This window comes from Eimeria tenella, genomic scaffold, assembly GCF_000499545.2.
Source record: "Eimeria tenella Houghton genomic scaffold, Eth_scaff30, whole genome shotgun sequence".
Taxonomy (NCBI): domain Eukaryota; phylum Apicomplexa; class Conoidasida; order Eucoccidiorida; family Eimeriidae; genus Eimeria; species Eimeria tenella.
This window is the reverse complement of record NW_013542871.1, coordinates 2607-70408: the sequence shown is the minus strand read 5'-3', so window position 1 is coordinate 70408 and position 67802 is coordinate 2607. Positions and strand designations below refer to the sequence as shown.

At 52.9% G+C, this 67802-nt stretch overlaps 11 protein-coding genes across 11 annotated transcripts; 6 read left to right on the top strand and 5 right to left on the bottom strand.

Moving 5' to 3' along the window:
- Positions 1 to 1472: 1472 nt before the first annotated feature.
- On the top strand, positions 1473 to 2647 carry ETH_00034905 (SAG family member; the record flags this gene model as incomplete). Its single annotated transcript, XM_013375891.1, has 4 exons — positions 1473 to 1596; positions 1796 to 1956; positions 2042 to 2436; positions 2539 to 2647. 4 exons carry the CDS (start codon positions 1473 to 1475, stop codon positions 2645 to 2647), a joined length of 789 nt encoding a protein of 262 aa, XP_013231345.1.
- Positions 2648 to 4482: 1835 nt separating this feature from the next.
- On the top strand, positions 4483 to 5654 carry ETH_00034900 (SAG family member; the record flags this gene model as incomplete). The annotated part of the gene is made up of 4 exons (XM_013375890.1): positions 4483 to 4600; positions 4790 to 4944; positions 5051 to 5442; positions 5543 to 5654. 4 exons carry the CDS (start codon positions 4483 to 4485, stop codon positions 5652 to 5654), a joined length of 777 nt encoding a protein of 258 aa, XP_013231344.1.
- Positions 5655 to 9097: 3443 nt separating this feature from the next.
- Positions 9098 to 12459, bottom strand: ETH_00034895 (tRNA (adenine-N(1)-)-methyltransferase catalytic subunit, putative; the record flags this gene model as incomplete). The annotated part of the gene is made up of 8 exons (XM_013375889.1): positions 9098 to 9200; positions 9332 to 9737; positions 10708 to 10792; positions 10931 to 11171; positions 11412 to 11514; positions 11698 to 11767; positions 11860 to 11952; positions 12205 to 12459. The coding sequence occupies 8 exons, from the start codon at positions 12457 to 12459 to the stop codon at positions 9098 to 9100; spliced, it is 1356 nt and encodes a 451-aa protein (XP_013231343.1).
- A 4924-nt stretch (positions 12460 to 17383) lies between these two features.
- On the bottom strand, positions 17384 to 18517 carry ETH_00034890 (SAG family member; the record flags this gene model as incomplete). The annotated part of the gene is given in 5 exon segments (XM_013375888.1): positions 17384 to 17492; positions 17589 to 17683; positions 17686 to 17973; positions 18067 to 18221; positions 18403 to 18517. Coding segments are annotated over 5 exon segments (762 nt in total).
- A 5970-nt stretch (positions 18518 to 24487) lies between these two features.
- Positions 24488 to 25669, bottom strand: ETH_00034885 (SAG family member; the record flags this gene model as incomplete). Its single annotated transcript, XM_013375887.1, has 4 exons — positions 24488 to 24602; positions 24695 to 25104; positions 25204 to 25358; positions 25573 to 25669. Coding segments are annotated over 4 exons (777 nt in total), but the record flags the coding sequence as incomplete, so codon positions are not given.
- A 1790-nt stretch (positions 25670 to 27459) lies between these two features.
- ETH_00034880 (SAG family member) lies at positions 27460 to 28586 on the bottom strand (the record flags this gene model as incomplete). Its single annotated transcript, XM_013375886.1, has 4 exons — positions 27460 to 27568; positions 27657 to 28039; positions 28121 to 28272; positions 28466 to 28586. 4 exons carry the CDS (start codon positions 28584 to 28586, stop codon positions 27460 to 27462), a joined length of 765 nt encoding a protein of 254 aa, XP_013231340.1.
- A 6484-nt stretch (positions 28587 to 35070) lies between these two features.
- On the top strand, positions 35071 to 38660 carry ETH_00034875 (troponin C, putative; the record flags this gene model as incomplete). The annotated part of the gene is made up of 3 exons (XM_013375885.1): positions 35071 to 36943; positions 37172 to 37248; positions 37374 to 38660. The coding sequence occupies 3 exons, from the start codon at positions 35071 to 35073 to the stop codon at positions 38658 to 38660; spliced, it is 3237 nt and encodes a 1078-aa protein (XP_013231339.1).
- A 5364-nt stretch (positions 38661 to 44024) lies between these two features.
- On the top strand, positions 44025 to 51266 carry ETH_00034870 (kinesin motor domain-containing protein, putative; the record flags this gene model as incomplete). Its single annotated transcript, XM_013375884.1, has 8 exons — positions 44025 to 44437; positions 44682 to 44753; positions 44990 to 45086; positions 45209 to 45280; positions 45735 to 45863; positions 46188 to 46263; positions 46932 to 47044; positions 47172 to 51266. The coding sequence occupies 8 exons, from the start codon at positions 44025 to 44027 to the stop codon at positions 51264 to 51266; spliced, it is 5067 nt and encodes a 1688-aa protein (XP_013231338.1).
- Positions 51267 to 53285: 2019 nt separating this feature from the next.
- ETH_00034865 (uncharacterized protein) lies at positions 53286 to 58189 on the top strand (the record flags this gene model as incomplete). Its single annotated transcript, XM_013375883.1, has 8 exons — positions 53286 to 53775; positions 54212 to 54365; positions 54641 to 54899; positions 55270 to 55407; positions 56013 to 56171; positions 56344 to 56876; positions 57213 to 57685; positions 57903 to 58189. The coding sequence occupies 8 exons, from the start codon at positions 53286 to 53288 to the stop codon at positions 58187 to 58189; spliced, it is 2493 nt and encodes an 830-aa protein (XP_013231337.1).
- A 2481-nt stretch (positions 58190 to 60670) lies between these two features.
- ETH_00034860 (uncharacterized protein) lies at positions 60671 to 62571 on the bottom strand (the record flags this gene model as incomplete). Its single annotated transcript, XM_013375882.1, has 3 exons — positions 60671 to 60923; positions 61158 to 61626; positions 62025 to 62571. The coding sequence occupies 3 exons, from the start codon at positions 62569 to 62571 to the stop codon at positions 60671 to 60673; spliced, it is 1269 nt and encodes a 422-aa protein (XP_013231336.1).
- A 923-nt stretch (positions 62572 to 63494) lies between these two features.
- Positions 63495 to 67189, top strand: ETH_00034855 (uncharacterized protein; the record flags this gene model as incomplete). The annotated part of the gene is made up of 6 exons (XM_013375881.1): positions 63495 to 65201; positions 65431 to 65564; positions 65764 to 65864; positions 66092 to 66170; positions 66374 to 66482; positions 66950 to 67189. 6 exons carry the CDS (start codon positions 63495 to 63497, stop codon positions 67187 to 67189), a joined length of 2370 nt encoding a protein of 789 aa, XP_013231335.1.
- Positions 67190 to 67802: the final 613 nt, after the last annotated feature.

The following is a 67802-nucleotide window of genomic DNA, read 5'->3' as shown; positions in this document are numbered from 1 at the left end:
TTTTCAAAATAAAGATATTGCTCCGTTCACGTAAGCAAATATTCGATCCCCCGATCTTAAAGTTGCTGTTGCCAGATCCATGGCGGTTGTTGCTTTCACTGGATACTCTACATCTACTGTTTAATGCTGCGCAGGCAGGATCAGTGGGATATGATCACTTCCTCCCTCACTGGCTCTGCAATAACTGCAGCCCCACACTTCGCCTTTTTTGCCATTGTAGCCCTTGGCATGGTGCTACTGTGACGTTTCAAACTACGGGCTTCACGGCAGGGTGTGTACCGGCTTTGCATCTGGGTGTATGCCTGGGCTGTCGTTTCTATACGAGCCTACGAGAGTGCAAAATGCTCTCGTCTTTTTTCAAAGCGCCAACTAGTGAGCAGCCCTTTCGCTGCTCCACAACACTGGTTTGTAGGTTTTACAAGCTTTCAGCGTCCCGCAGGAACGTAGGAAAGCTCAAGCTGCTGAGAAATTATAGCCAGCTCAGGCGGTATCTCCTAGCCTGACAAGTATTGGCCCCTTTCGAGAAGGCGAGCGCAGATGAGCGAAACTGCATGAATGCCAGGCTCCCTGGCAAATGCACATATGCAGCAGAATGAGTCGCTCTTCTTCTGGCTTCGAAGTGCAAAAACCGCGTTCAGGCTCATACCAGAGGCTGTATCTTATCGAGGGTGACCCAGCTGGGTGTCGGATACCTTTGCAAGTCACCCTCTGAGTTGCCCGCTGCGTGCACCCTTTCCAAAACGGACCACGAGTTCCCTTAGCTCTTCGCGGGGCCTCATATAGTTTGGTCTCCCCGTGGACAGGAGCGGCAGATGGTCGGCAGAGCTTCGAAAAAATTCGCGCCAAGCTGCGATGTGTCTTGCACCTTGTCCAAATTGGAACAGGTTCTCAGTTCATCTGGTGTTTGGGTAGCTTTTCGCTAGCTGCTGCACGCTCGAAGCCCTTATTGGTCTTGTTACCCTTATGGGGCCAGTTCTGTATGCTAGCTGATCTCCAGACTTGCGCGGCGCACACTGAAAGCGAGCACCTAACTGTGATTTTGATATTGTATGAGTTGCAAAAGAAATGCCGAGGGATAGGGACTGTATATTTCAGTATTTGGGAGAGGCGGGCGTGTTATGGTATGGCACTGCTGTCAACATTGGATCCAGTGCACACAGGGGCTGCAAGGATTCTTCGTTGAGCCTCGGTTCTTACGGCTATTTCTTCTCTCGTGCTTTTGCTAATATTTTTTGTTTATATTCCCTTTGAAGCAGTTGCTGAGCATGCTTCAGGCTGCAAAGATCTGACGAATCAGACCTTGCAATACGTTCGCCTGCGCCTGTTCTTGTGAACGGCTCACACCAGGCTTTGACACAAGGAAGGACCATACTACTGCGCGCTGTCAAAGCCCTCCATTGAATTCATTTTGCAGATAATTTTCTAGCTTTATAATCTTATTTCGTTTCAACTCGAAGCTCGTGGAAGTCCTCATGCCGATGATGCTCCCGAGGATCGGCGCTCTTCTCAGCACATCCCTGCTAGTGCTTAGCGCCCCAATAGCGGGCGGCTCACAACAGTCCGAAACGACCACTGTCACATACACTGCAAGCGTTGGTGAGCGAGGAGCTGTTGAGTTTCCGCTAAATTCTCAATAAAACTTGGACCTGTGTGTTTCGAACAGTATTCGCAGGACTTTACCTGGTATGCACAGCTGAGCTTGTGTTGTCAGTCTCCAACCTGTTTTTCCCTAGCCATCTATATATTTGAGTGACGCACCTTTACTGGGGTCGCATTGTGGATACATTCGCTGCAGGCGACAGTGCCCAATGCCTCGACGAAGTCAACGCTGTTCGAGAAGTAGCCGGGTTGTCCAATTTCACACAGGCCTCAGATCCAAACAAGCTACAGACGCCGGGTACCGAAGGTCTACAAGAAAATACCGAATGGCGGAAGCTATGTGAACACTTGATAGCAGTAAGTTACAGGGCACACCCCGAGGGACATCCCTGAGCAAGATTATTTCGACCGCATTGTTTATCTACTTTCTATTTCTTCACAGACACAAAAAGCAAAAGCTCCGAGCAGCTCAGAGGCTGAGAATCCGTTCAAGGATGGAACGTATGCATTCAAGTCTCTCACTGATGCACAACCCAAGTGCAAAGACACAGTTGACTTCTGGAAGGCAGCATTCAAAAACTTCACTGGACTTCCGCCCTCCAAGAAACAGGCCAACGGCCTGTACGACAAACAAGATAACGTTTCCTTCGTCGCGCTGTACAACCCATCATCCAGTGCCACTGCAGACTGCCGGGTCGTAACGTGCACTAAGAAAACAAGCACTAAAGAAAATGAGCTCGCAGCGGCTGAAGGGAACGCGACCTCCGAATATGGCTATGCACTGATTTGCAAGACAATGCCTGATGCTCTTGCAGATGAAAATTCCGCTCCATTCACGTAAGAGGAAGCAGTCCCCTTCACTTCAGAGCGGCTCGCAATGTTCTAATTGCTGTCGATTTAGCTGAGCTCTGTGAAGCTGTCGTCATTTGCTGCATTCAGGCAAAAGCAGTGGGACGGGATCGTCTCCTCGCTCACAGGTTCTGCATCTGTCGCAGTCCCAAAACTTGTGGGCATTTTCATCCTCGCCGTTGGCATGGTGGCACTGTGACGCGTGCAAGTGCCCATTGGACAGATGTTTGGTCTGAAGCCTGCATCTAGTTGAGCTGGGCGCCAATTACGACGCCAAACCTTCTTCCATTTGCTGTTGAAATTCTATTCCGTGACGGCTACTTGGTAGAGCAGTCCCATAAATCTAAGCATATGCTTAAGATTGGCAACTGCGTAGTGCTAATTTATTTGTAGAGGTCAACGAATTTAAAAGGTGTACAGCAATCACTGCCCACACTTGCAGCGTTGTCGCCGTCCTGAGATCTAGCAGAAGTTGCGACGTCGCATTACAATGTGAAGGCACTACTGTAAAGTTTCACCAACAGTGATTTTACTTAAACGTCTATATAGGGGGAATAAGTGACAGGGCACACCTACAATTTGCCCAAGGTGTCTTGGCAATATGTGATTTGGAAACGTACTTGTTGCGCTTTTGATTTCACCAATTCTGCTGTGGACCTGCCAATTTGTGACATTATTCTTCAAGGAAAGCAGCAGCTGTTACGGCTCTGCTGAGTCAACGCTACCGTTTCGGTTCCGTGTGCCATTGGGCAGTCCATCATGTGGAGGCAGACGGAGTTCGGATAACCAATAGAAGCCTCCGTCTCCTTCCCAGCAAGATGCCTTCCCCTTCATCTCAGAAGTTCAGTATTCAAGTGTTGTACAGCTTATGCTCATGCGCCTCCTCTGTTTGACTTCTTGTTGTGTTCTCTGAGGTGGGGAGGCTCGAGACTGGTGCAGCGAACTGTTCACTGTCCCACCAGCAGTGCGTCAAAAGCTACACAGTACGCTTAATGTGCCTAGGCTGCCGTTTTTATGCTACTGTATGAGACAGAAAAGTGCTCTCGTTTTTTTTCAAGCACCAATTAGTGGGCAATTTTGGGACCCTCCACAATACTGGTCTGTAACTTCTATAAGCTTTCAGCGTCCGCCAGGGATGCAACAGAGAACCATCGCAAGGCCCACTATTAGCAGTCCATATCAAGTTATTCCGGATATAGAGGCATAACAAGGAAGCAGACTCATATACCATCGCACACGTTTGCACCTGCAGCATTTTTGTGATGAGGGCTTCTAGAAAACGTGCCATGTTTTGACGCCGTATATTTCTGTTCCCAGCGCAAAGTACCTGTTTCTTCACACATAAATATACTAGTCTGCACCTAGGCAGAAAGCTGTGTGGAGTAGCAAGGCTAGTCAAAACCTGATGCAAGGCGCAGCCTTGTTCTCGTTGCTTCTGTGTTTTGTTATCAGTGCTCTGCTAGGCTTGTTGTCACTGTAGTATCTCTGTGAATCAGTGACTGGAGCACTTGTGTCTGCATCTCCTCGCTAGAACGGGCTGGGTGCCAACGTTACCACCAGTCTCCGCTGCTTCCTGCGAAATCCTGCGTTTTCGCTACTCCCAGAATTTGCGGTGAAAGATTCAGGTGCTGGAAAAGCAAATTTCATTGTTGATCCTTGCAGAAATAAGACCTTGTGGCGAAGTTGAGGGGGTGAGTCTAGTGGGCGCTCTGTTTCAGCTGGTGACGCGGTGTCTGATATGTTTGCCCTTCAAATTCGTCTTTTAATCTTTCTATTAGAGACAGAAATTGCTCATGTACTAAAGCTCCATCGTTTTCTGGCCATTGTGAATTTGTTTGTGTAGACCGCGTGCAGCGACTGTGGAAAGGTTCGCGTCACGTGCTCAGTGATCCATTGCAACTCTGTTGGCAGAAGTGTGTTGGCTCAGCATTTCTTCCATCACCTGGTTCTCCTTTTGCACCAACATGACTAAACCGTGTGTGTGCTACAATTGCCTGTTTAGTTTTGCAGCTTTTAGATATCAGTGAGGCAAAGATGACGCGCTTCAATTTGTTCTCTGGCGTGATCGGTCCGCTGCTGTTGCTGAGTGGCGCAAGTGTCGGCACAGGAGAACCAGCAGATCAGCAGACAATCAAGTATGCTGTCAAACTTGGTAAGAAGAGGCGCTGGCGTCGGTGCAGCTAACAGTTTCTAGAATTCCTTGACGCGAGATTCATCATGGGTGGTTTCTCTGGGAATTAATGAAGAATAGAGGGTTACAACATGGTGGGGCTCGTGCAGCTGGAAGCACTTATGGAAAAGCCTGAAAAATGTTTGGTATGCCCGAATTCTGTTGTGGCAGGCGAAAATGCTCAGTGCCTCGACGAGGTCAACGCTGCTCGGGAGGCTGCTGCACTTGCCAAATTTACAGGGGCAGCAGACGATGAAAAAAGACTACCGACACCCAGTGCAGAGCTAGAAGAGGGCTGGAAAAAGCTCTGCGAATATTTAATACCGGTAGGCTCGAGTTGGAAGTCTTTAGTCATTCATACCAACCTGAGCACAATATCCGTCTTTGAGCATGCTGTTGGGCCTGTCTTGCTTTCTTGCATGCATTTCTCAGACTACAGAGGACAACGGAGAGGCGAAAGTTTCCGGAAGTCCCTTTAAGAGTGGCACATATGCTGTAAACGTGTTGACTTCAGAAACGCCGCAATGCAGGGAAACAGTGGACTCATGGAAGAAAGCATACAAACATTTCTCGGGGCTCCCGCCGTCAAAGAGCCAAGACCCTGAGATCTACAGAAAACAGGACAATATTTCGTTCGTGGCTCTGTATAACCCCTCAACAGAAGGCACTGCAGACTGTCGAGTTGCTACTTGCACGAAAACGGTAAGCGGTGGCGCAGGAGTTCTAAATGGTGGTGAGACAAGTCAGCCTACGGGAAAAGGCCATGCGTTGATTTGCATGACTACTCCTGATGTCTTTCAAGATGCATCATCGACCCCATTCACGTAAGCAACGCAGCAGTCCCTGCACTACGGAGTGTTTCCTCACCACGAAGGACTGAGAAACCCCCTTGATAATATGCGTGTTTTGACGGATGTTGCTCAGGCCAGAGCAATGGGATAAGATCATTACCTCTCTCACCGGCTCCGCCTCTGCTGCAGTTCCACACCTAACTACTCTTGCTATTGTGTTGCTCAGCACGTTGCTGGTGCTGTGACGGTGAAAGCTCTCAGTGCCACACACAAAACGGTGCTCATCTGCACCCGGTTGAAACTTTTCACCCTCATTGAACTGACATACCTACAGTATGACAAACAATGCCTTTGCGTGCACTTCAACAGACAGAGCAAAACGGCATTTGCTTGCCGAAAAGCAAACGATTCCAACGTGTCACCTAGCCAGGAAAACTGGTATTACACCCCAGCACCATCCAAAGTTAATGTGCAAAATCGTATTCTGCAGCTACTGGTGTCATTTGAAACGCATCATTCAAGCCCTCAGGTCGAGCTTGATGTTGTTTTGGTGGCTTTCGCCTATGGTTGCCACTAGATATAAAGCAAGGCAATGTGCAAGCTGCGAAGCAAGCAGGTAGCATACTTATCGATTCACTAAGCGCAACTAAATGTGATAGATGGCTACGTGCAACATAGACTGGTTTACTCCAGCGTTTCAAAGGGGCACCGTACTCATCGGCTGACCGAGTGTACAAACACGTGATAGTTGACTACTTGCAGTGAGGGCTGGTTTACTCCACCGTTATTGAGAGATTTCATGGGACCGCCAGAACGATGGTTGTCCACACCTAAGTTGTTTTGCTCCTCTTTGTAGACGATTCTCCTTTCATCGGAGTTGAAACTTCACAACTGGCCAGCCACAATACTTTCCAATAGGGTCGCGGTCGTCTGTTGCCAGTGCATCGTTGTGGTTGCTGAGCATTGGCTATAGCGCCAGATCGGTTCGTTGTGCTGTGGAATTTTTTTCTACGGACAATTCGTAGGTTAACATGCACAGATGTTTCTTGGCAGAGACGATCTCGTACAATTTAATCGGCTCTTTTCTTCGCTTACGTATCTGCTAGTGCTGGCCGACCTCAGCGACGGTGGCACAAAAAATGCTGGAGTACTTAACAAGGAAAGCACTGTATATCACACCAAGGTAGACTGCACCCACTCTACTGCCCACCTTCTCATGTACACGCCTTGTAGTACACAGTCAGCGGGGGCCTCAACCCCCACAACCGCGCTCCGTGATTTTCCTGTGTTCTTTGGCAAATGGAACTTCCGGAAAGCAATGTGTTGGTATCCAATGCTCCAAAACTCTATGGCTGCCACAGAAGACGTTCGCTCCTTCCAAGGTTTCAACCCTATTCGTGGTTGCCGCATGTACCAGATTCATACAAGCAGACGCCGCTAGAAACCATTAGCAGCAAATCCCGAAGTAATGGTATCAACCAAGATCAGGAAAGGTGGAAAGCATTCACTAGCAGTAAGTCGCTTGTGAGGAGGTAGCACGATAGTACCTTGGGGGAGCCGTGAAGCCCTGCGTTGCCTTCTTCCCCTCACAGACAACCTAACAAAGTTTCTGGTGGTTCGTTTGATAGTGATACTGGAAGCCCCCACATTACGGAGGCCAGGATACTACACCCTGGAAGAACAGTAGGGCGGAAAAGGCATAAACTTCGGTGGACTTCCGCGCTAAATAATTTCGTCCAGAAACATACTTGGCAGTCATGTCAGCTGCTCAATCAAAGCTCTGCATGACCTTTAATCCGAGACCACTGCACCTTTACAAGTCGATATCTGCGGCACGACGTTGGACTCTGGTGTGCCTCACCTTGCAAAACACCAAAACTCCAGCATACGGGAGGCCCATCTGACATATTGCTGCATGGAATTATCTATTGCATCATAATAAGCCTTTCAGCTTAATTTTCTTTCGATACCGCTTGGCTTAGTCCCGTTGCCAATGCGCGGCAGGCGATAAAGTGGTCTATGTTACTGTAGACGCAACAATGAAAGAGTACAGACCTGCCTTTAGTAGCTCTCTCAGCCGTTCCTTCGGATATTTTCCACTCTTTAGAGCAGTTTAAGGCTGGTTGTTGTGTCGATGTATGGCCTCGCTCGCTACCATCCGTACAACAGTGCGTGCATTAGTGTCGTGAACTTCGGAGCTCTTGAGCGGTATCTCAGCGATCACAGCATACCTACAGTTGACACAGCTCTCCTCAATTCCCAGTTGTAGCCTTCACCATGACGCCAAGGTTAGTTGCCCCTTCAGCTGCCCATGCTGGGACTGCAGGCTCTGTCCCTCAGCAGAAAAACCTACGCTTCCCGCCTTGACCGTTTTAAGCTCGTGAAGTCAAAAGGAGCTCCAGACGGCTTTGTTATGTTGTGTGTCTGGCGTGCTCCAACACCAAGTCGAGAAAATAAACGCCCGGAGAACACAGTAATTTACATTGCTCAGGACATTCCTTCTTACCTTGACTGGATGTAAGTTTCGAGAAAGAGCCACTGTCCTGCGGTCAGTAAACCGGCGGCTCTATCGAAAATAAAAGCTTCCATGCTTTAATACAAGGCGAGGTTTGAAAGTACCATTGTTTTAGTTGCAGTAAACCCTCAATATCCAAAAGATTGCCCCGCCGACGTGAAGTAGCTGCTGTGCTGGTTATCCACAACCCTGCTTAATTTGATTGAAGCGCAAGGATTCGCACTGGGAGATATCGAGGGAAGTAAAAGAATTAACAGTGCACTTGGCTCGTTTCTAATGTATGAAAACTTCAGCGATTTCCATAGCCACTTTTCCCCACCACCACAAATGGACCATGGATTCCTTGCAGCGGCTGCAGATTCGAATGCTGCAGTGCTCTCAAGCTAAGAGAGACAAACACGGAGCAAAATTTTTACAACAAAGGATTGGCTTTACACGTAGCGGTTTGGGCACCCTTGAGGACGTGTAAAGAACACTGGTCAACCGTACCTGGAGCAGTCTGATCACTGACCGTCTAGGGGCTGTTACTCCTGTTACGTACCGGCCAATGTGATGTGCATCCTAGGTTACCTTGCTTCGAACGAGGACAATCATGTCATGCCGTACCTAGATTTATGAATGAAAAACCAGTGTGTGCCTCAATGGGGACTGGTGCACGATTTTGTAGGCGGGCCAACCCCGAAGGTGCATCTGAAGCATAGCTCAGATGCTTTTTCAAAATCATGCTGAGCACATCGGGCCAGGATTTTCCTACACATTATCATTGTCGAATGTGCGTTTGCGATCATGCTGATGGCCCTGTGGAATTTACCCGACCAACCAGGCGCCTCATTCCATCCAAGGGCAACTAGGAGCTGACAATTCTACAAATTCTTTCGCTCCGCAGTACGTTTGTGCCTCTTCCGGCAATATTTTACTCTTCCCACACTTTAGCTTGGTGTTCATTCCTATTTATGATAGTGCCTCTTAGAAATGGTTTTGAGCTTCGAATTGCACAAAAAAATGTGTACACACAAAGGCGCACATATTATGGTGTCCACTAACTCCAACACTTTTGATTCGAAAGCGTTCATTCTGACAGCGTCCATGAACGCATACTTGATAATGCCATAACTGTGGACATACAGTCTCTTCACTACGATACTCCGATGTAGTCATATACACCACTGCTGTTCACTCATCATGACGAATGATAGGCAGTTTGCAATTTCGCGGCGCCCTGGATGCTTGCTCATCGGAAGGCATTGCTATTCTTGTTCGAGAGCTCCTTCCACCACTGAGCATCAAGAGAACATAAAACATTCACGCAGAAAGTCATACGAGTGTAATTATAGCACATTTTGTAGCCAACGGAATTTCGTGTCACGATCGTAGAATGGCAACAGGTGCGGGCGGTACATACCTTACGGAAGAGGCTGTAGTTCCTCGTCCTCGCTTGGCCTTACACAGTAGGCCACATAACCTGTATGCCCCTTCATCGGCATTTGATAATGGTAGCTGCTGATATGTAGTGTATTCTTGCGGCGTACGTCTACAGCGGCTGCCGCAGTCGCTTGCAGTGGGCTCGAACCTGTAGTGGGCTTGCTAACCGGTTGGGAGGATGGCTGTTGCAAGAAGTGAGAAAGGAGATCTCGGAATGGCGTGGGCTGCTGCACCTGGCCGCCCTGTGCTCCCCGCTCACTTTGTTTTTCTGCCTTTAGATTATGGGATACATCTCCTTCCTCTACGTCGTCTTCGTGTTTCCGTTGGTCTGGTGTTGGACGCGATATGCAGGCACCCCAGGGCTTGGCGAGAATCTCAAAGGCCTGGAAGTCTGCTCGCAATCCAAGGCAGAAAAGAACAGAGGAACTATTATTCTCCATCTGGCTATGAAAAACTACTGCCTAAGCAGGAGAAGCAACACTGCTCTTTCAATCGAGGATTCCTTGTCCAGTTAGCAGCGGACAATCATCGCCACCATCACCACAACCACCACAACCACCATAATCCCCACAACCAGCAGCAGCAGCAGCACCTGGACTGTGGGGAAAAGGCAATCCAAAAGCCTTTGTCCAGTTAATAACGGACAACCATCACCACAAGCACAACAACCACCACAACTACCACAATCAGCAGCCGCACCATAACCACCACAATCAGCAGGAGCAGCAGCAGCAGCAGCAGCACCTGAACAGTGGGAAAAAGGCAATCCAAAAGTCTTTGTCCAGTTAATAACGGACGATCATCACCACAACCACCACAACCACCACAATCAGCAGCAGCACCATAACCATCACAACCAGCAGCAGCAGCAGCAGTAGCAGCACCTGGACTGTGGGAAAAAAGGAATCCAAAACTCTTTGTCCAGTTAACAGCGGACAATCATCACCACCATCACCACTACCATCACAACCACTATAATTCCCACTATCAGCAGCAGCAGCAGCAGTAGCAGCAGCTGCAGCACCTGGACTGGACTGTGGGAAAAAGGCAATCCAAAACTCTTTGTCCAGTTAATAACGGACAATCATCACCACAAGCACTACCACCACCACAACCACCATAATCCCCACTTTGCGCCGCAAAACATGTCTACACGAAGGTAAGTGGCACTCAAAGCTTCGAAGATTCCCATGTGAATATGTGCAGCAATCCCTTGCGTGTGCCGTCATACACCAATGAAATGGCCCGAGAGCCTTCCACAGCTGCTCCAGGGTTCCCACCACACTTCGCTGTACAACTAATATAGACTTTTGCCCACTAAATTGATCCTCAACCAGTTCATATGCATATGAAGGACTTACCCTGGAAGCCATGCTCCTGTGCCGCTGCAAGGGTCTTATGTAACTGTTCAAGACAAGGTGAAAATGTCACCAGGCGTCCTCCACCCTAAATGACAGCGCCAAAGTGAAACAGATCAAAATCAACTGCGACCAACTGCGATTCAGACCCTCCACATTGCTGTCTGCAACACTTTCAGCGCCACTTGCTGGGTGACGGTCCCCTGCGAACTGTCTCCATTCTGACCTTCAGGGCAACACTGGCATGCTTTATGGCGAGCCATGGGGAAGGCAAATCAAGGAATACTCCATCAGCTGAATGTGGCATTGGTAAACACTCCCCACACTGCTGCTGGGCTGCTCTTGCTACTGGCGCAATAGGAGCTGGTGCTGTATTTGCCTCCACATTCTGGCAGAACCCATCCGCACATACGTCTCGGTGGATGGCCTCGACATGTGACGAGATCCCAAGAAGGTCGAACTCAATCCTGACGAAAGATGGTTACGACTCACAGAAACAAAATTAAATACGACATGCAGAAATACGCGTGCTATGCAAGCATGAGTGTTCGATGGTCTATCATGTCTCCTTCGAGTCACAGATGCAAATGTGCATTCGCTAACATCATTAGTCATGCACACCTATGAATGCGTGTAACTCCTAAGTATATGATTTGTGTCCGATGCACAAGTATACACTTAGGAAAATCGGAAGCTTTTTCAATTACCTGGCTTCCTGCCAGCGTTGCTTGTGAAATTCAAAGGTGAACAGGCGGCCTCCGGGACGCAACGACGCAGCCAACGAAACTGTGAGAGACCCAGAGCCAGTCCCTGACAAGAAAAAGGGAGACATATACGTTCAAGCATGAAAAAATGCACAAGTGTGTGCATAAACTCCGCAGTGACGCCGTCACTCAGGCGAACACCGGCAAAAAGGAACATTTATTACCGCCCCGAAAGCTTTCTATGAAGTCAATGTCCACAGAGCTAGAATGGTGGCATGAACTGGAATACCTGCTTCAATTATGGTCTTGCCGGGACACACATCCAACAGGCTCATGATCAGCGATATATCAGCATGGTACTGCAAGCAGACCGCAGTACCCAGTCCGTGCATTATCTTTGGGTAGGCTGAATTCAAATAATGTACTGATTCGTCATTTTTACTAGGCTCACAATGATTTGTGTTCTGTGCCGAAGGGCCAGAGTATGTAAATCCGGGGTGGGGCGGAGTACTACGAGCCACTTCCCGCTGCGCCGGTCTTGAACCTGAGAAGCTCAACAAAGCAGGCTGGTAGCTTCTCTACTAACTACGGCAGAACCACGTGCACAGTCGGAAATATACGTCAGCGCAACAGTCCAGGAGGGAACGCCACTGCAGACCTGAAAGTCCTATAGATCAGGCAAGGCTAGGTAGGTTGGGGCAGCATGGGCGATGAGTAGATAAGCGAGTCGGGCTTGGTATACCAGTCGCGCTGGCCTACAAAAAGATTAACTAGCCACGCAGGCCGGCTTTCTTACCTTCTGCCCCATTGGTGTCCTCATGATATCTGCATGTTCGAAGTTGCCGAGCCTGGTTCGGCAGACTCCACCCTTCCTTAAAACGCAAGGAACGATGATATCCCGTGAGCCATAGAGAAGCACCAGATCTCCTTCTTTTGGGAAGTTTGAAGGGTACAGGTCTTGCTCTTTTGTAAAGTGTTCGGGCAGATCGGGTCCACTTTCCTCTACGATGCACGGGCCAGGGGCGCCTTCTCCAGTGGCTCTCCTCGCCATGTTGATCAGAACTATGGACCCCCGAGCCTCTTACCAGCCCTACGTCGGCAATCGTGACCAGTAATAAGTTAACGTACAGGCAGAAAAGTGCTTTGGCGGCTTTTTGTGCGATGACCCTCACAGATATTCAGGTTTCAGGTGCAGCTGGGAAGGTGGGCCCCTCTCCAGTAGGAAAGTCTGCTTCGTTGATGTAATGAGGCAGGCTTCGCACCTACACAAAGTGTGCCGAGCCTTCAAGATAATTCATCTCATGAATCCTCTTCATGCTAAGTTCTTCTTGAAGCCGCTGTGCCTCCACGTACCCCACAAGAAATTGGGGCCCCTGGGTAATGACAAATGCATATCGGAGTGGCTGGTAAGCATGTCCCCTAACAGCATCGATGCAGAGGAGTGATCAGACACGACATTATATCTCTATTGAATGTGTTTTCATGTTGCAATTTACAGAGCTCTTTGCGTGGAGGAACTTTCGAGAAAGTGAAGCGGGGTGCCCGCTTAATCACTTACAAACACCGCACACCTGTTCGATCCAGCCCCGACGCGCTACATGCTCATTGTTTGCTCAAGGCCAAGGCAAGCTCATAAACAAAGAAGAAGTTGAATATGCATACGCACCAATGCTTTATCTTCTTACATTCCTTGGCAAAAACCAGGCCACTGAAACGTCCGCTACTCATTCAGTGTCTTCACGGTGTAGGGAGCATATCTGCTAGGATATTCCGCAGGGAATTTACGGGGTTTGATGGAAATTTGTCGTCACATCCCAAATCCGTTTTGTGACAAGAATGCCTTTTCAGCCTATGGTGCCCGAATGTAGTGGGAACTTGTGTGGTGTTGCGTCTGCACGTTTCCTGCTAATCTTGATCTCACAGTTCATATTGACGGAACTTGCGAGGGCGGGCTTGGTCGAGCTTTGCGAAAGAGTCAGTACCAGTTCACTGCACTTTTTTCATGGGGAAAACTGCATTTTCACACGCATCGCTCCTAAAGTTCAAAACTTTAGTGACTATTTGGGCCCGAGATGTGAGCGTCAGCCAATCTGATGTATGGTGAGCTACGATTTTCGCTCAGCCATGACAAAACAGACGACTATTCGTCCAATTTATGTCAATCTTTTAACCTGAAGGTCAGCCCCACCTTCAATGCGCCGACCAAAAGGCTTACGAATGGCGTCACCGCCATTTCCTCTCCCTACTTAGTCCTGTAGCCGCTTTATTAACAAAGAAATCAGATCAAGTTTGCTTGATCAGTGCACATAGGATCTTTACAAAATAAGGGCTCGAGACGTCGGATGTGATGACGTAGGGAAGCTTCGGATGCACAGCTGGGAGGTCCATCGGGATCGCGCTATCTTGCTGCTGTACAAGGACGACATTGTAAATGCGTCTTTCCTTCGGGCCGAAAATTAGCAGCAAGCGAAGCTGAGGACAGTCGTTTTGCGAGAAGCGGCGTTTGAGAAATCCGAGCTGCATGGAACTAGCCTAAGTCACAGCTACTTCATAAAGAGCCGGGTGCGAACAAACTAGCTTATTATCGGGAGTAAAAACATAACTAGGAAACTTGAAAGCTTGACAAAAAGCCCAAATGAATCATGTGGGTTCCTCTTCAAGAGTTGAAGAGCTTTTCCACAAGACTATTCGTCCATGTTTTGTTTATTATTTCTTGCTTAAACCGTTGATTTGAGGGTCATTCAAACAACGTGACTGCTATTTTCCGCGTTTTTGTTCAGTTCCTCGTCCCGAACTACCTGAGCTGACAGCGTAGTGAAGTAAAGCCTTAGCCTGACAGAATAGTAGGCAATCACCAGGAAACACGGTCGCTTTGACGAAACAGTATTTCCGCAATTCGTCTTATGGATGGGTTGTGTATTGTCTTATAGTAATCTCTGGCAGCTGCCCACAGCATTGAGTTTCTACGAGGTTTACCTACATATTTCCATGAATTGTGGTTGCAAACAGCGATTCGAAAGGACACTCGGCGGCGGACTGCGAGGCAAACCCTTAAGAGGTCGACGGCACGCAAGCTGCTCCTTGAAAGCAAAGGCTTGCTCTCAGATGTAACAGTCGCATCATGCTAATCGATTTAACGTTGTTTCTTAGGAAGCAGAACCCTGCGTTGTGTTCTTCGGTTTCAATCCGCTGCACGGCCTACGAAGCTGGGACAGAAATTCAGCATCTCTCAAGAGTTCGGATCTTAAAGCGCTTAGGGATCCCCAGAAATTGACGAAAAATCGATTCAAGTCTATCCACAGTGCATTCCTGGGCCAACAATTACGTATGCTCCACTTAAATGGTGCAGGTATTTGCTGTAGCTCGTATTGGGATTGTCTTTCAAGCTGCGTAAGTATCGAGCTGGAGAGCAGCATAAGTAGCATCTCAAATCAAAGTGCACAGCGGGTGTAAAAGGAAAGCCTCCAAACGTCTACACTCCCCATCACAGTCTATTTAAAGCACGACGTGTCTGGTAGCTGCAACTTGAAATTACGTGCGTGCACCCACTAGAGAAAAGGAAGACACAACACCTTCCGTCGTCACGTCGTCCGTTCTAGGGTTTTCGCCTTAATACTACATGGACACAAGTGCCAGAGTGAGTCCTAAAGTAACACCTCCAGATTATAGAGCGCGAATGATAGCGGCATGGAGCATGGGGTGCGCCTTTGCTCCACAAACGTTCAATCTTCATAGAGCACTGCCTGCGCCACTCCTCTACCACTTCTCAAGATCTTTTGGATCGACCCACACTAATGAACCTACAACTGGATATGCAGAAGTGACAGACCACTTTCCTTTATCGTGGGCATTCCCTATGTAGGGCTAAGGAAGGAATCAGACTCTGACTGCACAATAGGATAGCTTCGCCAAAACTTCAATGCTTCGCCGTATGTATGGCACCATGTACACGTCCTTCCAGTGTCCTAACGCCTGCGCCATGGGAAATGAGGGCGCGACTGGGCAGCAATTACTGGACGACCAGCTTGTCAGTATTCAACTAAATCAGCAGAATCCCTACTTGCCCGCCTGATGAGGTCAGCTTGACAATCAGCGGAGCTTCCTCGGAGCTTCTTTACGTGCCCCGCAGCTTCAAACGACGCCTCAAGCTCTTAATGTCTGGTGGTCTCAAGAAGTGTAGAAGAAGCGTGAAGATAGTTCAGCTGCTCCGAGGGCCGGGAGTTCCTGACCCTTGCTGCCGAACAGCGCGAAACGAAGCAAAGCCATTGAAGAGCCAAGACTGGGTTTCTTTCCACAGATCAGGACGGCTCACAGGCCGCGGTGACGGCAGCACTTAAGTAGGGGAGCACAAACAGGACTTCTAGCTAAGACAATGTAGCTTTTGAGATTGCCTTTCCCGTAACTTGGCCCAGCACAAAACCACACGTGGCTGTCCTTTTCGCCAACCACAACTTTGGAAGTGTAAGGTGGTTGCGTACTGCTGAGGAAGGCTTTTCGGAGGCGTTGGTCAGGGCATAGTAGAGTTTTGCTTTTGCTGTATCTTTTTATTGCCTCGCCTAATGCACATGCTGTTTTAGTGCGGAAGGTGACTGGCTAGCTTGCAGTGCATGCGTGGGGCCCGAAAGACGACAAGGGAGACTTTGGTCGGAGTGGTCTGCAGGGTGTGCTCACAGAGAACACATGAACTTCGCGAAGCACTTGTTTGTCTGTAGTGGGACGTGGGGAGGCGTTGTGGCACTGTTTATTATCGGTGGGACGAGCAACGTCATCCACGTAAAACACGTTCCTTCCGACAACACATCAGCAGTAGTCACTGGTATCTCGTGACTTATTGGGATAAACGACTCGATTAGGCCCTCAGGTGCTGGAGTAGGACCTATCAATTTTAGCTTCATCAACAGGTACTTCAAAGGCGACGCAAATCGGTCAAAGGCGACACAAAATGCTGAGGCACGCACTGTCTACTGTTAATGGAAGAATAAGCGCTTAACTAGGTACAAATGAATCTGTGCCCCACCAACACCTCCGCTGAATCCTTGATTATGACGCATGTGGCAAGCGACTGTGAAGCTGCCACCTCTGGCCCATCAATCGGCAACATCGTGGGCATCCTCTCTCAGGTACAAACGGCCGCTGGTCATCACTGGGATAACAGCGCTGTACTTAGTCGTCATTGCAATATCAAGACTCTGCTGCAGGCAAGGTCGCATTGGCTTCACAAGCTGCTGCAATAGTGCAGCAGCATTGTTACTGCAGGTCCACTCACGTTGACTACGGGTGTCTTTTGCTACAAGTCTTTCATCGTTTGTTCTCCGCAGCTGAGCTCACTCAGACTGCACTTGACGCCTGCAGTACTCGGTACGTGACTGTTTAACCGAATCATGCTGAGCTCGGCAGATGCACTACTCTTCTCCCCACCTGTAGCCGCAACTACACGGCGCTTGAAAGCATCACCGGCCTAGCTAACAACACGAAACTCTGCCGCGAAGCATTCTGAGCGGCGCCACGAAACGCGCCTTCAAACCCTGAAAAGGCCTCCGCCCGTCCCCCCAAACGCTTCTGCCTTTTCTCGCTTAACCAAATAAACAACTCGCGTGTGTCTCTCAGGCCTGCTGAGCCAATAATAAACGTAGCCGCCAATGCAGTCGCCACTCGTGAGGCGTTTCTTGTCGTGTCTCAAAACGAACACCAGAAACTCTAAATATATTCATTTCGAAAAACTCGAGCTGCCTGACTCAGCTTAGGCTGTTGCTCTGCATACCTGGCCACTGGCTGCACGTGGCAGCACAGCAGCACAGCGCGACAATTGTCTTGAAACGCAAGAACGTGTCTAACCCACTGCTCTCATGCAAGGGTTTTCCCTGTCATCGCGTGGGCAATCACTGTAGGTTTAAATGCGTGCAAATGCATCGAACTCGACATCAGCAGCACGACGCACTTGAGTCGTGAGTTCTGCAGCCTTCGAAACGAGACTCTCAAAGGAAAGCAATGCTCAGCGACGCTGCGGCGAGCGCTACGAGACTCGGGACGGCGACTGAGGCTGAGCCGGTAATCGAACGCGATATTGCGTTCCATTGATCCTGCCTGCACAACATGAGACAGCAAAGAACTCTGTGCTTTGAGGACCTACAGCTGGACGGCAACGAACTAGAACTGATGGATAGGTCTGGGTAGGCTTACGTGAAGGGAGCAGATTCGTTTTCTTTGAGTATATCAGGCGTGGTCATGCATAGCAAAGCGTAGCCATGTCGTTGTGTTCCTGATCCTTCTTGGCCTTGGGGGATTGAGGCGTCGTTGTTTCAGTGCATGTGACGACCCTGCAGTCTGCAGTCGCATCTTTTGAAGGGTTGTATAGAGCCACGAAGGAAATGTTGTCTTGCTTGCTGTAGAGCGTCGTGTTGTCTTTGTACGCTGGAGGTACTCCACTGAAGTTCTTGTAGGCTGCTTTCCAGTGGTCGACTGCAGCACTGCAGTTGGGCGTGGCGGAATTCAGGGCAATGTAGGCGTACGTGCCACTATTGAACTCATTGCCGCTTTTGGCATTTGCTGGTGTTCCCTGCGCTGGCTGAAGAGAAATAGCAGGGCAGTACATGGATGAAATGAATCAAAACTTCAAACGGGACGTAAGGAGAGTGCGAGAGGAAGGCGCGGAACTTACTGGTATCAACTCTTTGCACAGTGGTTCCCACGGTGTGACTGGTTCGACACCAGGAAGACGCTTTGCTCCTTCGCTACCTCCTGGCTGTTGAAGTTTGCTCAGTTTAGCAGCTTCGCGAGCAGCGTTGACCTCTGCGAGGCACTCCCCGTCACTCCCTAAAATCGCAGATTAGTCACAGCAACTAACATTCGTGTTTGCATGCTACTCTGTTTGGCTACCGATTGACTGAGCTCCAATGTGTGAAAAACGGAGACGCAAGAGAGAGGTGGAAATGTTTTCTCCCACACGTTGTGGCTGTATTGAATGCAACAAGATGTTCAGAATTTTTAATCTCACCAAGCTTCACAGAGTACGAAATTGTAGACCCAGAAGGCGGCTGCTCTACTTCAGCAGCAGCGCGCAGAACCAACAAGGCGCTCGCCAGACAGATGCACTTGAGAAAAGACGCCATTTCCAGGGAGCCGTGTTGAAATGTCTCAGAATGTCAGTGCTAGATATATTAAACAAACCTGAAGTAGTTTAGACAGAAATCAGACGCAAGAAAATTGTGTGGCTTCGCGTTATCTTTTGCGGGATTGCTGGGGGCGTGAGGCCCAGTGGAGAACATGGTGACTGCGCTAGCCACTGCCTCAATTTGAAATAGACTCCATCATAAAGTGTGCTAGACCTCTTATCACTAGAAGCTGCTTAAACACTTATTTACGATGGTTAAGTGTCCATTTCGGGAGTTGGTGTAGCGCAGACTTGGAAGCCTCGTTATGCCGCATAGGCAGAGGACGATAGTGAAAGCGCAGCGGCTATGTTTGCAGAAGAAGCACTTCCTTCCACGAAAGTGACTCTGCAGCCACAGTATGTATGACATATGAACTTTTGCTTTTCCCAAGGCAATATATTTTGAGCAGCTGCGCTAGCTTTGTTCAATTATGGCGTGGGATTGACTCTCGTGAAGGCCATGAGTTGGCGTCCGAACTTGTCTGCTAGGACGCATTTATTTGTGCAGTTGTGTTTCTTCACAAAGCATTTTCAGTAGCTTCGGGTGAACCGAGAGGGCTTCATCTGTTTGTCTCGTTGAGTTACTCTGTTGCCCGACTAACTGGAGTCACTGCAGGTGAAGTTGTGGTAATTTGGGCTCAATGCACAGGCATCTGTTCTTTCCTTCACGCTCCCTAGCCCGAAACAGAAATTTTTTTACAGTAGATTGTATAGCTTTTGCTTGTAAACTGGCGTTCAAAGAGCCCTTGTCTCTCGTTTTTCACCAGCGAACACCGAGCTCCCTGGTATTGTTGAAATCGAGCAACTTTACTCCTTGTATATATGTCCTGCATTCAATTGATCAGCTTCCTCAATATTCTGATACCGGTGGAAGGAGTCCGAAAACATATACCAAATGACTCGAAAAAGCCATGCGAGGCCTTACTGCAAAATGTTAATCGTGGCAAAATGGTAGGCGCGACTGAAGTGGGTTGTTCAAGATGCCATTGCAGCTGACCAGCCTACTAGTGCAGTATGGTACTCAACAGCTCTCTTCTGCTGATTAGATTCGTCAGCTGCACGTGCTTTGTTATCTTGAGCCCCGCAACTGACGAGTAGGCAACTGTGGAGTTATGAGAGAGCTCAGGCTCTGCTTCCCCGCCATGAATTCACATGGCTCGGGGTCACTTTTCGTGTGCGGTGGCACTAGCCCTTTGAATTGGAGGGAAGGTGCACTACGTTGTTTCACTGGGGCAGTGCACAGCAGCGTGGGACACGGCCTGCGGGAAGAAACAAGAGCAGCGATGCGGGCACGCATCAGGGCAGGCTGGCATTGACGGAAAAATTAATCGGTTACGGCGGATGCAGCTAGAGATGCTCACAGCTTACTGAAGCCACGTTTCGTCAAAAAGTGCCCCTATCCTTGGACGCCTTTCATGGCTTCGTCTTTGTTGCTCAGCCAAGTGTGCTCGCTGTTGCTGTGGAAGCCTTCCGAGCTGCTGAGCGGCTATGAACGGCGCTGCATCCAAAGCGGTTCGTCCAGAGAGTAGTGTCGATGCGAGATTTCAAGAAGTGGTTCACGTGTTTGTGGCAGTGCCTACTTACTAGAGGCTCGCAATACCATCATGCCCTCGTGCCGTCAGCCGGCACCCGAGTCCTGCCCAAATTGACTGCTCCGAGAGCGTTCTTCGTGACACGAAAGTCACGCTCCCTCTATCTCAATGACAGTGCGCATAACCTTATTCTCACTATTTTGCGCAACTAACCTAGCGTCGGCACTCTTGGAGTGCCGACGGTTCATCAAATTACGCGATAAACCGCAGTGTAGAGCCTCAAGTTTGCGCACGTACGTCGAGGCCGAAGCCGATGCAGTCCACGAATTTCAAAGCAAACATTCGACGTGCTCACCTTCTTATGGAAGCGGGGCCTGTTGAGATTTCCTGCAGTGCCTTTGCCCATGATGTGCAGCCGACAAAGAAGTGGCCAGGCTCCCCATTCGCCCCGCCACACAAGGCGAAATGCCATGCCACCCTATACTTCCTAGGAATCGATGTAAGCTGCCATGTGCAGATGAGCGATAGTTTGCTTGCACTCCATCGTCATTCAGCGCTTGTTTGAGTGGTGGCTTTGGCGGAGGCAATTTCTCCATGCATTTCATCAATTTCCCTTCATTTGCTCATGAGACCCACTCTATCTGAGCTGACCGGCACGTTGTTGTGTAGGCGACTCAATTTCGCAAGTGGAAAAAGGCCACCCTATCTCTTCACAGCCTTTATTAAACCCACAGGCTGTATGACTAAGTGTGCGTACTGAGACCACTGCTTGAACGTGTCATGAGAATGCACCAATGATTGCGCGGATTCAGCTGCTGCTGCGCTGTGGGCACATGATTACACGCCTCTAAAAATGCGCTTCGCTATTTGCCCCTGTTCGGAACGCCAGCCAACTGCGGCTCCTCCCCTTTGTTAACAAGCTGTCCAACAGGCCTTAGTGGATGCGGTGTAGAGAAGAAACGTTGTCTGAAGTCTGGAGGACTTCCTTTGCACTACGCCATGAAGGCACACGCTAGAGTGAGCATCACAGCCTCGATAAGTTGAAAAGCGCGAATGGTAGTGGCATTGAGCATTGGGTGCGCCTTTGCTCCACAAATGCTCAATCTTCATATAGCACTGCGTGCGCAACTCCTCCACCACTTCTCAAGATCTTTTCGCTTGATCTACACCAAGCTACAACTGGATATGCAGAAGTGACAGACCACTTTCCTTCATCCTGGACGTTCCCTAAGTAGGGCTAAGGAAGGAATCGGACGCTGAATGCAAGGCAGGATAGCTTCGTCAGAACTTCAATGCTTCGCCGTATGTATGGCACCATGTACACGTCCTTCCAGTGTCCTAACGCCTGCGCCATGGGGAATGAAGGCGCGACTGGGCAGCAACTACTGGAAGAGCAGCTTGTCAGTATTCAACTGAATCAGCAGAATCCCTACTTGCCCGCCTGATGAGGTCAACAGCTTGACAATCAGCGGAGCTCCTTCGGAGCTTCTTTACGTGCCCCGTAGCTTCGAACGACGTCTCAAGCTCTTAATGTCTGGTGGTCTCAGGAAGGGTAGAAGAAGCGTGAAGATAGTTCAGCTGCTCCGAGGGCCGGGAGTTCCTGACCCTTGCTGCCGAACAGCGCGAAACAAAGCAAAACAAAGCAACGCCTTTGGAGAGCCGAGAGTGGGCTTCTTTCCACAGATCAGGACTGCTCACGGGCCGCGGTGACGGCAGGAGCACAAACAGGACTTCTAGCTAAGACAATGTAGCTTTTGAGGTTGCCTTTCCCGTAACTCGGCCCAGCACAAAACCATACGTGGCTGTCCTTTTCGCCAACCACAACTTTGGAAGTGTAAAGTGGTTGAATACTGCAAGTGTAAAGTGGTTGAATACTGCAGAGCAAGACTTTCGGAGGCGTTGGTCAGGGCATAGTAGAGTTTCGCTTTTGCTGTATCTTTTTATTGCCTGAACCAATCGGTGCGTTCAGTATTTGCACCCGCAGATGCTGTTCTAGTCCGGAAGGTGACTGGCTAGATTGCAGTGGATGCGTGGGGCGCGTAGGGCGGCAAGGGAGACTTTGGTCGGAATGGTCTGCAGGGTGTGCTCACAGAGAACACATGAATTTCGCCAGGGCTGCCTTTTAGTTGCCTGCCTGTGTGCTGCAAGCTGCACTTTCCTTCCACAACAGCATCAGTGCAAGTTACAGTCTTATTACACTTTCATGCTCTGCACTTGTTTGTCTGTAGTGGGACGTGGGGAGGCGTTGTGGCACTGTTTATTATCGGTGGGACGAGCAACGCCATCCACGTAAAACACGTTCCTTCCGATAACACATCAGCAGTAGTCACTGGTATCTCGTGACTTATTGGGATAAACGACTCGATTAGGCCCTCAGGTGCTGGAGTAGGACCTATCAATTTTAGCTTCATCAACAGGTACTTCAAAGGCGACGCAAATCGGTCAAAGGCGACACAAAATGCTGCGGAACTGCTTACTGTTAATGGAAGAATAAGCGCTTGACTAGGTACAAATGAATCTGTGCCCCACCAACACCTCCGCTGAATCCTTGATTATGACGCATGTGGCAAGCGACTGTGAAGCTGCCGCCTCTGGCCCATCAATCGGCAACATCGTGGGCATCCTCTCTCAGATACAAACAGCCGCTGGTCATCACTGGGATAACAGCGCTGTACTTAGTCGTCATTGCAATATCAAGACTCTGCTGCAGGCAAGGTCGCACAAGCCGCTGCAATAGTGCAGCAGCATTGTTACTGCAGGTCCACTCACGTTGACTACGGGTGTCTTTTGCTACAAGTCTTTCATCGTTTGTTCTCCGCAGCTGAGCTCACTCAGACTGCACTTGACGCCTGCAGTACTCGGTACGTGACTGTTTAGCCGAATCATGCTGAGCTCGGCAGATGCACTACTCTTCTCCCCACCTGTAGCCGCAACTACACAGCGCTTGAAAGCATCACCGGCCTAGCTAACAACACGAAACTCTGCCGCGAAGCATTCTGAGCGGCGCCACGAAACGCGCCTTCAAACCCTGAAAAGGCCTCCGCCCGTCCCCCCAAACGCTTCTGCCTTTTCTCGCTTAACCAAATAAACAACTCGCGTGTGTCTCTCAGGCCTGCTGAGCCAATAATAAACGTAGCCGCCAATGCAGTCGCCACTCGTGAGGCGTTTCTTGTCGTGTCTCAAAACGAACACCAGAAACTCTAAATATATTCATTTCGAAAAACTCGAGCTGCCTGACTCAGCTTAGGCTGTTGCTCTGCATACCTGGCCACTGGCTGCACGTGGCAGCACAGCAGCACAGCGCGACAATTGTCTTGAAACGCAAGAACGTGTCTAACCCACTGCTCTCATGCAAGGGTTTTCCCTGTCATCGCGTGGGCAATCACTGTAGATTTAAATGCGTGCAAATGCATCGAACTCGACATCAGCAGCACGACGCACTTGAGTCGTGAGTTCTGCAGCCTTCGAAACGAGACTCTCAAAGGAAAGCAATGCTCAGCGACGCTGCGGCGAGCGCTACGAGACTCGGGACGGCGACTGAGGCTGAGCCGGTAATCGAACGCGATATTGCGTTCCATTGATCTTGCCTGCACAACATGAGACAGCAAAGAACTCCGTGCTTTGAGGACCTACAGCTGGACGGCAACGAATTAGAATTGATGGACAGGTCTGGGTAGGCTTACGTGAAGGGAGCAGATTCGTTTTTTTTGAGTACATCGGGCGTGGTTATGCATAACAAAACATAGGCATAACGTTATGTTCCTGTTGCTCTTTGGCCATCGGGGGATTGATGACGTCGTTTTTTCAGTGCGTGTGACGACCTTGCAGTCTGCAGTTGGACCTTTTGAAGGGTTGCACACAGTGATGAAGTAAATGTTGTCCTGATTTTCGTTAAGCTGTTTGCCGTCTTTGTACACTGGAGGTACTCCACTGAAGTTCTTGTAGGCTGCTTTCCGGTGGTCCACAGTGGAAGTGCAATTTGGAGAACTGGAGTTAAGACTTATGAATGCATCTGATGACAAATTCGTAATAAAATTAAGGTGCTTAGTTCGAGCAAAAATATGTGTAGTCTTTCCCAAATACTCTGTGCGCTTTCTGTTGGTGGCCGCTTCTTTTTGACTGTAGGTTAGGCTGGATGAATTCCGTCAAGTCCAGCTGCCTCGGCGGCAGCACAGACCTCCCCATAGATCACAACATAAATACGAGGAATAGGCGGACGGGAACAATTAGTTCATGCTATGTTGACAGAAGGTCGTAAAAACATGGGTCAGTTGCACCGGAGCTCAAAAACGCCTCGAACACAGGTGTGCCTGCCCCAGGCAAATTCTCATGAAGGTAACAAATTCAAATGCCACTGCGGATTCCTCTTGAAATTGTATTGGCCGGCGTGAGCAGCTCTACAGACTCCAAAGTACAGCAAAGAAAAGTGCTGCCAAGAAAATTACATCGCTTGGCAACGTGGCTCGTGAGCTGTTTCCAAGCGACGCCTTGATTTGGTCCCATTGCTTCTGTCTGAAAATCACAAGCACGTTGAAAAGCAACTTCATGGCAACGCACTGAAGACAATAACAATCAAAGAAGGACACAGTTCTAGAAAAACTCACGTGAAAGGGTCCCCTTCACCAGCTTGGAGCACGTCGGGCGTGATTAAGCAAATCAAGGCATGAGCACTGTTCCCTGTAGGCAAGAAGTTGCTTTTCATAGTGTGGCTACTCAAATCTATATATGGTTTGTTCTCCAGTTCGTTGCAGGTAACGACTCGACAGTCTGCATAGGCGTTTGGCGAAGGGTTGTACAGCGCAACGAAGGAAACATTGTCTGGATCGCCGTATAAGTCCGCGTTTTTCTCTCTTGATGGGGGTAGCCCACTGAAGTTCTTGAAGGCTGCCTTCCAATGATTCACTGTGGCAGTGCAGTCAGGGTCAGTCGAGACAACAGGCATGCGCGCATATGTTGTGCCGCCAAGTGATGTCTGGTATTCAGTGCTTTTAGCACTTGTATTGTCCTCAGGCATCTGAAGAAACAGGAGAGCAATCCAACCATGATGGTTATGCTGTAAGCATCGAGATCCAAATCACTCCTGTTAAAACAGCCAAAACGGTGAGCGGCATACTCGTATCAAGCCCTCACAAAGAGGCTTCCACGGGTCTACTGGGTCTGCAGCAGGAAGCCGTGCTGCTGTATTGTCTGGGCCTGGCTGTGTGAATTCAGCGAGGCCCGCTGCAAGCCTCGCAGCATTGACTTCTCCTAAGCAGAGCCCATCCCGTCCTGAGCAAGGCAATAATACGTAAGTCGATAGAGGTAAAAGGCTGAAAGGTGGTCACTCTATTTGACAAACCCTCATCTGCAACACAAGATTCCAAGCAAAAAGACATCTCAACATGATGCTGCAGATCCTTTTCGAAATACTGCTGTTGAGCGCGATCAGCTTTCGTTAAAGAGAGAACGCCACATGTTGAAGCCAAACGGTACGGTAACGCACCGAGTGAAACAGTGTATGAAACTGGTTCGACATCAATGGTCTGCCCAGCGTTTTCTGTGGCTGCGAGGAGCAGCGAAGCGCCAAAGACCGGGAGGCGCTTGAAAGGTGCCATCTGACCCATATAAGAGCCAACAAACGTGTATTGTCAAAAAGCAAAAATAATGCAGTGAACTAGAGTCGCCATGCAAGTTCAGCTCCAGACACGGGGGCTGTCCAAGATGCTTAACAAACCCAGCCTAGAAAGCAGCCCTGCAGCCTACTGGTGAGCTCTTGATATCTGAAGCTTAATGCATTTTAGTATGTGTAATAAATCAAGGGCCTAATATTATTAGTTCAAGAAGCCATGAGCGTCAAGATCAGCCAAACGATCAGCTGCAGCAGGAAGATGACCACTGCTCCTCCCACTCCAGAGGAAACCTTGTAGTAGGGCCTTTATATTTTCCAGCTAATCTACGCTGACTAGGGACTCAAAATAGCCCATGTCTGAGCGTCAAAGCACCCGTCTGCCTTAGTGTTGACGCGCGATTCCAAAATTAGTAGTAGATGAACAGGGAGATTGAGAACTATTTGTGGCTTGCTTCTTACTCCACAGATACAGCTCTCGGTAGGTTAGCACCTCCCAATTCCAAGCGGTGGTGAAGTATGCCAGAAAAAACCACTACAGCGGCAAAGAGCAAAGCGGCAAAGAGCAAAGTCAACGTAGCGAAATTAGGCGAGGCCGTCCTGCTTAGTTACTTGGCCATCGCAATGACATCAAGGGAACTGCTACCGCGATGACATCGAGGGAACTGCTATCGCGATGACATCAAGGAATATACTGCACTGGAGCATTGCAGGCACACCCTTCCTGCCAGTACATGCTATGCGAACATCTTCCTTGCCAATACGTTCAATGCAAAAGAAGTATCAGGTGTGAATTGCACTCCGCACCAAACTGCGCAAAGCAGAACGCTCGCCTCTCCTAGACAGAATCTGTTCACCACTACACGCCCTGTGCCTCTACGTCATTAAATCGGGCCATGACACACTGCTACCACCAGGAAAGTGGCTCTGTCTGGGCCACATAATTCGTTGCTATGACGAGCCCTCAGCTGGATATTTTTTAGCCTGGTCAAGATCCTGCTAGGGAGAAAGCAGTTAAGAATCAGTATCATATTACACTGTTCCGGGCAAGCCAAAGCAAAGCAGAATATTTTCCAGCCTGTCAAGATCCTGCTAGGGAAAAAGCAGTTGCGAATCAATGCTACCCTGTGCCGGGCAAGCCAAAGTAGCCTCTCAAAATTTGGTCTCCATTGACACTATAGTCCTTCCGATGTCTTTTTGAGAAAAAGCACTTCCACACCAATGTTACAGACTCGCTGTGATCAACACCGGGATTATCAGTAGCAGCTGCAGCAGGTGTAACAGGCGTGTGGTTCAGGATAAACAAAATCTTGCAAACGTTTGTTGCAAGCAGTGGCACCGCATTTCAGCCTACTTAAAGCTGAAATAACCTCCCCAATGCATTCCATGTCGAACACAACAACAGGGAGGAATTCCTGTAGTATCCACACGATACTATGACCTGCTCTTTACCGCCCTCCGCTACACAAAAATGAGCTTCTCACTTCTTGGCATTACGGTATATGCCAAAAAGCCCATGACGCCATGCAAAAATACGTGAAGAAGACATGGACATCAGCAATTGCCTTCATTGCTAATACAAAACGTTTTTACACCCACACGTTGCGTGCTACCACAGCTGCAGCACTAGACCCATCTCTGGAGGACTGAAACGACGCTAGTGGGGAAGCTGACTGAGGGATACTAAGTGCGCTGCCATGAGTGTTTGCGCCAGAAACGTCGGGTCATTACACGTCGGAGCATGTGAAGCTTTTGCCGCCAAACTCATACTGCAGCCATCCCAAGCGCCACCAGTGCGAAAGCTAGCAGGCTCGGCGCCACTGCTGTGGCAGAGCCAATGAGCGAAAAAGCAATGAGGTCCCACTGTTCTTCTCTGCACAACGCACGCACGCTACCTACACAGCTGTCAAAAAGAGCCAAATTCAGGAGTTGCTACAAAATCTAGTCTTGAAGAAACTTACGTGAATGGACCACTGCCGTTTATTGGGAGTGCATTCGGCATGGTCCTGCAGACCAAGGCGTAGCCCTGTTTTTCTTCTGCCTGATCGCCACTCTGTCGCCCTGACACATCCGGATCTCCAGTTGCCTTTGGTGTTTGCGTGCAGGTCATAACGCGGCAATCTGCAGTGGCATCTGCCGACGGGTTGTACATGGCTACGAGCGAAAGATTGTCTAGATTGTTGTATATTTCCGAAGAGGCAACCCTTCCTGGCGGAGGCCCATCGAAATTCTTGTAAGCTGCCTTCCAGTGATCCACAGTTTCATCGCAGTCCACCTTGGTGGATGACTGGGGAGCGACGGCGAAAGTTCCGGGGGGAAATCTGTGTGTGTCTATTGTTCCTCCCTGCGGAAAGAAATAGTAATATGCAGTCTTGATATGGAGACGGTGCTCCACAGCGGACAGTTGACGAACTCAGAAACTTACCGGAGTCGCTGCCAAGCAAACAGGGTACCACAGTTCAACGTTGTCTTCAGAAGGTAGAGCCGCATCACTTCCACTGGCAGGCTGTGTGAAATTTGAGAATCCTGCCTTCCTACGAGCAGCATTGATCTCCTCCAAACACATGCCTTCCGATTCTAAGGCCATCACAAAACAAATAGGCAAAACCTCCACATGCGTCAGCAACAACTGCTCAGTTCGCACGAACGTCGGTTTCTAACTGCATGTGCTCCTTGGGGTGTCACATGCCCAGTACTCAGGGGGTCCCAGCGCTAGCTAGTTCATGCGGTGATCTGCATGATTGACAGCATTTTATACGTTTTCTCTTACCGAATTTGACAGTAAGTTGTATTGATTCGGGAATGGACCCTTCTTCTTCCTGTGCTCTGCTCAGGAATACGAATGAGGCGCTAAAGGCGCTAAACAAGGTAAGTAGTGTAAGAGGCGCCATTCTGTCCAGATGATGAGTGGTACAGCTAAAAAGTTTCTGCGCAGTGAAGAACGTCGGTTGAGAGCACGCAAGGCCTTCTTTGCATTCTAGGATCGCCGTCAGTGGTGCGCATGAGATGATGAGCCCCCCTGTGTAGCTAAAAGCATTGTATCACTGCTTTTGGTTATTTCGCGTTCAAATTGCGAAGCCGCAATCCTTCAAGACACATAACTGGCGGGCAAAAAATATGTTTATGTCTCCATTCCCCCTGCTTTGATCCCGCGGAACTCGCATTCTTCGGTGTCTCCTATGCGGGCGCTCCCATATTCGAAAGCGGTGCGGCATGGGCAGCGCGGCTTATCTTTCGCTGAATGCTTTCAGTTTTATCCCGAATTCTCCAGCGTTTCTCCTGTTTTAGGGGAGCGTATACAACTCGAAACAACGTCACGCGACTCGCGGAAAATGCAGCTTTGAGCCGACCTCCAAAACACTTCGTCACACAGAACAAGACACGACGTGGGCCAGCCTGCTGCCGCATCCCTGGCTGGTAGCTCTAGGCTCAAAAATTTACATTAATGATTCTTGTATCATATGATCAGGCTCGGTCTCGTGATTTTGGGAACAGAATCGACAATCGTCGCGGTGGTAGTCAGCAGCCTCGCTAGTAACTTCTTTGCGGACTGAGGGGCTAGGACAGAGCTTTTTTTCGGATTTTTAAGTCTTTTTCTCTCCAAAATCGAGACAGCACACAGAAGCTTTGACTTCCGTGAGATACCTGTGCGCAGTTCTGCTCATGCCCGCCACCCTGCTGTACTCCAACGCGAGTGAGGTTCTGCTCCCTTTGATGAGCAATTAGTCAAGGTAAACACTATAGAAACAGGCAGTTAGATGCGCGAGAATGCAGGGGTGACGAAAGTGAAGTTTAATGTTCCAGACTAGTGGACGACGTAGCGCGCAATGGAGTCGTGAAACCAAGCGTTTCGCAACGGATCCTCGCTCACTAATTTCTTCGGTTCTAAGGCTTTTAAGCAATCCTTCTAGATTGAAAAATGCTCTTCGATTCATTTTATATGGGTCAGTCCTTCGATAAAGCTGCATTTGGGCACCGCTTACAAAATACTGCTGTGTGATTCAGCATAACCTTTCCAAAAGGACGCTTCATAAGTTGAAATGCTCCCTGGAAGCATTTGCATTCGAAAAGTCAGTGCCTGGGGAAGCACGATTGCGACTTGCATCATTGTTCTCTTTCTACAACGAGCCAGGGGGCAACAATAATGTCCCTGCCACGCTGTGAATTATCAGCCTACAATAACAGAGCCCCAATGCTTTTTCGTATTCTTCATTTCCTTTTCCGACATCTCTGTAGTGGCTTCCGTTTGCTTCTCACTGTGGGAAACTTGTTTTGACGTTATTCCGGTGCCCTGAGGTGTTCAATCCATTACCAGCATCTGCTGAGAGCTACACTCTCCGCCAAATTAGTAGCAGACTTCACAAAGAGTTGAAACTTCTAAGGCTACAAGTTTGATGTCCAAAACCCTAGCAAGGAGTTAGGAAGCTGATGCTAAGATGGAAACAGCTCAAACCAGAGCCAGCAAGCCTCCTGACCAGAAGTTAGGTCAGATACAAGATTATTCCTCTACGTGGAAACTGAACCAGTGCAGAAGAGTCACTTAAACTAGTGGATGTGCGCTGCGCAGTATGGTTTTAGCAACTTGAAAAACTAAGACAAGCATTTGAAACTGCCGAAGTATTCCCAATGAAAGTCGGTGTCCAGGCACTAGACGAGGTTGTGCAATGCACGAAATTTTGAAGTGCGAGGCATAAATCAGTGTAGTTCTATTTAATTTAAGTTCACCTCCAACGAGGCGCGCCGATGAGTGGCAACTGCAATGCATCGTCCGATATGAGCAATAAGTTCCTGCCCTCATATCGCTCCTTTGCGCATTTCGGCTGCGCCAACTAGTCAGATTGCAAACACGTTAACTCTCCCAGGCCTAGGTTTCTTTCGATCCATCTTGCGTGATTACATATTGTGATAACAGCACAGAACCAGTAGAGCTCAGAGGCAAGCAATCGACTCCTGCAACTCTTGAAAGGAAGAGTAAGGTGGCTTTCAGGATGCGCATGCACGTCCTGTAGAAGCGGCTCCTCGCTTACGCAAGTACGCGTACGCACCGAAACATGAATATGCTCACTTTGCTACATTGATGCACACGTGAGAATGCCAACGCTAGGACCCGCAGACACTGCGATAAGGGAATCAAACAGACGGGTACTTTACATGCAGTGAAACGAAAAAAGGATAACCAACACAGCAGCTCCTGAAGCCTCGCAACCTTGGTCTTTTCAAGGGTTGCCAGCTTCAGTGTAGAAGCTTGCTGGGCTATGCATGACGTTGTGTGTTACACACAAATAAATCGCACAGGAAGCACACTCCGGATTTCCGGCGGGCGGCAAATAGGTGCCTGTTTACTATCTCCAGCCTACAGTGTCTGTGCATTAACCAGATACGTCGCCAACAGATCCTGTAGGCTTCAAAAGCTGAAGATGCCCCTGTGCTGTAGCCGTTAGAGTTACCGCTGTGGCGGTTCTCGCAGTTTCTGCCGCCGCAAGATGAATGATTAAACGGTTGCACATTTTTCGACTGGTGTGCACATTTCCTCTGGAACTTTCCAAGGGCTGTGATAAGAAGAATACTTCCTAGTGAAACATCTAACTATTATGCAGGGAAGGCTCCCAAGAGGACACGGGGCAATACAATAGGCGAAAAGTCTGTATGCATGCAAGTCTCAGAATTTGTCGGAATCTCAAAAGCTCACAACTCCCCGGGACCTTTTGTTGCTCAGGGGATCATGAGGTGCTTCTAACATCTGGGGCTGCCGGGCCTCTTGACAGCGAATGACCATGCCACAGCCTAAAAAGAATCCAAAGGAGAGCGCGCCACCAACCTGCAGATACGGAATAGAAGAAAGCTCATACATATGTGTTTGCTGGCCTTTGTCTACTTATGTTAGGCGCGGCTCAGTCTACTGCTGTGTTTCGTTGCTGTCTACCACTGAGACGCGTCCCCCCAGCTGCAATGACAATCTAAAATTGAGGTTTCAGGGACTGAAATCACCATTGAAAAGGGCAATATGAGGAAGTTTCTGTTCTTTATTGCTGCATATGCCCCCGTTATGCCACCAAAAATGCCTCCAACAGCACAGCCCTGTAACGTGCCAAAAGACACAACATGGGAAATATTTAGCAAAAGTACCAAAAAAACGAAAGTTACAGGTTGGGAGGCTGGCCGGAACACGATGGAGGAAACGCACAGAGCACACTCCTGCAGCGAAAGAGGCAGGAAGGAAACAAACAACGGCAAAAGAGATGGCGTAGATCCAGTTAAGCGCATTTTAAATAAGGCCAACAACGGAGAAAAGCAACAAATAACAGAACTAGTGATAAAAGCCGCAAAAGAGAGATCCACCTGGCAGGCGACAGAACACGGGCCAACTGGATGAAAGAAAGCAAGGCACTGAGTAAATACAAGCGCGGAGGCAAAACAGATATTTTTGCACAATGTGGAGGAAAGCAGCACGAGCTAGAACACTACTACACGGAGACAATATATTCCTATGAGACAGACAAACACGAGAATATGCAGCATAAATAAAAAGGCGGAAAATGTCAAAGGCTGAAGGAAAGCCGAAAAGAGAAGACGGGGAAGTGAAAAAAGCGAAAGAACACTTAGAAAAACTGTTTGAGGACCTCCTGCGGGACACTGAGAGATGCAAAAGAACAACAGAGAGAGCCCAGCTGAAAAGCCAAGAGGCTCCCACAAGAGTAGATGCAGAAGGACACAACAGAGAGCCCAGCTGAAAAGCCAGGAGGCTAGAAAAGCAAAGTAAAGGCCTCAAGTATGTAAAACAAATAAGACAAAAGAAATGCTTCATAGAGCCCGTCCTCACCATTTTCATTCCCATTTTAACGCCTTCTATACATCCCCTGAGTCTCGGGTTTGTTACATGCTCATCCAGCCAGGACCCTTTCTGTTCTGCGCTTCTTAGATACTGTGTTGCGTATTCAGAATCCCTAATGCCGGGGCTTTCAGTGTACGCAGACCTGCAGCAGCAGCAAGAACAGCAACAACAACAGCCAGCAGCCACTGCAGCAACCGGATGAGTACACCTGAAAACAGACAGGACCGCTGGCAGCAAAAGTAACAACAGCAGCAGCTACAGCAGCTGCAGCACCAGCTCAAAGGACGATACCGGAGGCAGCAGCAGCGGCAGCAACAGGAAGAACGTCTCAATGCAGCAGATTCGACAAGTTCAAAAGGAACCCCATGCATCACAGAAGCAACGAACGCAGCAGCAGCAGCAAATCCCGTGGAATTACGTGTATTTGGAGAAGTCCTCATTGCTGTAGTCCGTTCCCGCAGTTGGAGGCGCAAACGCCAAAGGCAAAGGGGCCCCCCTTGAAGCTCCTGCAGGCTGGGGCGGAGAGGGAGGAGGCTCAGAGAAGCCCGTGAAGGGCCCCGAGGGAATGGGGGCCCCCTTTGGTGGGGGTGCTGCAGCGCATGCAAGAAAAAGGCAGCTCAGAGGCCCTCAGCCGCAAACTGAAAAGTCTGGGCTCTTGGAAAATCAGCACCAGCACTGCTTCTCCTTGCTGCTGCTCTTCTTCCACGCGAAGCCAGCTTCAGCAGCTCCAGCGGCTGCAGCACCAGCGCAGCGCAGCTCTCACGCGGAGGCAACGTTTGGAGTCCTGGGGGGAGTTCTGGGAGACTTTTGTCTGTCTGGGAGTTGTCCTTTGGGGCGGAAGAGCCCCCAAAGAGCCTGATAGCAGAAACCAACGAGCAGCACAGTCACTTTGCTGCTGCTAGCGAGGCTCTAGAGCTCTCTGCGGCTGCTGTAGCCAGCACCCCCACTTGCTGCAGCTCCTGCTGCTCTCTACCCGTCTGCTGCGACCCGACGGTGTGTTCCTGTTGGTAGTGTTTTACGACACATGGAAGGGCCTCCGTGGTGGCCCCGAATTCGCAGATTGCTGCTGCTGCGGGTGTGCTGCTGCTGGAGGTTCCTGGTGCTGCTGCTTGTATTGCTGAGCCCTGCTGCACTCACCAGCTCATCTTGCTTTGGGTAGAAGGGGCTGCTGCCGTTCGTGTTCAATGAGGGGCCCCTAAGGGCCTCCACAGCCAAAAGGACAGCGCACCGCCGTAGCTGTCTTCGAGAGGGTAACCGGTGAGATCTGCATGTGCAATACAGGTTAATAATTCTTTTGTAGCGGGGACAGCACCAAGAGCAGCCTCAGCTACTGCTGCAATCCAGGAACTCGGGGGCCCCACAGCAACAGGCAGCCTGGCCCTTGGCTGTACTGGGCCTATGCTGCAGTCACCCCGCTGCCTATTTTCCGCTAGACCGCCACGAAATAAATTGCTTTCCTTTATTTTTAACATGTTTTTGGTGTCTGTGAGGCAAGGTAACGGATACTTGCTCTATTTAAGGCTTTGAGGTGAAGACTTGGCATTGAGCATCCAAGGGTCTGCGCCTTCCGCGCTGTGTCTCACCAGCAGCAGCTGCTGTGGAGGTGTAGTTACACCTGAGTGGTGCAGGTGTGTGTTGCCATGTCAAATGCAACTTATCTATGTCTTTTAGCGCAGCGAGATCCCACAGTTGCCGCCGCTGCGTTAACAAGGGCCGACCGACAAGCGACACCAGGCCATTAACCGCAACAGCAGCAGCAGCCGCAGCAACAGCTCTATTGAGAGCTTGTAATATCGATTTAGTGTCCCCGCGCTATCTTGATGTGCATTTGCGGGCCATGAAGACTTAGGCAACAGCCGACGGCTCGTAGCTTCAGCAGCGGGGCCAGCAGCAACAGCACGGGCAACAACGGCAGCAGCAGCAGCAACAACTAACAGCTCCTGCAGCAGGAGCAAAAGCAGCAGCTAGAGAAACATCTACAGCCCTTCTCCACCACCGGCCACAACTCCTGTCTTTGTAATTTGTGCCAGATCCAGCACAGCTGTCCGTACAGTGGATTGCAAGTCAGCAGCAAGTGCAGCACTTACAGCAGCAAGTGAAAAGGCCTTTCCCAAAAGGAGAGCTTTCACGTAAGCAATTACAGCAACAGGAGCACAACTGCAGCAGCAAACTCAGCAGCAGCTTCCTCACTAGGTACACCGGGAGCTGCAGACGTAGCTGCAGAACAAATGTAGCCGCTGTCGCTGCAACAAATGCAGCAAGTAACAACTGCAGCACCGGCAACAGCAGGAGCAGCAGCGGCAGCCGAACCAACAGCCACAATCTCTGATTCGAATAGTCCAGCAGCGCCAACAGTTGCAGGAGCAGCAGCAGTAGCAGAGTAAGCTGTGTCAGCAGCAACAGCAGCTTTTCGGCTGCTGCTGCTGCTTGGTGGCGCTTCTGCGAAGAAACCTTTCTTCGATCTGTGCGGGCTTTCAACTCTGAGCCACACAAGTCAGGTCTTGAGATTTAAATTGATCAGTTCTTACAAAGGGCTTCTCGTTATGGATGAGGGGCCCCTTGACGAAGACGGGGGGCCCCCACTGTCCCGCTCGGGGGGGCCCCTGTCTCGGATTGCCCCTGTCAGGTTTTCTCCGTGTTTGCAGCTGCTGCAGAGGCTGCTGGATGCGAAGGGAGACAGTCAGATTAGGGGCCTTGCAGGAATTGCAGACCAGAGGCAGCAGCAGCAGCAGCAGCAACAGCACCTGCTGCCGGGTGACGGCACGACCCCACGCAGCCCCGCAGCAAACGCTGCAGCTGAAGGGGACGATATGAGCGTTAATAGCAGCGGCAGCAACAGCAGCAACCAGGGCAGCAGCAGCAGCAGCAGCAGGAGATGGCTCTCAGTGCGTGGAGGAACCACGAAAGCCTCCACCGTCTCCTCAGGGGCCTCCCGCTGGGGCCTCTGTAGCCCCCGAGATGGGGGAGCAAGCACTTTTATTGGAGCTACTGCTGCTGCTGCTGCTGCCTCTGAAGGTTTGCTGGCTGAGTCGGAAGCAGCGCTGTTCTCCTCGTTGCTGCCGACTGCAGGAGCAACAGCAGCAGCAGCAAGTAAGACTGGAAAAGCACCAAATGCAGCAGAACGTGAGGAGTCAGTGTCTTCATTAGGCGACGGGGGCCTTTCTTGGTGGGGGTTCGATGGGGTTCCCGAGAGCAGCTGCAGCAACAACAGCAGCAACAGCAGCAACAGCAGCAATGCCAGCCCCAGGGGCGACAGCAGCAACCACGTGGCAGAGGCGTACTACTTCCTCTCAGAGGACTCACAGCAGCAGCATCAGCAACGACGAGAGCAGCAGCAACAGGCACTTCTTCTTCGGGGAGAACAATTAAGCAGCAAGATCTCACAAGCTGTTCAAGATCTTTCCACCAACATCACCGACCCTGCCAGCAACGTCAGCAGCAGCGACAGCAACAGCAGCATTTCAGCCGCCCTCAACAGCAGCAACAGCCGCCAGTGGGGCTTCTTGTGGCTAAGACGGCTGCTGCGATGTTCTGCGGCGCTGCTGCCTCCTGGACTATATCGCGGCGGGGCCTTTCTGGGAGCAGCAGTTCATCACGAGGCTGCTGCGTCCTCCATGTCAGCAGCGGCGGCTGCAGTTACGGCGACGACAGCAGCAGCAGCAGCAGCAGCAGCGAAACAAACGCCGACTCCAGTAACAGCCGCACTATCGCAAAAATCCGATGGGGGCGGCTCGATTCATTCTTCTGCTTTGCTTGCAGAGACCCTGCCACAGGAGGCGGTTGTTGCTGCTGCCGCTGGTATGCCTGCCGCTGCTGCTGCCGCTGCTGCTGTTGCTGCTGCTGCTGCTGCTGCCTCCAGTCCGCACCATGAAGCAGCAGATCCCTGTTTCCCTGAAGCACAAAGTGCATCAGCACCAGCTGCTGCTGCTGCTGCTGCTTTGGAGGACGGCATTCCCGATTCCAGTGATGTTTGGCATTTGCGAAACGACGCAGCGCTTCCGCCCTTACAGCACAGTCGCCGGAGCAGCAGCAGCAGCAGCCGCAGCAGCGGCAGTGGGAGCTGCTGCTCGACGGATGATGCTGAGTGGAATGAACTCTGGCACGCTGCTGCCAAGTGGGCCACTGGCGGCGGGGCGTCCGCGCTGGAAGGAGATTTGCTGATGCTTGCTGCTGAGCTGTTGAAAGTTGCAACTGGTATTGCAGCTACTGCTGCGGCTTTGCACCGCCAAGCTCTTCTGGACCTTTTTAAATGCCAGCGTCGGGAACAGAAAAGCAGACAGCCAATGCCGCGGCAGCAGCAGCTGCACCAGCAGAAGCAGCAGAAGGCGCGCTGTCTGGCAGCAGAAGCAGCTAGGCTCTCTCTAGAAGCTTTGGCGTTTACGGAGAGATCCCGCAGGCTTGCAACAGACGTAGTTGGTAAATTATGCAGTGGCAAGCACTGCAGCAGCAGCAGCAGCAGCATGTGCGGCGGCAGCTACAAAAGCAGCAGCAAGTCTCATCTAAATGGCCAGTTTTCTGCTGACAGGCAGCACCGGCCCCGCTCTGCTTTATAAAGCCTGTAGAAATTCCTTGGATATCCATCTGGGCAGACGACCTGCAGCCGCTGCAGTGCTCTTAATTGATTATTTGTTTGTTTGTTGTCAGGAGAGCTTTCTTGCCGCATTGTCTTTCGCGCAGCTCTGTGTCTCGCCAGGTGGTGTCTTGCAGTCTGCAACTTCAAGGTCTGTCCGTGATGCCGCGTCTGCTGCTGCTGGCTTTGCTGCTGTTGCGTTTTCTGCCAGTCTTGCTGTTCGATTGCTGCTGCTGCTGCTGCGTGACCGCCTCCCTCGTGTGTGCGTTGCAATAGGCTGGCGCAAAGATCACTGCCGCTCCGTTTCCGCCGCTTCTGCTACTGCCGCCTTTGCCACCACATCAGAGGAACCGCAGCTTGCTGCTGCTGTTGTACAGCCAGCAGCAGCAAGCGGAGCAGCAGCAAGCAGCGCTCTTGCCCCCGCAGTCCGCCCCACACAAGCAGCAAACCTTTAATGAAGATGCATGCTTCCTCCAAACGGCTGCGACCAAGAAAGCAGGGCTCGAGGAGAAGCCTCTTAGTGGCCCTTTGTTAACGCCTTACTCCCAAGAGTATCATTTGCTGCAGCATTGGAGCCATATGGGCTGTTGCCACTGCAAGTTTTGTGCTGCTGCAGAGGGCTACCTGCCAGGCGCCTTTGCTTCGCTAGGAGGCTTTTCGTCTGCAGTCAGCAGCAGCAGCAGCAGCAGCAGCAGCAGTGGGTGCAGCAGCAGCTGGAACCTGAGGTGGCCTCCTGAAGACATGCAGAACAACGCAGCCAACATGTATGACTTTGTCGTCAAGAGGGCGGAGCTGCTGCTAACTTTGGTTGCAGAGCAGCTCAGTGCTGCGTCTGCTGCTGCTGCTGCTGGGCTGGAAGCACCTGACACAGATAAAAGCAGCAGTCGTGCTGCTGCTGCTGCTGAGCTGGAAGCAACTGACACAAATAGAAGCCGCAGCTGCACGGCCACGGAGGAAGCTGAAGATATCCCGGCTGAGACTGTTGCTGCAGGGGCTCAAGGGGCGTCAGCAGAAGAAGCAGTTGGAGGAGCTGCAACAGCAGGAGGAACTGCAGCAGCAGCAAGCATTTCGTTTAATTTGAGGGGCACTTCTCCGGCAGCAGCAGAGGAGGAAGTAATAGCCAATGCACCAGCACAAGCAGCAGCAGAAAGAGCAGCTGCAGCACCAATAGATGCGAACACTGCAGCTGCTGCTTCAGCAGGTATCTGTGAGGGCCTTTTTTTCAGACTGGAGGCTTCTCGTGTGCTGCTGGAATTTATTCACAAGGCTCAGGTGTCCAGGCAGCTCTCCGTCAAAGTTGCAGAGCTTACTAAATGGCGACAGGAGCTGCTGCTCTTTTTTAAGGATCTGACGCGGCGCGAGCAGCAGAAACACCAGAGGCAGTTGCAGCTGCAACGGCAGCAGGAACAGCTGCAGAAACAGCAGGCGCGCCAGCAGCAGCTGAAGCAGCAGCAGGTGCTGCAAAAGCAAGAACAGCTGATTCAGCAGGAAGAGCAGCAGCTGTGGCAGCAGCAGCAACGAAAACCGTATGAGCAGCTGCCGGGGAATCTGTCGATGTCCTAATATGGGCCGTTCTGTTCCTTATGAAGTTTTTTTGACATAACGTCATTCATGTGTATATGTCTTTTAAGTTGTGGGCCGTATTGTTTAAGTCGACAACTGAAAGTCCTCAAAGGGAGAAATGCGGTGCATGCTTTCACCATTTGACATGCAGGAAAAAGTCTACCAACTTAGTTGCTAGGAAGGAGAGCCTAGGAGCCTCTAAGTATTAGTTAATCAGTGTTGATTTGCAGAACGTGCATTGGCCAGCTGCAGGGCTATTCTCATCTAGCACTGCGTGGCCCCCCAAAATTAGGAGAACAGAGCTTTTTTTGCTGTTATTTGGCGAAGTGCAGGCAAATTGTGGAGGTAACGGTCGACGAAGACGGTAGCAGCGGCAGCTGCAGTGGCCACAGAAACGGCAGTGGCGGCAACGGGAGGAGGAGCAGCAGCTGCAATAGGGGAGGCAACAGCAGCAGAGATAGTGCTAGAAAAGGACCCAGAAATGCTCATAGAAACAGTTAGAGATGGACGCAGGAGGGAGGACGGCAAACGCGGGAGTTGGAGCTACGAAACCAGCTGCGGCCAGCCGCACCAAAACGACTAGTTACAGCCACAGGAACACAAGATCGGCTGAAGCCACGGCTCAAGTTTTAGTGACGAGCTCATCTACAACTACAGGAGCAGTAGCAGCCACAGAACCACCTACATGCGTGTGACAATTCCAGACGCAAGACCAGCTGCGGCCAGACAGTGTCTTCCAGCCGTTTCCCCGACCCAGGCACCAAATAAATAGACAAAAAAGATTGCAAGAACTCCAAAACGCAGGATTCACGTCCCTCGGGCTGCGAAGCCCTGCTCAGGGTGGTTCGTGGGCCTCAGGGGCGCTGGAGTGACCTTGGCTGTGGGGCCCGCTGCGTTTGCATTGGCCTTCTTTCCACTGTTTCCCCCCAATAGCTGATGAAATATTACACAAATAAAAGCGGGGAACCAGTGTGCTTGCTGATGGGTTGGCTTTCTGCGTCGTATGTACACATGGACGTGAGCTAGCCAGGGCCCCAGTCGGTGACGGCCAGCTAGGTAGGGCTCAGGCAGCCATTTGAAGGAGAAATAGGTATTTACTTCTCATCAAATCATTTTTTTATTTGCTCCCTTTTTAAAATTTAATTGTATAAAACTGCGAAAGGCAGATTCTTGGCCCTTTGTGAACGTCGTATGCAGCAGCCCCATCTGCAACCCAGTGCTCGCTGGGCGTTGCTGGCCCTTCCCCTAGGGAAACCTTCATCAATATTGCCGCCGGGAAACGTTTAAGTTGCAATAGAAGGTCTTTGAGCTAGAAAAAGTGACTCTGTGCTCATTTGAGCCGGCAGAAAGCCCCGCTTGCCACTGCTGTTGCTGTGGTTGCTTGTGTTGCTGCTGCTGCGGTTGCTGCTCTTTCCAGTGTTTCTTTGCCGGCTGGAGACTCTTCGCTAAGCGCATTCCTCAAGAATGCCCAGCACTAGCAGCAATGCCAACAACCCCACCTGCGATGACCTGCCGAGCCAGGTTGAACTGGAGGCTCTCCGCAGAGCCTTCCAAGCCCTAGACGCCGACAATGACGGGAAGATCAGCCCCCATGACGTCCTTGTAACTTTAGCCCGCCTACACCACAAAGTTACGAAGGCGAGTTGCCCTCCAAACCACACTGCAATAGGCTAAGAGCCCAGCGAGGGGGCCCCCTCACCGGGCGCCCTCGCCAGGCATTCTGAATTGCTCAGGGCTCTCACAGACACCCAATGCACACATAAATTTTAGAAACAGGAAAACGAGAGATATGCAGATGAAGCGCTAATAGATATGCAGATGAGGCGTTAATAGAGAAAAAAGATAAATTTAGAGCCAGAGCGAAACAAAGAGTTAAGTTGACACTTTACATTAACATGCACAAACGGAGACCTGACCCACCACGATAAAAATGTATACTTTCTCCCCTTATGCCTTTACGTATAAAGACAATAAATACAATCTGTAGCAGCAGCAAAGCCCAGCTGTTGCAGTGGGACCTCGCGGAAACAGCAACAGCCAGCTCTCAGCAGTCGCAAGGACATCAGCAGCTGCAGCAGCTGCAGCAGCTGCTGCTGCTGCGGCCGCAATGCCTTATAGCGATTTTTGACTCAGTGGAAGGCCAAAGCTTTAGTGGGCTGGACGCTGCTGCTGCCAGTGTTGCTACTGCTGCTGCTGCAGCATGAGGTGGAGGTGATGCTCTGGGAAGTGGATGAAGATCTCGACGGGTCTATTAGTTGGCAGGAGTTCCTCACTCTTTACCAAAGAGGGACCACTGATGTTACGGGCAAGAAAAGCACAAAATCTGCGAATAATGAGTTTTAGAGCTTATGCCATTAAAATGCCATGCGCGTCTAGGTACCTCCTCCTAAGTTCTGAAATCTTAGATACCGACACAGCTGCGCACTCAAAACGGCATTTTTCGTCTTGCTATTGCTGCTGTTACTGCTGCTGCCGCCAGTGCTGCTGCTATTCTTGCGGGATGCCTCATCTTCCCGGCGGCCAGTGATGTTTGTTCTCTAGCTATTCGTGCTGCTGCTGCTTTCGATGCTGCTGGTCGTAACTGCCGCTGTTGCTGCTGCCACTGCAGGCCTCGAGCCCCGCAATTTTTTTCATGTAGTGCAGTACTTGATGTATGACAAAGAAATGAAGGGAGAAATTAGTGTAGAGCAAACTTTACAGATTCTTTTTGTCAGATTTGGAAGAGAGCTACTGGACCAAGTGAGTGTTGGGAACCTGGGGTTGAAATGCTGGAAATCAACAAAAGTTTAGGAAATTGAGGCTTAAGCTATGGCCACTAGTGCCCTACATTTTAGCTTTTACGGCGCGGTAGTTTGGCTCATCCTAAACCCTAAACCGTAAACCCAAAACCCTAAGTTGTGGAGCCGCTATCTTAGGAGATCCAGGCCATCTTTGGGGAAGACGACAGGAGATACGATGGGCCTGAGAAGAAGGTGACTTTGACAGAATATCTCGAGAAAGTTAAAGAAAGAAAGACAGTCAGGTGGGTCGCGACACAGCACAAGCCCTAGGCGCAATTGCGAATTCCTAAACCCTTGAATCCAGCGGCTGCTAGAAGAGTGGCTGTTATCTGCAGGAAGAAGGGAGTAACGTACCCAAAGCTAAGACAAAGATGAGGCGATGATTTGCAGCCTTGAGCTGTATAACGTCTTGACTCGACACTCACGTCCAAATCACAAACCCTAAACCGCAACCCGAATCCTTACACCCAAAATTGCGAGATAGGGGCAGTCTCCCGCGTCCGTCAACCTTCCAAAAAGCCTTTCTCGGCTCCCCAATGATGGCCCAATTCTTGGGCGTTAGTGCAGCAACTGCTGCTACAAATCGCGGTGTGGTGGCAGCAGTAGTAGGGGGGGTTTTGCAAGCGTGCTGCTGCAGCACTCCGGTAGCGACACTCTCCGAACTCAGCAAAAGCCACAGCAATCCAATCAGCAGCAACAGCAACAACAGAAACATCACTATCAGTAAAAGTGTCAGCATTGTCTAGCTCTGTACTTGCTTCTATATAATCTGCCTCCCTAGAGGAGGGGGAAAGCACTCGGTCGCCCATAGAGTGTTTGCTCCGTTCTCTTGTCTGAAAACTGACTAAAAATTGTCTTTTCACTAATATACACATATAAGTAGAAAGCATAGACGGAAGGTCGGCGGAAAAACGACACTTCGTCTCGCGTGCAAGTGACATTCAACCTGCAACAAATTCGCCGCTACTGCTGCTGCTGTCGTCTGCTGCTGCCGTCGGTGAATATGCGAGTGGCTAAACTACCAAATAATATATTTTGTGCAGTTTGAAAGTTAGCAGCAGTTTGCGCACTGGCCGATTGCGGAACAGGGTCGTCGATGTGTGCTGTGGCTAATCTGAATGACTCATCTTTTGGCGACTCGCCATGGAATCTTGCATATTTGGAGGATCAACTAGATCAGTGTGGACTTTTTCATAAGCAAAAGAGAATAAAACAGAGTTGCACTTGACGTACGTAGATAAGTAACCTTGCGCCGAGAAGTCGTTGGCCTCGCGATTTGTTGTGCAGGAGTGTTGCAGCGGCTGCAGGGACTAACCGTGGGCTAACCTGCCGTGAAGACTGCCTCAATCGATTTGAATCTGCTGATTTATCTATATTAAAATGCAAATAAATGGTGAATTTGAGCTAATCTGACAGGAAATAAACAGGGCTTGAGGAGCAGGAGCAGTGGTTGGCTGCTGCGCCTTAATTGGGGTGAATTAGCAGTTCAACTTTGCGGCCTGAGGCCTGCGGGTTTACGAAACGGTGCAAAATGGCCTTTTATTTGAGTTGTTTTGCTATATTGACTACTTCAAAGCATTAATAAGCCTCATTTTGGTCGCTGCGCTCCCGAAGACCTTTCGGCCATCGCTCGCCCGCCGGTCCGCTCGCCGAGTCGGCGGTTCTCCGATGCGGCAGCGGCCCCAATAGTTGGGTGTTTGGCGGTTTTCTTTGTTTTTTTGTGTTTAAAAAATGCATTTATGAGCTCGACTGAGATACGGTGATCTCCAGCGCCAAAGAAGGAAGCCAGAAAGAAGGCCAGGCCACCGTCTGCTGCTGCTGCGGCGGCTGCGGCAGTGCAGCTGGTTGGCTGCAGCAGCAGCAGCCGCACCAGTGACAGCTCCTGGCGTCGCTGCCGTTGGTTGTGCGGCGTTGTTCTATTTAGTTATTCTCAGGGGTCGGAGTTGGCGTTCATAGGACTGTTGCTGCAGCACCAGGGATGAGCCGCAGCAGGCAGAGAGGGACTCCGGCGGCAACAGCAGCGGAGGCGCAGCCGACACTGACGTTGCGGCACCTGAGCCCCTAAATCCCTTTATTTCTCCTCTTTATTTGCGAATCTCTTTGCTTGCCTCCCCCCAACTTTGTCTCTTTCCTCAACCTCACGCCGAACTGCCTGCCCAAGCACTGCTGGGCGTGCCTCACTCGACCGACAGCAGCAGCGCGAGCAGCAGCAGCAGGCGGATCGCCTTGGGGAGCCGCAGAAGCTGCAGCACGGCGGCTTTTCACAAGAAGGAGTGTCCGCTGGGCCCTTCTCTCCCCCGAAGACTTTTCCACCCTGTGGTCCTCTCTGTGCCGTCCTCCCCGGCCATCTCCACAGCAGCAGCCCACCCGCATCCACAGCCGCAGCAGCCGCAGCAGCAGCAGCAGGAGCAGCAGCGGGTGGCGGGGGAGCAGGAGTTGCAGGAGGCGGAGGCGGCGGGTCGGGCTTGGCGTTGCGGGTGCCTATGGTCTGTCTGGGTTTGGCGTGTGGGCTTGAGCGTGTGCGGGGCTCGCGGGTGCGCGCGGTTTGGGAGGGTTTAGGGTTTAGGGTTTGGGGTTTGGCGGGATGAGCGGGGCGCCGCCGCCGCTGAGCGGGCGGATCCGCACGTTCGTGCGGGTGCGGCCCCCCCAGGGCCGCGAACTCGAAGCCCCGCTGGCGCTGCGCTGCCCCTCACGCTCCCGCGTGGAGCTCTCCGACGCGCTGCGGCGCCAGCGCTGGGCCTTCGAAGTCGACGGGGTCTTCGGGCCTGCTGCGGGGCAGCAGGACGTGTGGGGCCCCGTGGAGCGCTGCATCGAGCGCGTGGTGGAGGGCTACAGCTGTTCGGTCTTTGCGCACGGCCAGACGGGCACGGGCAAGACCTTCACCATGCTCGGCCCCGAACTCATCAAGGGCTGTGGGTGTGCAGACCCCAAAATTCAACACAGCAGCAAACTCGCCAGACTCCAACTCGTCCAGAAAAGACTCGCAGCCGCCACCAAGTCAGGCCCCCGCATTCCTGCCAGGGTTTCCCGCTAGGGTTTGGGGTTGGGGGTTGGGGCTGGGGTTTGCGGTTAGGGTTTGGGGTTGGGGTTTGGGGCCGGGGTTGGTTTGGGGTTGGGGTGAAGAGGCCATGGGACTCGGGCTAGAGTGGCTCAGGAGCAGAGGCTGAGGCTCACAGGGTTTAGGGTTTAGGGTTTAGGGTTTAGGGTTTGGGGCCTGTGGAGAGGGGTTTTTGCGTTGCAGCCGCATTCCTGCACTGCTGAACTCCAAGTCCTGTGGGATCATCCCGAGGGCCTGCGAAAGAATAGTCCAACTGTAAGTGATAGACCCAGCAGCAGCAACGGTGGCGGCGGCAGCAGCAGCAGCAGCACGTTGAAGCCAAGAAAATACCACACACTCCAGAGAACACGTTGAGAAGCAGCAACAGCAACAGCAACAGCAGCAACAGCAACAGCAGCAGCAACAGCGACAGCAACAGCGGCAGCAACAGCGGCAGCACTAGTTGCAGCATGTACTCAAATCCCACGCCTGAGATGTCCATTTTGCTGCAGAGTGCGAAGCCGCTACGGGGAAGACAGTTCGTCTCAAGTTCGCATCTTCGCCTCCTACATTCAAGTTTACAATGACAAGCTCGTGGACCTGCTCGCAGTAAGACCTTGCACCCGCAGCAGCAGCAGCAGCCGCAGCAGCAGCACAAGCAGCAGCCGCAGCAGCCGCAGCAGCAGCAGCAGCAGCAGCAGCAGCAGATTCCTCTGTTTTCTTCTGCACAGGACCCCACAGCCAAGGCAACGCCCCTCACCATCGTGAAAAGCCCCACAAACCCGACGGCCACGATAGTCCAGGTGCGACTGAGACCCAGAATTAGGGCCTCCGCCACATTTCCATTTCAATTTCATTTTCGCAATTTTATTTTATTTTCAAATACTGGCTGCTCTTTCCTGCTGCTGCCAGCTGCTACTGGCCGTTGCTAGCTGCTGCTAGCTGCTGCTGGCCGTTGCTAGCTGCTGCTGGCTGCTGCTGGCTGCTGCTGGCTGCTGCTAGTTGCTGCTAACTGGTCCTAGCTGCTGTTGGTTGTTGCTGGCTGCTGCTTGCTGCTGCTAATTGCTGCTAGCTGCTGCTGCTGTCTGGCTTTTTCTATCTTTTATTTTTTGGCTTCCTCGTGCAGCTTTCCAGCCGCTTGTGCATGCAAGCTGATTGGCGCCAGTGTGCATGCGTTTTCCTGTCGCTTCCCTTTTGCATGCGTTTTGTTTTTAATTGGATCTTTTTTGTTTTCTTTTCTTTCTTCGCATCTGCCAGGGCCTGCAGCTCTTCGAAGTCCACTCTTGTGAAGAACTGGTCCATTTGCTGCTGCGGGGCACTTTCTATAGGGCCTTTAGAGCCACCAGAATGAACCCCATGAGCAGCAGAAGCCACGCCATCTTCCAGGTGCGGAGGTGCCTCAGGGTCTCAAGGGTTTAGGGTTTAGGGTAAAGGGTTTAGGGTCTAGGGTTTAGTGTTCAGGGTTGAGGGTTTAGGGCTTAGGGTTTATAATTAGGCATCAGGCCATCTGCGGCATTGAAGTGCAGAAGGCCGCTAGTAGCATAGCCCCAAGGGCCCCAAAGCTATTTAACTCCAGCCTTGCGCCAGCAGCAAACAGCAGCAGGGGCTGTGGGGTCCCGAATTTGGGGAATTTGAGGCCAGCAGCAGGGGCCTCTGGATTTGCTGCTGCATGCAAAGGTGCGCTGCATGCGGGGCTTTTGCTGCTCTCAGGTGGAGCTGCGCCAGTCATTGCCGAACAACAAACACATTTTTAGACAAGCCCGACTCAACTTGGTGGACCTGGCAGGTCAGCGACTGCACTCCAGCTGCTGCAGCAGCAGCAGCAGCAGCGGCAGCAGCAGCTTTCTGTTAAAGTTGTCGTCCGGCTGCCTGCAGGGCTTTCGCTGCTGGCTAGCCCCCTTGGAGTTTTTTGTGTTCGTGCTGCAGTTTCTTTCTTTCGTTTTTTCTCCTCCTAGTTTTTTTATTTGCCACTGTCTTCACCTCCTCTCGCCTCCTTTCTGCCTTTTTTCTGTCTTTTTCCGGCTAGCCATTGAAAAGCCTTGTATCTATATTTATATGGAAATAATTTGATATATTTCTGGTTTTGATCTTATGAATATTCTTGCTGCTCGTCCTCTCCACCTCTGTCTCCAAGGCTGCAATATTTTTCCCTCTTAGTCATCGCTAGCTAGCCACTTGGCTAGCGAGCCAGCTAGCTACCCAGTTTGCAAGCCAACTACCGAGCGGGCCAACAAGCCAGCTAGCCAGCTACCTAGCTAGCCAGCTACCTAGCTAGCCAGCTACCTAGCAAACCAGCTAGCCACGTAGTTTGCACGCCAGCTACCCAGGCTCAAACCTCAAACTCGAACTACCCAGCTAGCAAGCCAGCGAGCTCGCTAGCTCACCAGCTAGCCAGCTAGCCAGCAGCTCGCGTGCAAGCTTGCTGTCGATTGTTTTGCTGCTGTTTGTGTTTAGGAAATGAGCGGTGCGACACAATGAAGAGTTTGGCGCGGAGCCACATGGAGGAAGTTGGGGCGATAAACCGGAGTCTTTCTGCATTGATTTTGTGCATTCAGCAGTTGAACTCGGTAAGCTGAGCCGGGAGAGCCCCGCGTGTTTTGCTGCTGCAGCTGCTGCAGTAGCAACAAGCAGCAGCGGGTGCTGCTGCTGCAGCTGGAGCTGGCTGCGGTGCTGCGGACTGCTGCTGCGCTGCAGGAAGGCTCCACGGTGTCGTTCAGGTCCTCCGCACTCACGCGGCTGCTGCAGGAGTCCTTGGGGGGCGGCTGCTTCACAACTTTCATCTGCACAGTTTCGCCTTCTTCACTTTGCATTAGAGAAACTCTTGCGACTTTGCGGCTGGCAGTGCGGGCGAAGGCAGTGCGGCTTTCTGCAAAGCCCAACCAGCTCACTGACATGCCTCAGGTGCTGCAGGCGCTCAAGAAGGAGGTGCGGGTGCTTCGCGAGATGCTGGAGCACGGCGTCCGCAGCGCGCCCCAGCAGCAGCAGCAGCAGCAACAGCAGCAGCAGCAGCAGCAGCAGCAGCGGCAGTGCACGGATCTCCACCAACAGCTCCACCAACAGCTCCAGCTGCTCCACAACCAGAGACACAAACAGAGGGAGCGACACAAAAACCAAATCGGCACCGCAGAGGGGGCTCTACCCGGGGCTGCTGCTGCTGCTGCTGCTGCTGCGGCTGCCGGGCTCGCCGCGCATAGCCCCCAACGCCGCTGCTGTGCTGCTGCCTCCGGCGGGCTGCTGCGGAGGTCTCTTTCTTGCCCCTCCAGCCCTACAATGACACTAGAATTAACTGAACTTCCTGCTGCGTTCCCGCTGCAGCAGCAAACCCCACAGAGGTGCACAGCATGTGGGGAGTTGGCCCTTCCCACGGGCTGTCTAGACACCTCAGCCACTCCCTCGAGCCCTTCAAACACGGTGCACCGGCTACTCTTTGCTGCTGCAGCGCAGCAGCATCACCAGCAACACCAACTGCAGCAGCACCTGCTGCAACAGCAACAGCTGAGGCAGCACCAACAGGTAGAGGCGCTGCCCATGGGCGACGTCGTGTCTTGCTGGCATCAGCAGCAGCAACAGCAACTGCAGCAGAAGGAACCCAGCGCCACCTCCTTGTGGGAACCTTCAACTCCTGCAAGCGAACACAATGCTGCCGCTGCAGCGGCGGCAGCAGCAGCAGCTGCTGCTGCCGCTGTGGTTGCTGCTGCTGCTGCTGCGAGGGATGAGACGCAGCAGCAAACCCCGAACACCAAAGATGACTACTGTTGCTGCTGTGAATCACCTACCAAGAGCCACAGGATACTCCGGCGAGCTGAGAGCGAAGGATCACCTGCTGCTTCACCAGCAGCAGCAGCAGTTCTTGCTGCTGCTGCTGCTGCAGCTGCTGCTACCCCAGAAGGCCCAGCCACCCCTGCAGCAGCAGAAGCAGCAAAGCAAGAACCTGGTGACGCAGCTGCAGAAGAGCTTAACGCCGACGCTTCCCCACAGAGCCAAGCCTCAGACAGGACAGCTGAGCAACTTAGTCTACAGCAGGAGGAGCAGCAGCAGCAGCAGGAACCCAACAAGCAGCAGCAAGAGCAACAGCAAGACGAACCTGAACCTCACCAACTACTGGAAGCTGCAGAGCAGCAGCAACAGCAACAGCAGCAACAACAGCAACAACAGCAACAACACCAGCAACAGCACGCGGAGGATACTGAAGTTGCCCCCGAAATATTGCTGGATCACTTGCTGCAGCAGCAGCTGCTGCAGCAAATGCAGCAGAGGCAGCTGGAGTCGCAGCAACTTAAAATAGCTCAACTTCAGGCGGAGCACGAGCAATTGAAGCAAGAACACAGACAGGCAACAGCTAGGCTAATTTTACAGGAACAGCAGCAGCAACAGCAGCAGCTGCTGCTACTGCAGAATGAGAACGACGAACAGCAGCAGCAGCAGCAAGAGCAGCAGAAGCAGGAACACGAGCAGCGCGAAGAACAAGAGCCGCAGCAGGAGCAGCAGGAAGAATCACAGCTGGAGCAGCAGCAGAAACTGCTTCCTGCCGCTGCAGTGTCCCCTTTCACCTCCTTCACAGCAGCAGGAGCAGCAGCACCAACAACGCTAGAAGCAACAGAGACACAAGCAGCAGAGGCAGCAGAGCATCAGGAGCAGCAGCAGCATCAACAGCAACAGCAGCAAGAGCAGGAGCAGGAGCAGCAGGAAGACCAGGACCACCAGGAGCAGCAGATAACGGCGGAAATTTTCACAGAAGAGAGTGTGGGGGATATTAGCAAAGCAGCAGCTGCAGCAGAGCAGTTGTACAGGCAGCAGCAGCTTCACCAGCAGCTGCTGGAAGAGCACCGCGCGCTGCAGCAGCAGCGGCAGCATCTGGAAGCATGCATCCACGACATGAAAAGTAAGTCTCCCCAGGTGTCTCCCTCCAGCTGCCAACAGCAGCAGCAGCAAAAGCAGCAGGGGAAGCAGGACCAGCAGCAGCAGCAGCAGCAGCAGCAACTTCCAGCGCAGGGTGCCCACCTAGTGCCCGTGCAGCGCGGTCGCAGGACAGGCAGCAGTGGCGGCACTTGCAACAGCAACTGCAGCAGCAATTGCAGCAGCTGCTGCAGCAGCAGCTGCAGCTGCAGCAAGCCTCTGCCGGCTACTGTGGAGGGAGCGCCTCTGTCAGCTGCCTGGGACAGCCACAGCCAGCAGCAGGAAGAGCTGCAGCACTACGGCAGCAGCACAAACTTATTTGCTTCCCCGAGTTATGTTGCTCGAAGGTCACATGGTTCCCAGCCTCTTTTGCACCAGCAGCAGCAGCAGCAGCAGCAGCAGCAGCAGCAGCTACAGCAGCAGCTGTTGCATCTAAGAGAGCAGTCAGGAGAGACATTCTCCACGTGCACCAGCACGAAGTCAAGCACCTGCAGCAGCAACAATGTCCCTGACATGACGGCAGACACGAATTCAATGTTGCAGCAGCAGCAGCAGCAACGGACGCTGCAGCAGCCGCAGCTCTGGTCGGCTCTGCACAACACAGCAGCAGCAGCAGCAGCAGCCGCTACATCCGGTACTGCATGGGGAGAATACCCGCCACACCAGCAGCAACAAATGTGTGCTCCGCAGCAGCAGCAGCGCTTCAGCAGCAACGATTCTATTTTGGGGTGCTCCACTCCCTACGCGCATCAGTCCCAACATGAGCAGCAGCAGCAGCAGCAGCAACGCCACCAGCAAATGCAGCAGCAGCAACAACACCAACAGCAACTGCAGCAAAGTCTGCAGTTGAGAAACTACCCCATAGGCACTGCCTTGAGGCACCCCCGGGATTTACACCAGCAACAGCAGCGGCTGCTGAGCGTGCAGCAAAAGTGGCAGCAGCAGCAGCAGCAGCAGCAGCAGCACGACGAAGTCTGTTGGCTGTCTGCGTCTCCCCGCCTACCCCCTCTTTCCCGCGGCCGCCAGTGGCCGGGGCCCCTCCCAGTACCCCACGGTGGGGCCCCTCAGGGGGCCCCTCACATGGGGGGCCCCCCTGGAGGCCCCCTAAGGGGGCCCCCTGGGGCCCCCCAGGTGCAGCGCAGCACGAACTGGCAGGCCCCCATAGGGCACAGCTGTGAGAGCGCGCCGCCCACAGCGTCGGGGCCCCCAGCAGCAGCAGCAGCAGCAGCAGCAGCAGCAACAGGCTGGCTTTTGGCGGACGCAGGGCCGCAGCTGGGGGCCCTTTCTAGCGGAGCAGCGGAGAGCAGCAAGACACATTTTGCTACCTGTAGTGCTGCTGCTGCTTTTGCCGACAGCAGGGGGAGGCCCCCAGGGAGGGCCCCCATGCTGAGTGCGCCTGCGCAGGCCTACGGGGTTCACCAGGGGGGCCCCTACTACTACGCAGCCACCGAGCACCGCCAGCAGCAGCAGCAGCAGCAGCAACAACACCAACAGCAGCAGCAGCAGCAGCAGCAGCGGCTGCTCATGATGCACCGGTGGGGCAATGCGCAGCGGCGCAGCACGTCGCTCACTTCCCCTCTAGTGAACAGGGAAGAGGAGGAAACACCAACTGCAGCAGCAGCAGCAGCAGCAACGGTGTTTCATGACACAGGAAGGGGGCCCAGTCCCTTGCTGCCGCGACACTTGCTGAGCCCGCTGCCCCTGTGCAGCAGCAGCAGCAACCCAGCAGCAGCAGCAAGGCCTTCGCAGCCCCGAGTATGGCGCAGCGAAAGCCTGTGCAGCTTTAGAGACAAATCTTTCCCACTCACCCCACACCCTGCAGCAGCAGCAACTGCTGCTTCCCTTCCGCAGGACATTAGCTACCGCAGCGTTGGCAGGTATGCACACTGCTGAGGAGCCCCGTGGCCCAGAGCAGCAGCAGCAGCCGCAGCAGCAGCAGCAGCAGCAGCAGCTGCGGCACCAGCAGCCGCAGCAGCAGCAGCCCCAGCAGCAGCAGCCCCAGCAGCAGCTTTTCACAGGTATAGGACCCTTAGCCACTGCAAGGCAAGCAAAAGCGGCAGCAGCAGAAGCAGCAGCAGCAGCATCAAGTGCTGTAGCAGCGTACGCCCCTTTTGCAGGCCCACTGGTGCTGCGCTGCTCCTGCAGCTCGAGCTGCTGCTGCAGCAGCAGCAGCAGCCCCTACTGAAGCAGCAGTTGCTGCTGCATGCCTCCCGAAAAAATTTAGTGCACTGCATGCGGCAGCCTTTGCCTGCAGTTGCCATTCGACCTTAATATGCGTTGATGTGAAGGCTGGCTTATATGCTGCCGCGCCGGCAGCCACGCGTGCTGCTGCTGCTGCTGCTGCTGCTGCGTGCTGCTGCTGCTGCTGCCGCTGCGTGCTGCTGCTACGTAGCTTTGGGCGCACTAGACACTAAGTAGGGGCAGCAGACTAGGGGAGTTCGTATGCGCATCAGCAGGAAGCAAAACGGTGCAGCAGCACCATTGCTGCATGCAGCTTTGCATGCGGCTTTGCATGCAGCTCGGCATGCAGCCCCATCGTTGCATCCAGTTTCAGTAGCTTTGCATGCGTTTGTAGGCAAAGCTGCATGCACGTGCGCTCAGGTGTATGTACAGGCAAGAGAGTGTCCTTTTGCGTTTTTTCGACTTAAAAAGATTTTAATCTGTTCAATTAGAATAGACTTTTGAGCAGTTTAGTGCAGCAGCAGTGCAGCAGCAGCAAAAGGTATCTTTTTAATGCAGCCCCAAATGCATGCATGCAGTGCAGAGAAAGGCCTAGTGCCCACAGGCCTTCCGGGTGTACGTACACCCCAACAAACGAACTTCTGCAGCAGTTCTCAGGCACTCCGGAAGAAAGGAGAATGCATTAACAATGCAGCAAAAACAACTCTTTTGCTGCAGCAGCAGCAAAGCAGAAGCAGCAATAGCTTAGCAGCAGCGAAGACGTTATGCTGTAAGGGACTCTTCTCTTTCCCCAGGGCCCCTCTGGGGCCCCCGGGGGCCCCCTGGAGTCTCCCCCGGGGGCCCCCTGGGGGGCCCCCCGGAGCCATCTGGGGGACCCCTGAGGCAGTTCCTACAGCCTTTGGGTTTTAGGGGGCCCCCAGAGGGGCCGGAATTGGATCTGCCAGGGTGAAGCCTGCTGCTGCTGCAGCTGCTGCGCTGCGTGCTGCAGCTGGGCCTTACTTGTGCTGTTGCTGCTGTGCGCGTGTTGCTGTTTCTTTCGCTGCTGCTGCTGCTGCTGCTGCTGCTGCTGCTGCTGCTGCTGCTGCTGCCTGTCCATCGGCTGGAAGAAGACTCACGGTGATCACATTGAGTATTTCTGTTAAAATTTTAAAAACATTTTAAGTTTATTAATGCAATTTCTCAGAATAATTCGGGGACATTGGGGGGCCCCAGCCATGCTGGGGGCCCCAGGGTCCAGGGGGGCCCCTCGGCGCTGGGGCCCCCAGGAGTTCTTGTTGCGCATGCAGCAGCAAGGGCCTTTTTAAATAATTAAATATTCAGCAGAAGAAAGAAATACTAAATTTTGTTTTAAATAATGTATTTGAATTGATGGAGCCAGTGCTGCGGGCCAACAGCAGCAACTGAGGCAGCAACAGCAGCGGCAGCTGGGACAGCAGCAGCAGCAGCGGCTGCTGCAGCAGCAACTGCAGCAACTGGCGAACTCCTCATCAGGGCCCCCCAGCAGCAGCAGGAGAGACTGCTGCGTCTTCTGTTCTCTTAGGCCGAGGGGGCCCCCACTGTCTGCCTCAGGTCTGTCAAGATCCCGACTCCTGCTGCTGCTGCTGCTGTTGCTGCTGCGGCTCTCGGGGCCAGTTTGAGGAGCAGCAGCAGCAGCAACGGGCCAGCAGATGCGCCCTTCTGGGGCTTCGAGAGCCGCAAGGGGACGCTGTTCTTCACGTTGCTGCTGGGGCCATGGAAGGCGACGCAGCAGCAGCAGCAGCAGCTAGTGCTGCTGCTGCTGCCCCTGCTTGCGAGAGTGTGGGAGCAGCAGAAGCAGATGTGCACTTGAGCACCCCCCAGGAGGGCCAGCTAGCTGCTCTTGCTGCGAAGTACCGCGTGCCTATCGAGCTGCTGCAGGACCTGCAGCAGCAGCTGCAGCAGCAGCAGCAGCAGCAGCAGCAGAAGCCGCCTCCGCAGCAGGACGTGTCCCCCGCGTCTGGCGTGAGCGTGCGCTCCTCGCCGGACTCCGGCGGCGCCCCCGCTGCAGCGGCAGCAGCAGCAGCAGCAGCAGCGCGGGGTGTGGGGCCCGTGGTTGCTGCTGCTTACACGCGACTGTACGTACACTTCGTGTCTTGGGTCTTGGGCCTCTGGGACCCCCAGATGCAGCAGGAGCTGCTGGATGCAGCTTTTGCTGTTTTGATGAAGATCTACCAGCGCACTTTGCTCATCAACCCCACTGACGGTCAGCCTCCCGCTGCTGCTGCTGCTGCTGCTGCTGCGGCTGCTGTTGCAGCGGCTGCTGCTGCTGACTGTGCCGCTGCGTTTGGGGCTGCTGTTGCGTCTGTGGGTGCGCTGCTGTCAATGCTGTGCTTCCGATGGCTGTTGCTGCTGCTGAAGCTGCTGCAGCTGCTGCTGGAGCTGCTGCTGCTGCTGCTGCGGGTCTTGGTGGTGCTGTTGCTGCTGCTGGCGTTGTTCTTGCTGCTCCTGCAGCCGCCGCAGTAGCCACTAGCTGCAGTCGTGCGCAGGTGGTTCCTTAGCCACTCAGTTGCTGCTGCACTGGGTGCTGCTGCTGCTGAACATGCTGCTGCTGCTGCTGTTATTCAAAAATGTCTTGCTTCTGCTGCTGTTGCTGTCAAAGGATTGTGCGGTTGTTGCTGCTGCTGCTGTTGCTGCTGCAGCGCGTGAGCTGCTGCGGGTCTACGGGCCGCAACATGCAGCCCGGCACGCGGCGCTGCTGCAGCAGCTGCAGCAACTGCAGCCGCAGCACCCGCAGCAGCTGCAGCAGGTTGCTTATTTTCACGGTGAAGAGAAGCATGCACTTTATTTGTCCGAGTAAGTTTATTTATCTTTCCCTTTTTCGTTTTTGCTTCGCCCCGCAGTTGCTGTTGCTGCTGCTGCTGCACGCGCAGCAGCAGCAGCGGCAGCAGCAGCGGCACCGTGCTGTCAGTGCCAGCAGCAACAGCAGCATATGCAGCGCAGTAGGCCTGATCTGTATACGCTGCAGCAGCGGCAGCAGCTGCCGCAGCTGCTGCAGCACCAGGGAAAACAAAAGCCACAACAACAACAACAGCAGCAGCAGCAGCAGCAGGTGCATGTGTGCGTCTCAGGCGGTCCTTTCTAATGCTGCGCTGCTGGTTGTCGGAGACAAGAAGTTTGCCATTGGAGTCTTTGCTGCAGTCCTCAGTGCGGCTGCTGCATGCACCTGCTGGGGCCCCACACCTGCGGGGGCTTGACTACCCGCAGCAGCAGCAGCAGCAGCAGCAGCAGCAGCAGCAGCAGCAGCAGCGGCTCGTCTTCTGGGGGCTGCCCAGGCAACTCTACAGAGACGACGTGCTGCTGACGCTCCCCAATGGAGAAAAAATGAAGGTTAATTCATTTTCTTTTTTATTTACTTTTATTTTTTTTTATTTCTTTATTTTTTAGTCTTTTTTGCTTCTTTTTGCCTCCTTTTATTTCTTATTATTTCTTTACCCCTTTTTATTTTTATTTCTTTCCTTTCTTTCTTTTTATTTTTTAATTTCTTCTTTTTTGCTGCTGCAGCTTTTGCTGCAGCAGCTGCAGCTGTCTTTGGTGGAATTTTAGAATATTGGATTTCTTGAATAATTTTTAAAAACAAGTTCTTTGACAAAGACCATTAAAGATAAATAAATGATTACTTTAACGAATTTAAATGAATTATTTGAAATAAATGATTTAAAATGAATTATTAACTCGAGCTTGCAATTTGCTGCTGCAGCGAGTTCGAGTTCTGGGCCAAGAAGCTCTAAGGGAATCGGACTTAGTCGAAAATCGCTGTTTGCTGCCTCTCCCAGAAGCAACAACGGAGGCCTTTTTGCTGCTGCGCAAGCAGCTCAAGACGCAGGCTGAAAACAGGGTCTGCTGCTGCTGCTGCTGCTGCTGCTTCTGTTGCGGTGGCTGTTGCTGCTGCTGGTGCTGCTGCTGCTTTTGCTGCAGTGGCTGTTGTTTCTGGCTGCTGTTGGTGCTGGCTGCTGTTGCTGTTGTTGCCTTCGTTGTTGCCTGTGCTCGCTGTTGCTGCTTTTGCTGCTCGCTGCTCGTGCTGCTGCTGCTTTTGTTGCTGGCTGGTGTTGCTGCTGTCGCTGGCTGCCCTTGCTGCTGTTGTTGCTGGCTGCTCTTGCTGCTGTCACCGTTGTTGCTGCCTGCGCTTGCTGCTGCTGCTCTTGCTGCTGGCTGCCCTTGCTGCTGTTGCTGTCATTCGTGGCTGCTATTGCTGCTGTCGCCGTTGTTGCGGCAGGTTTTGCTGCTGCTATTCTTGCTCTTGTTGCTCATGCCGTTGCTGCCACTACTGCGGCTGCTGCTGCTGTTGCTGCTGCTGCTGTTGCTGCTGTTTATCCATCCCGGCTTCTCTTGCTGCGCGCCCTTGCTGCTGCTGGGGCCGTTGCTTCGGGCTACTGCAGCCCCCGATGATGCGGCGGAGGCCTCTTCTGCTCGATGCACTTGCTGCTGCTGCTGCTGCTGCAGGCCCAGCTGAGCCCTAGCCAGCTGCCGTCAGTTTGCTGCTACAGCTTCATGAACACTCAAATAGAAGCCAGCAGCATTGCCCTTGGGCAGCAGCGGCCCCGCTTTGCTGCGCTGGGGGGTGTGGGGCAAGTGCTTCTGTGGGACCTTGCGCAGCAGCCAGTCCGTTGCTGCTGCTGCTGCTGCTGCTGCTTGCGCTGCTGCTGCTTGCGCTGCTGCTGAGGCAGGCGATAAGGCTGCTGCTGGGGAGCATTGTGGTGAGCTGGCGCTGCTGTCGCTGCAGCTGGCAAGTGCACGCTGAAAAGCTGCTGCTGCTGCTTCTGGTTTGCTGCAGCGAGCGGAGGCGAAGGCGTTAGAGCTGCTAAAGAAGAGCAGCAGCAACATCAGCAGCAGCAGCGACATGGACGACGTAGCAGGCCCTGCTGCTGGCGGGCACGAGTCGATGGAAGAGGACGGGGGAGGGGGGAAGCCGCAGCGCCGCCCCCCCAGCAGCAATACGAGCAGCAGCAACAGCAGCAGCAGCAGCAGCAGCAGCTGCTGCTGCTACAAGCTGGTGGGCCACGAGGGAAGGGTCTTGGCCCTCACTTTTGCTGAAGCTGAAGACCGCTGCCTTTTGACTGGGGGCAGCGACGCAGTAATTCGTTTGTGGCCCACTCCTTATTCTCAGGAGCTGCAGCAGCTGCAGCAGCAGCAGCAGCAGCAACAAGGCGCTGCAGCCTCAGACAGCGACGAGGGCGAAGACGATGACCCCGATGCAACCCGCAAGAAGAGGCAGCAGCAGCAGCAGCAGCAGCAGCAAATGCTGCCCCTCTGCCAATACAGAGGGGCCACTGCACCCATCTGGAGCCTAGCAGCAAGTCCCCTGGGGTGAGGCGATTTCGCGCTGCTGCTGCTGCTGCAGGTGCTGCTGCTGCTGCAGGGGTGCTGCTGCAGGGGTGCTGCTTCTCCTGCTGCAGCTGCTTGTGCAACAGTGGAAGCAGCAGCAGGAGCAGCAACAGGGGCAGCAGTACCGACATCGGTTGCTGCTGCCTCCGCTGTTGCTTCTGCTGACCCCACATGTGCTGCTGCTGAGGCTGCCACGGCTTTGTATGGGCCTGCTGCTGCTGCTGCTGCTGCTCCCGGAGCGACCGCGACTGCTCGCGCGTATCTGCCGCTCTCTCTCCCACCGCCCCCCCACCGCTGCTGCTGCTGCTGCTGCTGCAGGCACTACTTTGCTTCTGGGGGCGGGGACAATGTGGCGCGGCTCTGGTGCACTTCTCGATCTTTCCCGCTGCGGCTGCTGCAGCACCCCGGAGGTGCCACAGATGTGCCCAAGGTGTACATACACCCCAATTCCTCGTTGCTGCTGACGGGGGCTTCTGACGGAGTTGTGCGGCTTTTCGATTTGCGAGCAGCAGATGCTGTGAGGAGCTGGACGCCGCCGAGGCCTGCTGCTGCTGCTGCTGCTGCTGCTGCGGGGGACGGCGGGCTCGGCAGCGCAGCAGCAGCAACAGCTGCTGCTGCTGCAGCAAGAAACGGCCCAGACGCCGCGCTGCGGTGGCCGCTAGACCCGAGGTGGCTTAGTGCTGCTGGGAGGGCAGCACTCGGCAGCAGCAGCAGCAGCTGCTGCAGCAGCAGCAGCAAGGAGGTGACAGCGCTCACCGCGTCGCCCAACGGAAGGCTTGTTGCAGCCGCAGGTCTGGCACATAGGGTTAAGGGTTTGGTCTAGGGTTTAGGGTTTGGCCTAGGGTTTGGGATACCGTTTATCTAATTGCAAGCATGTCGCAGAGACAACTCACTCAGAAACCCGCAAGTCGTTAAGGTTCTTAGGGTTTGTAGGGTTTAGGGTTTAGGGTTTAGTGTTTAGGGATTAGGGTTTAGGGTTTAGGGTTTAGGGTTTGGCTGCTGCTGCAGATGAGACAGGCAACGTGTGCGTTTGGGACATCCCTTCTGGCAATCTTTTATCGGTGGGGTCGGCGTCTCTTCCTGCTGCTCATGCTGCTGCTGCTGCTGCCTTTGCTGCTGAGGGCCGCTGCAGCGCAGCAGCAGCAGCAGCAGCGGCAGCAACCTACGCCAAGTCCCTCTCCTTTTGCTACAACTCCTCCCTCCTTGCCGGAGCCACAGGAGACGGGCGCGTGCTCCTCTGGGACACAACAGCAGGTGAGCAGCAGCAGCAGCAGCAGCAGCAGCAGCGCTCGTGACACCAGTGCTTGCAGGAGCAGCAGAAGCAGCAGCAGCAGTAGCAGTAGTAGTAAATCCACCCCTCTCGACAGCAACGGTCACAGCAGCGGCAGCAGCAGCAGCAACATCAGCAGCACCGCCCGTGAGACCAGTGCTCCCAGCATTAGCAGCAGCAGCAGCAGCAGCGGGACCATGCGTGTTTGGGTGTTTGCTGCAGCATCTCGAGGGGGGGGGGCCCGCCGCGGGGGCGAAAGCCCCGAGGGGCCCCCCACAGGGTGTGGGGCGGGGAACCCCCGTGTGGGGCCCGGGGGCCCCTCGCAGCTGCTGCTGCTGCAGTGTCTGTACGGGCGCTCTGTGGCATTTCGCGCATGCAACTTCACCCCTTCGAATTTGCTGCTAGTTGGGGGCCTTTCTACTCTTGACAAATAAATTTGAGATTATTTGGTTTATTTGATCATTCAAAACTTTTTATTTCCGTTTTAATTCGACTCAGTCCGCCTTTTGCGCTTCACAGCAGCGCAGCAGCAGCAAATATAAAAGTCTAAAAGGAAGAAATCCGCGGACGAAATGGAATTCTAATTGGAAATAATTGAACAAAACGGCAGAAAAGTAAATTGAATTCAAAAATAAACGAACAGCATTAAATACATGCAGAAATGTCAATTATAAACCGTTCTGCAGTTTTGGAGGTAAAAAGACGAAAATTCAAATTTAGATTTGACACACAAAGAGGTGTACAGACACTCCGAGGTGTACAGACACCTGAAAATTTAGTGGGTCAAAGAAGACAAAATAAATTTTTTCATTTTTCCGACAATTAGACAAAAAAATAATTCAAAGAAAGGAGGAAATTAGACAAAAAGGATAATTAAACAAAAGAAATCAGAAATAAAAGAAATTAGAAAAAAAAGTAATTAAAGAGGAAGAAAATTAGAAAAGAAAAATAATTAGACAAAAAAGATGTAATTGGACAAAAAGGGGCAAATAAATATAATTTAAATGTGGGTACAAATATGAATAAAGATGTAAAAATAAGCAAAGATAAATATAAATAAATAAATATAAAAAAAGATTTAAGTAAGGATGCAATTATAAAGATAAATAAAGATGTAACTTTATTATTTATTTCTGCTTTTAGATAAATATCTTTCTACAGATATGGCTGCATTTATTCACATTTGAAAATAAAAAACAAAAAGATTTAATTGAAATATTACGTATTTTTCTTTTTGAAGAAAGAAGATTATCTTAAAAAGTAAAAAAACAAAAAGATATTTGCTGCAGCATGCAGAGGCTGCTGCGGTGTATCTGCAGCAGCGGGAAAAGGGCACTCACGCTGCTCAGCAAGCAAACAGGCTTGCTGCTGCTGCTGCTGCTGTTGCTGCTGCTGTTGCTGTTGCTGCTGCTGCTGCTGCTACTGCCGCTACTGGCGTCGGCTTTGATGGAGCAGCTACAGCTCATCTCTGAGTTGGCGCTGCAGTGCTGCTTCTGCTTGCTCAGTTGCTGCTGCTGCTGCAGCGTAGGCCGCGTCAGCAGCAGCAGCAGCTGCTGCGCAGTCCGCAGCAGCAAGCTGACTGGGGCTCACTCCTTCCAGCCGCAGCTGCAGCAGCACTGCAGCAAACGGGCCAACGGGATTGTCTGTACAGAGAAAGCACGCACTTGCTGCTGCTGCTGCTGCTGCTGTTCATTTCATCTATGCAGCACGCACCAGCAGCATAAGCACACGAACAGCAGCAGCAGCAGCAACAGCAACGGGGACGGCAGGCGCAGCTTCATCATAACCGTAGCCAGAAACAGCGGCAGCAACAGCAGCAGCAACAGCAACAGCAGCAGCAGCAGCAGAAGCAGCAGCAGCAGCATCACCAAATCCATTGAAGCCGTTGGGCCCATAAGCAAGTTTAGGAGACAGAAAAAGCTGCAGAGACTCAAAAGGCTTCATTAAAGAAACTGCTTCGCGCCAGCCCAGAGGCAGCAGGTAAAACATAGAACGCCAGAAACGGCCCTGCAGCAGCAGCAGCAGCAGCAGCAGCAGCGGGATAGGAGTGGTAGTGGTACGGATGGTGGCAGCAATATGGACAGGCGTGATGGACCAGGAAGGCCAGCAGCAGCAGCAAAGGGACCAGCAGCAGCAACAAAAAACACAGCAGCAGCAGCAGGAGCTACTGCTGCTGCTGCTGCAGCGGGACGCGGAGCCGTAGCAGTGGCAGCAGCAAAGCCCTCACGCTAGCTGCAGCGGCTTCTGCTGCTTCTGTTGCTGCAGCAGCAGCAGCAACTGCTGCTGCAACAACAGTAGCAAGCACACGCGCTCCAGCAGCATCAGCAGCAACGGCAAGATCGAAGCCAGCAGCAGCAGCAGCAGCAACACAGAGATGCACTAGTCAAGAAACAGAAAGAGAAAAAGAGAACGAAAGAAAGAAGCAAAAAGGAAGAAAGAAAGAATAAAAGATTAAAAGAATAAAAGAAAAAGCAAAAAGAATACAAGAAAAAGACAAAAAAGGATTTCAATTCTTACAGACTTTTGAGTGCTGAATAAAAGAATTCCATTTGTTAACATCGCCTCCAAAGAAAAAGCAAAAGTGTCGCAAACAGAGTCCCTGAGGGTCACCCACGCATCTGCTGCTGCTGCTGCTGCTGCTGCTGCTGTTGCCGTCCACTGGCAGCGGTGTTTTGGGCTGCAGGTCTTGCCGCTGCAGCAGTGCCTGTACAGCAGCAGCAGCTGCTGCTGCTGCTGCATGTGCACGGGCCACCCGAGGACTACAGCAGCAGCAGCTGCTGCTGCAACAGCAGTGCTAAGGCCTCAACAGCAGCTGCAGCAGCAGCACTACTAGGGACTCAGCAGCAGCTGCAGCAGCAGCACAAGGGCGTCAGCAAGAACAGCATCATCATCCACCATCATTATCATCATCATCAGCAGCAGCAGGAGCAGCAGCAACTACAGTAACAGCAGCAGCAGCAGCAGCGGCAGCAGCAGCAACAGCAATGTGGCACCTTGGGAAAGGGTCTTCTGCGTGCAGCTCTGGCCTTCTGTGGAGCCAGCGCAGCTGCAGGCCCGACTGGAGTGTCTGTACACCTGGATTGAATTTGTTTTTTTCCAAAAACAAAAGAGATAATTTCAAATTGTGTTTTTCTTGAGAAAGCCTTAAAATGGGAGAATCTGCTTCTCCCCACAGAGCGGAGCAGGGCGAGGGCTGGCACAGTGCTGCTGCTGCTGCTGCTGCTGCTGCAGCTGCAGCTTCGTCGTCGGCTGCTGCTGCTGCTGCTGCGCTGCTGTCTTCGCTCGCAGCAGCAGCGGCTGCTGCTGCAGCAGGAGCAGCAGCAGCTGCTGCTGCTGCTGCGTCCGCTGACTCAGGCAGCTGCTGCTGCTGGTAAAATAGACTCATAATTAACTCTTCTTTCTCTTTAAATGTGTCGTGACAAGCTGTTCTTAAGGTTGCTTCGTGCAGCTCCTCTGTCTGCTCTGCAACAGCAGCAGCAGCAACAGCAGCAGCAATAGCAGTGGCAGCAGCAACTTCGGGTGAAAGGGACTTAGCCCGGCAGCAGCAGCGACAGCAACAGCGATATCTGAGTACACTGTGCGAAGCAGCAGCTGCAGCACTAGCAAAGATGGATAGCAACAGCAGCCATCTACACAGCAGCAGCAGCAGCAGCAGTAGCAGCGGCAGCAGTAGCAGCAGCAGCAGCACCAAAAGCAACAGGGCAATCCGGTGAGCAAAGCTTCTCTAAACTGCTTTTGAAGCAGCAAATAAAAAGACAAAGAAAAGCAGAAGACATCTGAGTGGGCTGGAGGCAGCAACGAGGCAAGAAAGGCGACGAGGGCGCAACCCGAGGGTTTAGGGTTTAGGGTTTAGGGTTTACGGGCGTAGTAGCGCATGAGGCCTCCCTCACAAATGAGGTGCCTCTGTCTCTTCAGCCACCCCTCAGGTGTCTCTTTTTCTTTTGCTGCCAAATGGACAAAAGCAGCATCTCCTTGGGGGCCCCCCAGCAGGTAAGGAAGGGTCAGCGAGCACACGCTGCTGCTGCTGCTGCTGCTGCTGCTGCTGCTGCTGCTGCTGCAGAGCAGCAGCTCGGCCACGGCCTGACAGGCTTCACACAGCGCACACCGACGGCCCCCCCACTCCCACTCAAAGGGTTCTTCATCATCTTGGAGGGGGGCCCCCAAAGTTCCCACCAGAAGGCCTTCTTGGGGGCCCCCCAGGGGGCCCCCAGGGGGCCCTCCAGGGGGGCCCCCCTGGGGGTCCCCGGGAGGGCCCCAGCCCTGCAGGACCCCGAGAAGGCAGCCGACGGGGCCCCAAAGCGGGGCCCTCAGGAGGCCCCCTGGGAGGGCCCCTAGGGGGCCCCCCAGAGGAGTGCAGCGGCAGAGCAGCAGCAGCAGCAGCAGCAGCAGCAGTTTGGGGGCCCCCATCCCTGTCTGTTTTAAGGGCGCAACTCTCCCCACCAAGCCCGTAGGCGCTACGGCCAAAAGCCCAAACCCTAAACCCTAAACCCTAAACCCTAAACCCTGAAACTAATGCGTTGAGTCTGCTCCCGGGGTTCTGGAAGGAGTTTCTGCTGAAACAACTGCACTGAGGCTGCGCTGGGGTGTACAGACACCTAATTGAGGTGTACATGCAGCTCTGCCTCTAGCGTTCGGGTGTATAGCCACATGCGTCGGTGGCACCAAGTGCTGCTGCGCTGCAGCGGGTCCTTCCTAATAGCTGCCAGGGTCTGCTAAGTTTTTAAAAAGAAATAAAAGTAATTTAAATTTAAATTTAAATAGTTTTTGGCGGTGAGCACCGCAGCAGACGGGCTGCCGACAGACAGACGGCGCAGGCTGCTGCTGTCGATTCAGCAGCAGCAGCAGCAGCAGCAGCAGCAGCAGCAGCAGCAGGAACCGCAGCAGCAACCGCAGCCAGGCCGTTTCCGCAGCACTAATACAATATGTCGTTAAATGCAAATTAATAAAACTAACAGACAAGCAAATCAAGGAATAACTGCAGAGCTTGGGGGCCCTAAAGCGCTTGGCGTCGCTGCAGCCCAGGTCCCCCTCCTAGGGTTTAGGGTTTACAAGCTGCCCATTTTGCTGCATGCAGCTTCCGGCGCCAATTCTTTGCCTTTTATATTGCTGCCTGTAAACCTGGGGGCCCCCAAACCCTCCTTCAGCAGCAACACAAAAGCTGGGGGCCCCCAGGGGCCCCTGTGTGCCTCCTGCTGACGCCAGTGGGGGCCCCTGGCTCCCTCCGGCCTCTTACCTTGCCTCCCTGCAGCAGTGCTGCCTCCCGCGCGAATCAAAGCAGCAGCAGTAACAGCAGCAGCAGCAACAGCAGCAGCAGCAGCAGCAGCAGCGGAATGGGGAAGTCGCGGGCTGGCGGCTCCAACGCGCGTCGAGGCCCCGCAGGGTCTTCTGCTGCTTCTGGGGAGCTTCCTCAGGAAAGTCCCCAGAGGGGCCCCCCGGGGGCCCCCCCTGGGGCCCCCCTGGGGCCGCCCCCGGGGGCCCCCCCGAGGTCCCCCACTGGGGCCCCCGCAGGGGCCCCCCCCGCAGCGGGTCCCCCCACTGGGGGCCCCCCAGAGGGTCTTGAGGGGGGGGCCCCCCTCAAGTGCGAGGCCCCTTCTTTGCCCTCTCCTGGACCCTCTTTTGAGGCCCTTAGCCCTGGAGAGTCCTCAGAGGCAGCAGGGGGGGCCCCCCAGTCTGCAGCACTGTACCCTGGGGCCTCCCCCCAACCCCCTGCTTCGGGGGCCCCTTCCCTCCCCGGGGGGGCCCCCAGGGGCGCCTCCAAGCCTTCTCGGCGGGGTCCCACAGGGGCCGCTGCAGCGGGATCGTCTCCAGCAGCAGCAGCAGCAGCTGAGGCTGCGGGGTTCCCACAGGGGGCCCCCTTGGGGGGCCCCCAAGGGGGCCCCACAGGGGTGGGCCCCACAGGGGGGGCCCCCTCCGGGGCTTTGGAGAAGTCCCCGGGGCCTCCTCCCGGGCCGTCTACAGGGGCCCCATGGGCCCCTGTCGAGGGTGAGGGGCCCCCCGCTGGGGGCCCGTGCGGGGCCCCGGGGGCCCCCTTCCCGCAGGGGGCCCCCCGGGGCTCGGGGGCCCCTCGCTGCGGGGCGCCCGCGAAGTCCCGCCGCAGCGGGTCTTCTGGGGGCCCCTCTGGGGGCCCCCCAAAGAGTGCCGTGCGGAAGGCCTCCTTGGGTTCCTCCGTGGGTCCCGGTGCTGCCGCTGCCGCTGCTGCTGCTGCTGCTGCTGCATGCGTGGGGGCCCCCCCTGGCTCTTGGGGCCCCCCTCCCGGACCTATGGGCCCCCCCCCTCCCGCCTCAGCAGCCCCCCCGCCATCCCCTGGAAGCCCTCGCCCTTTGCCCCCGCCCCTGGGGGTCCCCCCGGGGCCCCCCGGGGGCCCCCCTCCCGGGGGCCCCCGGGGGCCCCCCTGGGGCCCCCCCCCCGGGGGGCCCCCGGGGGCCCCCGGGGGGCCCCCCGGAGCCTGCATGCAGGCGTGGGAAGTGGCTGAAGAGCTGGAACACCTGGCTGCTGTGCGGCGCGCGTTTGCTTTGTATGAAGCGGATTGTTTGTGTGATGTTGCAAGAATTGAAAAGTACCTTTTTGCACTAAGTGCTGAAGACCTGGAGCTGCTGGGGCCCCCCTCTCCCGGGGAAAGAGTAGCAGCAATTAAGAGGGCCGTTGCTGTCAACCAGCAGTTCATAGACTTTATGCTGCTGGCTGCTGCGTCCGTGGGGCCCTGCACGCCCAGGGAGCACTCCGACGCGGAGCAGCAGCAGCAGCAGCAGCAGCAGCAGCAGCAGCAGCGGGGGCCGGCGCAGGGGCTGGGGAGGCAGCAGCAGGGCGCCAGGCAGCACCCCAAACAGGGAAAGGCGCAGCAGCCCACCAAGAAAAGGAGGCGCAAGAAGCAGCAGCAGCAGAGGATGCTCGAGCAGCAGCAGCAGCAGCAGCAGCAAAGCGCCAGAGACGAACAGTGCGGCGGCTGCAGCAGCAGCAGCAGCAAAGTCGACTGCCGCCGCTTGCTGCTCGAGGCCGAACAGGAGGACCAAGAAAAACTCACACGAAATCTAAGCAAGGTCCGCTCCTGCTGCTGCTGCTGCTGCTGCTGCGACGCAACTGCTGCTGCTGCTGCGTAGCAGCTGCTGCTGCTGCTGCGTACAAACCGCCGTGGCGTTGCTGGCAGCAGCGATCCCTACCCGCACCCTCCTATGCAGATTTCGCTTGCTGCTACCGCTGCTGCTGCTGCCACCGCTGCTGCTGCTGCTGCTGCTGCTACCGCTGCTGCTGCTGCTGCTGCTGCTGCAGGTGCGCAGCACTTTGCGGCAGTTCGTGCGGGACTGGGCAGAAGAAGGCGCCGAAGAAAGAGAAGCAGCTTATGGGCCCCTTTTGAGGGCCCTCGAGGAACACCTGCCCATAACCCCGGGCAAAGACCCCCCGAGGTAGGGTTTAGGGTTTAGGGTTTAGGGTTTAGCGTTTAGGGTTTAGGGTTTGGGGTTTAGGGGCTTGGGTGTGGGGACGGAGGCCGTTGGGAGGCGCTGGAAAGAGCCTCTTGCCAATATGGCAAGCGAGACTGTGGGGCCAGGACTTGGGGTTTAGGGTTTAGGGTTTAGGGTTTAGGGTTTAGGGTTTCGCGCGCAGGGTCTTGTGTCCTGGCTCGGGTTTGGGCCGGCTGCCTTTCGAAGTTATGAGAAAGGGCTATGCTTGCCAAGGAAACGAGTTTTCCCACTTCATGCTCATAGGTTGGCCCCAAACCCTAAACCCTAAACCCTAAACCCTAAACCCTAAACCCTAAACCCCTGGCGGTGCGCTTGGCGCCACCAGTTTCCGCAAACCCTAAACCCTAAGTAGGCCTTCGAGTTGGCGCCAGCGGGCAGCGAACTTCTGCCCGTCGTCTGCTGCACCAAACCCTTATTGCTGCTGCTGCTGCTGCTGCTGCTGCTGCTGCTGCTGCTGCTGCTGCTGCTAGGGTCTGACTTTTTGTTGAACTCTCGCTTGACCCCGAAGTCTTTGCCGCTGCAGCCGTACTGTCTCTCGACATCCAACAGGTGCAGTTTTAAAAACTATTTTGTTTTATTCTATTTTAATTTTATTTTATTCTTTTTATTTAAAATTTAAAAACGAACGGACTAGTAAAGCAAACTTGGCGAGTTCGTTTTTGAGAATGAAATTAAATGAAAAAAAGGAATAAATGAACTATTATTTTATTTTAATTTTGTTTCATTTTATTTTTATTTTATTTTAATTTCAGGAGATCTCAAACTGACCACCTCGATGTTGTTTGGGTCCCCGATGTGGCCCCCAGCGAACATGTGGGGCCTTCTGCAGACTTCTCCATGTGCGCAGGAGAATTCGTCGAGGTGCGAGGGTTTAGGGTTTAGGGTTTAGGGTTTAGGGTTTGGGGTTAGGGTTTAGGGTTTATAGGCGGGGGTTTAGGGTTTGGGGTTTAGGGGTTAGGGTTTAGGGTTTAGCGGTTAAGGGTTAGGAGTTAGGGGTTAGGGTTTAGGGTTTAGGGTTCAGGGTTTGGAGGGCCCATGCCGACGGTGTGCATACATCTATGCATGTTAAGTCTGCTGCTTCTGCGGTGTACATACACCCGATTATATGTCGATTCTGCTGCTTCTGCGGTGTACATACACCTCGCTGACAGTTGATTTTGCTGCTTCTGCTGTGTACATACACCTCAGTGCATGTCAGTTGCATGGCTTGTGGGGTGTAGGTACACCCCAGTGCACGTTAGCTGCATGGCTCGTGGGGTGTACGTACACCTGAGAGCTAGGGAAAAGGCGCGTTTTTTGGAGTGTCTGTACACCGTGTGGCGGGGCAGGTGTACGGGAGCCCCTCGACTTCTTTGCCTTCTTCTTCGAGGGTTTTTGACGGAGTTTTGACTTCTTTCTTTTTGGACACTGCGCGCAATGTGCTGCTGTACATCAAAACCATTGCCCGCATTGTGAGGCCCCAGGGCCTCTGGGCCAACGTGGGGCCCCTCCTCTACCACTACGCAGAAATGCCCCACGAAATGAGCGTCGAGTTCTCCGCAGAAGAAGTCCTCGCAGGCAAACCCTAAACCCTAAACCCTAAACCCTAAACCCTGGATGCAGTCGCCCTAAACCCGCACACGTAAACACGCAAGCCCCTCCTCTACCACTACGCAGAAATGCCCCACGAAATGAGCGTCGAGTTCTCCGCAGAAGAAGTCCTCGCAGGCAAACCCTAAACCCTAAACCCTAAACCCCGAAGCATAATCTCCCTAAACCCTAAACCCGCAAACATAAACCTGGACTCCTAATCCCGAAACCCGGAACCTCTAAACCCTAAACCCTAAACCCAGAAACTGAAACGCTCAACTTGATATCCTAAAACCCAAACCCTCATCCCGAAACGGTAAACCCTAAACGTGGAATAGTAAACCATAATCGCTAAACCCTAAACCCAGAACCCGGAACTCACAATTCTCAAATCGGGAAGCCTAGACCCTAAACCCTCGACTCTAAACCCTAAACCCTAAAACTTTAACTCTAGTGGTTGCCTTTGGCCCGAAATGCGGAAACCTGGGGGTAGGGCTATCGGCACTTTGCGCTAGAATGGGGTCTTTAGTGTTTAAACCCTAAACCCGAGAAGAGGGAGTTTCGGAACTAAACCCTAAACCCTAGAAGAGGGAATTTCGGCAGCAAACCCTT